The sequence below is a fragment of the Psittacula echo genome (assembly GCF_963264785.1).
Source record: "Psittacula echo genome assembly, chromosome: 1".
Lineage (NCBI taxonomy): Eukaryota > Metazoa > Chordata > Aves > Psittaciformes > Psittacidae > Psittacula > Psittacula echo.
In genome coordinates this window covers 55,196,638-55,268,726 of record NC_137735.1, presented here as the reverse complement: position 1 = coordinate 55,268,726, position 72,089 = coordinate 55,196,638, and the positions used below count along the sequence as shown (strand labels likewise).

The following is a 72,089-nucleotide window of genomic DNA, read 5'->3' as shown; positions in this document are numbered from 1 at the left end:
CACTGCAGCCACTACACACAACTCATGTGGCAGAAACTGGTATGAAGTACGTCATCGTCATATGCCAACAGACTGGCAATACTGGAGACATGTAGAGGCAGCAGCGGTGAATGAATTGATTTGCCAGCTTCAGCAACATTAAGGAAAAAAAAAAAATCCCAGCTTGTGAGTTCTTCTATTCATATCTAGGTCAACTCTGCAAAATAAAAATACCTTGTGAGTAGTGAAGATGGATGTAAGAAAAACAATAACTCAGGAGGCATTCTGGAGAAAATGCATCATATTATTTTGCACTAAAACCATTGCTCACTCAACCTAAGCTACTCTCATAACTAATCTAATGGAGGATGGTCTCCAATACCAGAACTTCAAATTTGGAGTTTCCAAAGTATTCTGAGAACAAATGATATGAATATAAGGAAAAGGTACCTTTATTTTGTTTGTATTTTCAAATGCCTCCACCCTTCTCTTTATGGAGATTCAAATATTGATTGACTTTTCTGAAGAGAAATCTCTACATATATCTTCTAAGCAGAACACTTTTCACATCATGTTTGATTTATAATGTCACTCTAAAAATGCCAAGAATAATGAGAGCAGAACTCAAAGCAAGGATGTAGAATATTTCTACTGCATTTTTATATTAAAATAAATAAAAGCACAGATTCTCCATGTGATACTTCTATTTGCAGCAGACATTTTATATTGTTGGTGTTGCTTTAATTTAAAAAGTAAAATTTGCTGTATAATAAAATCATATTCAGGAAAGAGGTTAAAACAATATTACAAAACAAATCACATAAGAGGGCATAGCTTTACAAAGTGTGTTTCAGTTATGGAAATTCAGCCTGATACTCCAGCTCTTCATCCCCAAAGAAAGTAAAGAAAGCAGCAGTTTAATTTGCCCTCTCACCTATTACATCATTTTAATGTAACTTCTGCAGAGCTGCTCCTCTCTGCTGGGTGAAAAAGTACTGAGGCAGACTCTACTTGGAAAGCTTTTATTATGTTTGCAAGATTCTGGCAGTATTTGTCACCTGTGTATTCCACTGTACTGAGTGCCAATTTCCAGAAATTCTAAGGAAAGAGGACTCCCATGGATTTCTAAACTTGTTTATTGAATAACAAGCCCCAAGGACTTTCACATGGCATTTCCTGCAGTGACTGAAGTATCCTTCCCAAAAACATAAGCAATCTTTCAAATCTATACTCTAGAGAATTTTGAGGAATATTTGACTAAGTTTTAGCCTAAAAAAACTATGAATATTAAGTCAGTTTTTTATTTGGTCATAAAAAAACCAAAACACAGAATCTCTTTTCTTAGCCTTCAGCACTCTCATATGCAAAGATTTTTGGAACACACCTGAACAAAGAGGCCTTGTCACCACTGCAGCATTGGTCAGTTTTCAGTAAATTTGACTCTGAGGAAGAAAATCATTAGATTGTTTCTACAATTCTAATTAGAAAAGAGACTTAAGCTATCTATTATGTGAAATGAAATATTTGACAGTACATTTGTCTTTTACTAGCTTATGCACTTATTTGACACTATTCCTGACACATAATGATGTAAATTCTCAGATAAATTTCTTCAGTAGTTTCAACTGAGACCATTTCAGTTATTAGTTTATGAGACCTCACCTCTTTCTGATATGATCATTACCATGTATGACCAGACTTAATGTTTATATAGCACACAGATGTAATATGTGACAAGTCCTTATAGAGAATACATTATGCCTTCAGTCATGTCCAAATAAAATTCATTAATTCCACCTGCTAAAGATGCTTTCTGTTCATTCAGGCAATGAAGTTTTTAAATAATCATTCTCTGAATTATTTTTGTTGTGTGACTGGCATGTCATCAACACCAAGTGATGAACAGAAAATTATGGTCTATGTTGACCCATTTTTTCGTGACAAATTCACAGAGACTTGTCCTGAGTTCTATGAATTATGTAAATATTAGTTTACAGAAAAGAGCAAATAAAATTCAAGTTTTCAAGTCAACGATAATTCATTAATTTGAGGATTATTCTTTGTTTGTTTGGAGGGAATGTTTATGGTGATATTGTTTAAGCCAATTATTATATTGATATAAGCCAATATATTATGCATATCAATTTTAAGGCTTGAACCTTGTGGGCAATTTTGTGTATTTGCCCATTTGCTTCTGCAGTAGCCAGATTGACTGGCTGAAGTTATTTTAGGCCTGTTTCATACTTGAGAGAACAGAAAGTACTACATATTTAGATAAATAAGTAAATAAATAAATAAATAGCCTCTTTCATTCCCAGATTGATTTTGCATCCTCAAAGACAGAATAAACTTCTAAATCTCCAAAACTAATATGAAATAGATCTGCATTCAAATCTCAGAAACAAAGGAGAAAAAGCAGCAACGGTTTTATCTCCTTTCATAAGGTCAGTTATTATAGTTGGCTTGAATTTTTAATTTGTATATTCTAACAGAATGTGTCAAGATAAAGGCAAGACTGGTTCTAGTCCTTGATCAATTGCTATTGACAGATGCAAAGCCAATAGGAAAAAGGCTGAAAATAAAAAGTGAACTCACAACAATTTCACAAAAAAGCCGACCTCTTTGCTGACATTCATGACAAGAGTCTTCTGGGAAGTTGTTACTAGTGTATATTTCAACAGGCAAACTACATTCTCTTCTATGCTGTTGAAGTAACCTAGAAACAAAAGTTAAAAGGGGACGTAGGGATTAAAGCCAGTGCCACGTATATACCAGTGCAGAAAAAGGAATACTGGCAAGTACTCAGGAGACATAACTGCCTAAACAGTGGCCCTCTAGGATCCACTCAAACCCCTGTTAATGGCAACAGGATCACAGTTAGATCGATGTACTACTTTCTAGTGCTGCAGATTTTTTTTTCACCTTCCTGTATTTGCCAGGCATGTGACACAGTAGAGTGTGCTAGTCTACATTAAACTTGGTGTTACCATCAGAGATAGGAAACTAACCACTATCTCCTTGGTCATCCAGGACTCTCTGGATAACAGTTGTCTTGCATTCCACTCCTCCATTCTTTTTACCCAAATATACACATGAGAAAGAACTTCACTCAAGTGTCCCTGCAGAAGCAGCAAGAAATAGTTCAGATGCACTTTCATTTGGTGTAGAACCTATATTAATAGAATTCATTTTCTGATATCACAGGTGTGATGTGGAGGGAACATTTATCAGATAGGAATTTGTTTTAAGACCAAAAGGTCATATTTGGAAAGAACTGAGTGACTTTGAACTTATACATCTTCCTCTGCCTTCTCTTTGCAAAGGCTGTTTTTCTTCAGTCACATCAGTAGTCTTTGAAAAGTCAATATAGGGCCCTTGGGGTTGGTTTGTGGGTTTGGGTTTTTTTTTTTTTTTTTTTTAATTTAGCAATTTTAGCCTTATTTTTAGATTATTAACTTTGTCAGGAGTTTTTAGGCTTTCTGTTATCTTTCACCATTGTGGTTGAACTTTAATTTTGAAGGAGTTTTTCTATTAGGTTGCTTTTGAATAAAATCCTACTCCATGCCTTTGACATGCAAGTAAGCTCTGTACTAATTTAAATAGCACATACAGCACTTATCTTCTGTTCAGATCTACACACAGGCACTAATACAAACCTCTAACTATAGCGACAGTACATATAGTTTATATACTAAACTTTCTTTGTATTTACAGAGGCAGTTAGATGATTTTTCACAGATTAAGTTTGTTACATATCGTCACAATAGCTCCTAATGAATTTCAGGCAGGGCAGAGGGCAGGATATGACATAATAAATAGATATTAAGACACAAAGCTTTATTTTAAACAGGCATTCAAATTTGAAGGCAAATGACAAGCCTCTTGGCTTCTAAGGATTTTGCTAACAGGGTTGCAAACAATGGAACAATCATCAGTTTTTGTGTTCCAGCACCCACTCTTTGTAGAGCAGGTAACAAACAAAAGGTCTATCTATCCTTTCACAACTATTTCAGGCAAGGGTCAATGAAGAGATGACCCCGGAGATCATCACATGAGATGACAAATGAAGAATTATTTACAATTGTGCATCTGTTATGAACTCTCAAGAATAGTGGATTATTCATTAATCTCTCACTTAAACACCAGCTCAAGCTCTTTCGTCATCATAAATGGTGGAAGTAAGAAATGGTATTCCCCTGGTGCTTCATTTGGAATGCTGGAAGAAAACAGTCCTTAGCTACATTATAGGTCTGCAATTTGATCAATCCTCTACTTTCCTGTAAGTTAGCAGCAATTAAACAGTCATATTGATACTAAAGTCTGACATATCTGAGGCTATAAATCGGTATCTGGTATCATGCAGCTATTATTGAATAGTTTACAGATTCCACCAGAGCATGTTACACCAGTGACTCACATTTTGAAGATCAATGCATAATCACAAGGATTATACAGTTGTTTAAATAAAGCCTATGTTTATTACAAATACTTATGTACTATAAGATGTAATACTTTTTTTAGCAATAACTATTTTGTCCTTTTTTTTCCCCTCTCCCCAGACAATTTTGCATTCAAGCACTCTTTTAATTGAGTTGGAATAGACAGTGGTCTTAATGCACAACAGAACTATGCTATTTTCAACACATGGACAAGCTTCCAGCCCTCTCTTCACACCTCAAAAAGAAAAGCACCTTGATAGGCATGTGTGAAATTTCTCCTAGACACAATGTCACTCAAACTGCCTCAAAGAAAAAAATTTATGCCCATAATGTTAATAACCATGAGAAGGAAAGGAAAATTAAGCTTTCTTGAGACAGTTCAAACAATGAAAAAAGTTATTTGAATGTTCCCAAAAAATCTTAATAGCAACAAAAAAAAGTGTTACAGAGAGACTGAGAAGTGGATCACGGTCTTCTAAACCCAAAACCAACAAAAACGTTAATGTTAGGTAAAAAGCATGCATATTTCCCTTGCTTTGTCAAAATAGTTCAAGAATATTAACCAGAAGTGCACTTGCAAGTTTTAATGCTAGGAAAATAAATGTGCTAAATCTTTTTCTTCATTAATAAAGAAATGGGCAAATAGATACAGAAAGACAAACCAGCAGAAAGAACTTGTTAGAATCAATGTGCTTGTATTTGGTGGCATGCTGGCGCATTTATTTAAGGATTTGGGGGTTTTCCACTTTAAAGTAAATACTAATAGTAGTTTGAAATTAGATCAAGACCAAGTGGATATTCAGAACTCAGGCAAAATTCTTACCACAGAATGCTCAGGTGTGAGAAATTTCAGCATTACTCTCATTTTAATTTCATATTCTTCTAAATCACTTATCTTTTATAGATGCCCTATCTCAAATTGTCAGCACTGTATTACAGCAATAATAAAGTGACTTATTGCTGACCTGTTATCTCTGAAGTTCCAGAATGACACAGAAGGACTGAAAAATGGAAGTTATTATATCCAACTCTCTTATGTGAGAACAGATCAGACTTCTACAAATTGTCAATTCTTTTTTTTTTTTTTAAATAAACCAATCGTCATCTAATTTATCTGTTCATAAATCAGTTCACGACTGTTTCACATTTTTATGCGTATATGAGGAAAAGGTCAATTAAGTAATAATAGGAAAAATTATTTAAAATGTGTATCACACATGGCACAAAACTGGTTGGTTGAAGAAGATAAGCAGCAACTGGGTAAAAATATAGTTTTTTCATTTTTAAAGCAGGAATTAATCTATAGATGCAAAAGGCAGAAAAGCATATTTCAAATCTGAATCAAAATGACAAATCTGTATTATCTCTGTGTTGATAACAACTTTGACTACTGAATTTTAGGTATTTAAATAGCATCTTAATACAACGTAATTTCAATCATACCTTGTGCTGTTGAGATTGAGCAGTTGTCTGTGCAACAGCATAACAAACACGATACAACTTCATTTTGCAAGGATTTTGCTAGGTGCCTAGTTACAGTTTGCTTCTCTTTTTGACATGTAATTCTTTATAGGTTACATGAAATGCATTTGAGAAAAAGTTAGGTGCCATCAGTTCACATGGTTTAAAAAACTAAAGTTATATTAGGAACAAGTCCAGACTAAAATAATACTTTTTGTTTAAATTTTCATGATGTATTCATCTTATCAGTTTCCCAAATGCTCATTATATATATCTATATAACTCAAAGAAATTCCTCTTACTCTCAGAAAGGGCTTCATTTGTGAAAACCATTACTTTGCAAACTTGGCATACAACAGCAATGTTTCTGTATGACTGTATTTGCCAGGCTTTTAGCTGCCTTATTGCCTGGCTGGACCTTTTGGATGGTAGAACTTTATGGTTTGCCTGAAGAGTTAATTACTGTGGTACTGCTAATTGAATTACCAAATCCCCAGGCATTCCACAAAAGCGGTCTGTTTTCACCACTGTATTCAATTAACCTTCTAATAATATTTTCTATATGGATTATTATTATTTCTATTTTGCAATTCCCTATGTTATCTTACTTTACCATCCCATTCCAATAATTTTTCATCCTATTATCAGTACTGGTACTACTGCTGTCATTTATAAACACTAGAGAAATAAAACTAATTCTCGGTCTCCCATTGAGACTGCTGCTTATTTTCCAGTGTTAAATTACCAATTTGGCACTTCAAAGACATCTTTAGGAGATGACAGTCATGACTGTGACTTACTATAGAAACAAGTTGTCTAGAACTTTATCACAACTGAATTCTGCACTCTACGCAAGTATAATCAGTTGACATGAATAATTAGCTCATCATGCACAGAAACACAGTCAGAGCTCAAGAGAAGGTAAAGCCGAAACAGCTCTCCCCACAAACCATGAAATATAACATCACACATCACACTGTTTTTTGAACAAGCATTGGTATCCTGTAACAGTAGCGCTTCAAGGCTACCTATTATACTACTACTTTCTAGTAGCTTCTCCATTCCCCAAAAATTAAGTATTCCAGCCCTTGAGCACCAGGTCAAATTGCAACATTGTGCTGTTTGTGTCTTCAAACAAAAGTTCACACAGAACATACGGTGCACTGGAGTATTTTGTCCACTTGCCCTCCAGAGCAATATTCATGCTAATTTTAAATGTAAAGCCTGAATTTTCTGTTAGAACAAAAGTCACAAAAGGTAATACCCTCTCCACTAAATAATTTGCAATTAGTCCAAACACAATCAGTGTCTCTACTAAAAGATTATAATCAAATATACCAGACATTGTGCCATTATATTTCAATAGAATGTTACTTCCATCCAGATATTTACTTATACTTTACTTCTTTAGAGAAGAGATTCAGAGCAGTCCTGCAGAGAAGGACTTGGGGGTGTTGGTCGACAAGAAAATGAACATGAGCCGGCAGTGTGCGCTCGCAGCCCAGAAAGCCAACCGCATCCTGGGCTGCATCAAAAGGAGCGTGACCAGCAGGTCGAAGGAGCTGATCCTGCCCCTCCGTTCTGCTCTCGTGAGACCTCACTTGGAGTATTGTGTGCAGTTCTGATGTCCTCAACATAAAAAGGACATGGAACTGTTGGAACAAGTTCAGAGGAGGGCCATGAGGATGATCAGGGACCGGGAGTACCTTGCATATGAAGACAGGCTGAGAAAGTTGGGGCTGTTCAGCCTGAAGAAGAGAAGGTTGCGTGGAGACCTCATAGCAGCATTCCAGTATCTGAAGTGGGGCTATAAGGATGCTGGGGAGGGACTATTCATTAGGGACTGTAGTGATAGGACAAGGGGTAACAGGTTAAAACTTAAACAGGGGAAGTTTAGATTGGATGTAAGGAAGAAATTCTTTCCTGTAAGGGTGGTGAGGCACTGGAATGGGTTGCCCAAGGAAGTTGTGAATGCTCCATCCCTGGCGGTGTTCAAGGTAGGGTTGGAGAGAGCTTTGGGTGACATGGTTTAGTGTGAGGTGTCCCTGCCCATAGCAGGGGAGTCGGAACTAGATGATCTTAAGGTCCTTTCCAACCCTAACTATTCTATGATTCTATTATTCTATGCACAACATGCAGAAATAAACATAGGCCAAGCTGCTAGACCTATCATTGATAGAATGATTGCTTCAATCATCAGCTTAGCCCACAGGCCACATGGCTTCTGGCTAAAAGTTTTTTTTCACTACATCTCTGTGTCTATAATTTGCTTCAGTCAATATTTATTGCTACACTTCCACAGGGAAAAATAGCTTACACTACGTCAATGAAATTTGTAGAGAGTCAGTTTATTAACGTAGACCGGGACTGGAGTTAGTAAATTGTCTTGCAACGTTTCCCACAAAATACTACTCTGCAGTGCAGAAGAGAAGTTTTCTTTACCTTTAATTACTAGTTCATGGGGTTAAACTGCTACCTGCTTTTTCTGTTGGCCTGTCCATGAAGCATAATATATAAACAGGAAAAAAACATATCTTCTTCATGCAAATGAAGTCACACAACATGCCTGTCAGCATTTCCAACACTCCTATATAGATAGTGTGCAGCAGCAGTCCACCATGCTTCAGAATTTCTCGTTACCATTTGGGAAGTCTTTGACCATCTTTGGCACTCCAGAAACAGATGCATTTGAGCTTTCTCCCCATATACAGTTTTGCATATATTGACACCAAGTATCCATTCCCTCAAATGCAAGCAGATATCACTGCAATAGAGCTATCATCTGTCATGTATTTTTTCACTCTGGCAATCAACAGACAACACCTTGTATAAATTCAGATTTAGCATTTCCAGTATATTGGCCAGCTAAGAAAAAACTAATTGCCTGAACTGGGATTTAAAAGTTTCTCCTGCACTTTTCAGTTTGACTCTGACTGTTCATCTTCACTTGCTGCTTCATATCATGGCTGGTTTTCAACTAAATGTTTTAATCCTAGTAATTTGTGAAGCACACAAAAAGAGCTGACAACACTAAGTGCTGAAGAAGCAGCAAGCTTACCACTCTAAAGCCAGGCATCATGCTTTATCTGTAAGATGATACACATGATCTTTAACAGCAGAATTTGAGAAGGGACATTCAACCTATTGCACAAAGGCAGGGGATAGATACAGTTTCATTCACAGGAAGCAGGGCTTGTGGAAACCAGCATATCCCTTTATCTTCTCAACAAATAGTCAAGGGTTGAAAGAGAGACAGAGGACAAAGATTAATTCTTCTTCTGCTTACTCCTGCAGCCTATAGCTTCTGTATACTCTTCATGAAGAACTTAAAACTTCAAAAGGTTAAAAGAGGCTAAAGACATACGGAATGTATACAAATCAGATTATTTCATTCAGATCTAACCAAAGCAAAAGAAAAACCAAAAGCCTTAGAAGATTCTGATCATTACCTAATAATAAGCACTTAGCTCCAGTTTTCAATAATTTAATGGACTCTGTATCAAGACAGACTGTGATATGCCCAGAAGCTAACAGGACCTTGAGGAAGAAAATTGCATACATAGGCTAAGAGGGACCCAAGTCTGAGATTTAAACTTCTACTGCTTCAGACTTCCTTTCTGTCTTAAAGACACTTCAAATTTTATCCAGGATTTACTGCAATATCTAAAAGCTAAAATTCAAACATGAAAGTGAAATGCTTCAGACCTAAAGAAAGCCAAGACAAACAGAAATCATTCCATACACAGCCTTGATCTTTGTCACACTGAAATTCACTTGTCCCGTGCACACAGAAATCCATGCAAGGTAAGCAGAAGAGCTTACCCTCCAAAAGACAGCAAAATCAGCCTGAATTATATCAAAGAATCCCATCTCCTTTCCCTCAGTCTTGTCACACACTCAGGGCCCTGAATGGCTGAATGACCCTTATCCAACAGAGGAAGAGTCTCCTCCTCTTGTCTTTCAGAATCTAGCTCAAACGTTCTTCAAGGCCTAGTTTGTTAGTGCTAATATAATCATCCATGGAGAATGCAGAGTAATTTAAAAGCTACCCTCATACATGTGCATTCTCAAAAATAAGTATTATACAGCAATTTCTCCTTCTCTTGCAGCTTATTCCAATATCAAATTCTCTTGGGCACCTGTAGGGATTTGCAAACTTCTTAATGAGTGTGCATATTTGTGAGCATCTATTTTTTTCTACCTCTTACAAAGATTTTAACTAAGATTAAACTTTGTATCAAATATCTAGACAGAGAGGGGTCCCTGGCTATTTAGGTAATCAAAATTAATAGAAGAAGCATATTTAAAATACAATGAGAATCTGTCTCATTTCCTCAGTTGCTTGCCATATACACATTCTCCCACATCACCCGCACTTGGAGAGACTAAACATATCAGGGAGTGGAAACTGTTCATATCTTTGTCAATGTATAAATGCAGAATGCATAATTTTAATATTTTTAATAGAATAATACGCATTATATAAAGAAAATTCTGAGCTTTATATGCATTCTAATGCAAACACAAGAAATTGCAATTAGAGCCTTACTGTGAAAAACTGTAGATGGACAAATAACGGTATGGTTCCTATAAAGAATTCATAATGCTATGTGCCAATTCTGCAGTTATTCATGCACAGCCATAACTCAAAGAACACTGAATGAATAATGATTCCAACATCTGTTTCTGCAATCAAACCCAAAGTATTTGATGACAGACAACAAGTTGCTATACCATCCAGAGAGGGAAAAATAATCTCCCAATCTTTTCTGAACCGAAGCACATTAATAAAATCCCCTTAAAAACACTTTCATAATTACTTCCCAAGAGACCACAAAGTATTCATGCACCCAGAGCTTGATTTAGAAGGATTCTACTAGCTAGCACTCTTCCAAATGCAATCACAGAATTCTCTAGCATAGAAACTAATCATACATAATATTGGTAATTGTGACCCTTATGCTACCGATTGTCAAAAGAGTTGTACTTAATTTATATTTTACTGGAACCTCATGCTCATATGAGCAATGACAATGAACAAAGACAACTTGTTACAACAATGAGTATGAAAAGAGAACCAAAGCACCCCCAGTTACTCATCCAAAGGCAAGCTCTGCTTTCCAGGACATGATACTTCATGGGGAATTTGTTTGCTGACACTGTTAACACCAGTCAAGCTCTTCCAGTACTACAGCCTTTATGCTCCACATTTGATGTTCTGATGTTAAAGTCTATCAGACCTTATAATGAAGAAAGGGCTTTCCAGAGAGAATCTTTTTGAATTGTCCTTTTTTTTTTTTTTTTTTTTTTTTTGTAGGTCCTTTTTGAGCTGCCACCTTCTTTGAACAGAAGTCTATGATAATGCAGTAATTAGCATAACAGTATAATTAGTAATAATAGTATAAGTTCTTGCCAAGAAGCACCAAAGTATTCACTGTGTGATCTCTCTTGATTAAACAAACCAACTAAACAGAAAGATTCTCCTTTTCTGTAGTGATTTCCATTAGGAAATTCCAGCCTCAGCAATGACAGAAGATCTGTGTCATAATGTAAAGAGTCTCTGCAGCTATGGACTTCAGTGACTTTAACAAGAAAGATCATTAATCAGACTATTTATTGCTCTATTTATAGCCAGCCAAAAAATAATGTAATCACTACTTTGCGGAGCAGGCTTTTTCAGTAAGACCATTTTAACGTTAACATGTTCACATCATATCAACTATGGTCAGTCAATTTCCATAACTTTTTAAATGCATAAATTCTTTAGCACCTTTCATGGTGAATTGTGTTAGTGGATTAGTTCTGTGCCTGATGATGTCTGAGACAACTCACAAAATTTTATAGCATGCAATTACCCAGTAGGCTCCATACACAGAAACTACATGCTTACTTCTGTCCTACAGGTTGGTTTATATCGTCAGTCACAAGGGTCTGAATCTAAGCTAATTCATCCTTTCTTCCTCCAGCCTTTCATCATCAACCCCATACTCGTCACCTGCTTTACCCTTTCAAAACACAGTTTACACAAAGCCCTAAGTCAACCTACCATGTTTAGGTATTTCCTTGCTTTCCCTGTTCTCTCCCAAGTCAGGATCCTCAATTGTGCAAAGCCATTTGCTATAGTTTTATCCAAATTAATTCAAAATACCTTTTTTTGTCCCAATAAACACACAACAGAACTACCCAAAAAATAAGACTTCCAGACTTTCATTTTCAAGTGTGACACATTTGAAATACAAGCTGACACAATTTCTGTTGCAAGACAAAGCTAGTTTGTGTATATAAGGACCCATCAAAGATTTTTTCTTTATCTTTTTTATACTATTGTTGCTTTTTGTATACATTAGTCTGCTACTCTTCCAGTATTTACAAATTACCTCTTTTCAATTAAAGTAAATGAAAGAAAGATAAGGAATCAGGGATGGAGCATTATCAAACATCTGAAGACAGTATTTTAAGGGCACATTTTTTGGACAAAATAGGAGAACAGTGAAATGCAAATAGCTTACTTCAGAGTTGTTAAGTGTGTTGACTACACAAACACACCAGGTATCCCCTTTGTCTTCTAGCTCCCTGTTTAGCAACTCCAATCTACAGACAGATACAGAACCACATCAATGTGCAGTGTGATCACTGTAGCGACTGCTTTGGTCAGTAAAGAGTATCCTAGAGCCATGACTTCATGACTCTTATGCTTCTGAAGTCGAAGAAGCTTTGCCCTTTCTCATGGCCTGTCCCACACCACGATCTAAGTTGAGTGAATCCAGTCTATGTATTACTTGGAAGATAATTAAGCACAATTCTATGCTTATCCAAACCTTGCTGTGACTGACAGGCTTGTATACATCAGACACACGGCTGAGATCTTTGAGTGCCTGTGGTTAAAAGCCAACAGATGTACTAGCAGCACGCCAGTGTAATTCTGTTGAGGACAGCATAGCTATGTACAGAGAATGGAATTTTAGGGCACTCAGCCTAGCTTTATGGAGGAAAACAGATCCTGACTAAGGATCTGTTGATAAAAGACTAGAAAGTCAGGGGAGCCCATTCTCATACACTTTCTAACCTCAAACTGGAAAAATCTTTGTGCATTTAAATAGAAACAACATCTTCATCTCAAGGTATAAAAACATGGCAAAATACACTGAGGATAAAGGAAAGAGAAAGCAGAACATGAACTATGTTAAAATAATTATACCCGAAAGCATCAAAAGTATGATCTTTTGATAACACAGCAAAATTTACCACATAAAAATAGTTTGGATATTTTTTCCAAAGGATACATTTGAAAGCTTTATAAATTAAACATGTTTAAAGATAAAAAGTGTCAGAAAGCCAAAGCAGAAGGGTTATAAAAGACTAGCAGAGTAAAGCTATATATGTATGCCATGGAGTAAAGTTTTACTAAGTACAGCTAACGGAACCTTATTAATTTATCTCACAATTTTAAGAGTTTTGCAGTAGGGAAGCAGAAACTACTACCAGGTCTGGTTGTTTCACAGAACTCTTTGTTCAGTTCAGAACAGTTTTCTATTGCTAGTAATTACTCCATCCAAAAATTGCAGTAAGAGGTACATTTTCCAGAAATGTTAAATTCTCAAGATAGTCCCTCTCTTCCAGGCAGACAAGAAAGCAAGAGCTGTGGTAATTAGTTATATTCTATGACATTTTATTGCACTTAAAATTAACTCCTTGCCACTTAAAATACCTTAACTGCCAGAAAATCAAACCAAGGTCAGCTCCGATTTTTGCCTGCTATCCAACCTCTCTTAGTGTGAGCATACATTAACAGTTAAGAGTTCTATCCTCTCACTAAGTTAGTGAGAAAGAGATTATACAAAGCCACAAAAACTGTAACTGAAAAACACTCCAGTACTAACATTGATAATTAATCATGGACAAAGACCTACATGCAGCTTTGGTTTATGTATAAGCATTTTATATTATTTTATGTATAAACATTTTATGTATTAACATTGTTTTATCCATGAATGAATACAAATAAATACACCAAATATATATCCATATAGCTGCCTCCTGGTACACCACATCACTAATATACCACTATGCACACTATTCAGCGCATACTCTAGAACAACCAACGCAAAGTTCCAACCAAGTATCTGCCGTAATCTGATTGCTGTATTGACCAAGCTGAACTGAAGCTTGAAAATGTGAGGGAAAACTCTGACTGCTAGTTTTCAAACATTTCAGTTTATTGCACATTTGTTAAAGTCCTATTTATTAAAGATATGTTAGGTAGTCACTCAAACATGGCAATGAAATATACAAAAAAACCCTGAGCAGCAGAGTAGATGAACTCTGCTTTGACATGCCAAGAGTCAAGCAGCTGGCTCTGGCTTAGGAGGCATCTTGCAAAGGAATAATAACTGGTTTTTTTTAGTTCAAAGCCTGATAAGTTTGATAAATAGATGATGCAATTTCCATTTCTAAAACAAAGTGAAGCTAAATTGGAAAAATCAGAAGCCAATTTTGCACATTAACTTTATGTTCATGCTTCAAAGCATAATACAATCTGAAGTCGACAGTGCTTATTTGACATACTTTTAATGTGTCCAGGGGAGTACAGAAAGATAAATCAGTATATTGGTTTTATAATGTATTAGATACCTGTCTGCTCCTAACAACTTGGTTTCATGTGGCATTTTAGCTGCTGGAAAGCAGTGAACTGCTCTCCTATCCCGCAGTGCCCCAGGTTACCTGACAAAAGCAACATCCAGTTAAGATTACTAACTTTCCATGAGTCTGGATCAAAGCTTACAAAAGTTTCACAATACTTAGTACAGACTCCACAGAGATGTCTCCAGGAAGCCAGGAAACAGCAATAGAACTGTTTTCCTAAGTCCCTGATAGTCAAGCACAGCAGCACTTGGAGGAACAGAGGATGCAGTAAGTTACGCTTGGTGAGTAAGGAGAAACACCTGAGCCAGTTCAAAACAGACATCCCCTCTGCTTTCAGTGGCAAGCAATGACATTTTTAAGAACCAGAGCTGTCATACCGATCAGATTTTGGTAAAAGGCGTTCATAGCTGCTTTCTAAAAGACTTAGCCCAAGGTTCTCAAGACCCTTTCTCACAGGCTCTTTCATATTACACTTCTCAGTTCATACACTGCTATTTTAAAACACAGCTACAAGCTCCAGTTGAACCTCTCCTTGAGATGCATATACATTAACAGGAGGGATGAGAAAGCAGCTAGTATGTAATCACCAGCACTAACTTGTAACACTGTCATGTTTCTAGGCAACGTAGTGCCACTAGTACAGCTTAGTGACACTTTTTACCCTGTGTGGAGTCCAAAGCCATACAGGTATGTGAAAGCAGCAAGCAACGGAATACATTTGTTTTACTCAGTTATGTGTATAAATAGGAGTAAAACAAAATACTGACAAATTAACAAGGCTCTAGTCTACAGACAAAAAGGACCTGTTGGGTTTGTATGTGCTCTTTTGATAAATTGTGTATCTAAATTTGCAGATTTGATCAAACATCCTACCAGCTTTATGGAAGGTAATTTGTCAAGTACAGAATCTGAAAGCTGGTGGGAAATAAAAGCCCATTAGCATCATCTGGCATTTTACTGCTCTACTGAGAAAACTCATTTTGTATCTTCCTTAACCAATGGGTCTCTTCAGGAGACTCATCCTGGAAAACAAAACATTCCTTTTCAGAGTTTTGTGGAGGTGGGGGACAGAGGGCAGAGACTGGATGATAGGCATGTTATTTATCAAGGCATTTTTACGTTCCCACCTAAGGTCCAGCAAAAACCAGATCCTAGTTTGCTAGTGATTAGGAAGTGGATACTTTTTATTTCCCTTCCTCCTCCCCAGGATGCTATGTCAATAATTTACATGCTATAGATGTAACTGTCAAGTCATTTGAGTAAATCTTATCTACTCTTTCTAGGAGGTTGATTGAACTGTCCACTGCTGAGGCTTTTATAGCATCAACATTTGTGACATCCAACCAGACAGTAAGCAAATACTGCCACTGGTGTACATTATTTACAAGCTGGGTGAAGGACAGAGCTTCCAACGTTCATTTAGTTTTAGACTTGTTTTTAAGTTACAAAACTCATTCAGCCACATTTTTAAATCAAGAACTAGATTTAATCTTCTACAGAAATTCACCATACTTAGGGATTCAAATCTTCCATGTAAATAAAGATCAAGATTTGCTACCCTAAATACACTTGCACATAAAGTAAATGGGCAGAGCCCAATGTCAGAGAAACACAAAACAGTGAATACAACGAAGTCATGGGTGGGCAGTATGGTCAAACATTCTAATTGGCTAAAAATCCAGACTTAATTAAAACAGTATATGAAAACTAAAACAAAGGCTGCTATACAACTCACAGCAAGCTGAGCATTCACTCATGTAACTAATCCCTGTTCTATTTTTTGTTGAGTATATTAACTGAAAATTGAATACTTCAGACAAGCTGATTTGTGCTGCTTGAATTTTGGGAGTCATATTAATTATTTACTATGTATTTGTTAAATTATTTTTCACTCTATCCCCCAAAGCCATTAGCAGAAAAATATTTCAAGAAAGTATTTAAAAGGCCCTTCTTATAGATGAAATTAAAAAGTTTCATCTGCACAAGTATTTGATAAATAGAAAGTAATGAACTATTATTTAACTTCATCACAAGTGTCAGAGGCTTAAAACAACGTTTAATTAAGCTGATGTGTGCCCCAAGTCTTCTCCCAGGAAACTGGTGAATCACACCAGATTCCCTTTATTGTCAAATATATTCACAAAATTATCTGAACGCATCTGTTAAAAATAGATGAATGGCACAAAGTCTCCTGCTGTTAATTCAGATTGATTACTTGTTAAACATATTTGAGGCAGAAGGGAGTTAATGGATGTTTATATTAGGATACATAAAATAATGGAGAAAAAGCAGCTGTGGCATTTAAAGACAAGGTGAGGTACTGTTTGAACAGCAAAGTTTAAACATTTCAGATAAAATACATGAAATAACTGTAAGAAAACTAATGTTCCCCTTTAATTGTTTTATAGTTGTGTACCTACTGATTGAACAGATTTTGGTGCTTGAATAATATAAGCCAGGCATGGTGGACCCTTTATTATTTCTGACAGGTAAATTATATTCTCCCATCACTGAACAATGACTGCTTCTAAACCCTTATTACTTCACTTTACTGCCTGTATACAGAAGCGAATGAATGACTAGACAAAATTCACACTTCAGAAAGTACATTGCATCTATCTAGACAAAATGTTTTCTACAGATTTTGCCTCCTGTATACATTGTCCTTTCCCTGAATCTCAGAGCCAGAAGGAATCTAGCCAGCTTAAAGAGTGTGAACCTGAAATGATAAAGCCAGACTAGGTCTTTTTCAATGTTTTAAACTCACCATGATTTACCTGTTAAATGACTCTACATCTTCCTGTGCTAGATCTCAGAAGCCTACAAGGAAAATCTCTCTTGTAACTGTTGTTTATCCAGAAAGCTCTGATTCAGGAAATCCATTTTAGGAACAGAGCTATTGCTACTGCACTCCATTATTGCTACTACATATACTACATATTGCTACTCCAACCTCTTTCACGAGTGGTACCTCCACAAGTGAAATTATTGTTACCTTTAATTGTTGAATTATAGGCATGGTGTTTTTCTGTATTTGGGCATATTATTAGTCAAATCTGTCTGCCTTTCCTGAAAGATAATCAACTTGTTGATTAGTAAAAACATCCATCAGCTTCACACTTTAATTCTATCTGCTCATCTCCAAACTCTTGTTCCTTCACTTTGGAATTAAAACAGGTAGAGGAAGTTGGAAGGGGAAAAGATAGCAAGACAGCATCAAGAAATATCAAGAAACAAACACCACAAGAGAGATTTTCAGCTATCAGAAGCATGTAGTTTCACAGACTGCAGAAGAACTGTTCCGATTAAAACCAGTCAAGAATAGCCTTATAATTACAATTTTATCCATTTAGAAAGTCAGTATAATGACTACATCTGTCCCTCTCACCATCTTTGTCCAATATAAAAAATAAATATTCTTTACAGTTACAAATGGAGTTCACTTAAACACAGTATCTTCAAACAGTGACACATTCAGAAGTGGGTTGGGTTTTTTTTCGCTAAAAAATTTCTCTTTGTCTCGTAATTCAGACAGTAACTTCTGCATAATTAAACTAGAATGAAAACTGGCAAGCTATCAGAATGACTTTTCTGTTAGCACAGGATCAAAACACTAAAAATCTCAAACAAGGGCAAAGCTAATTTGTGACCTTATTGCATTTGTTACGGGAGGAGAAGAGAGAGATAAGACTCAATAACTTAGTTCTCCCTAGCAGGAAATTCATTAATAATCTTTCATTCCTCTCCCCACCCACAGCAGGTGAATGAGTTAATTTATTCAGAGCTCATAGATTCCAAGTTATGAACTCTCAAACTCATTGAAAAGCAAGTTCCATTTTCAGGAAGAAGGGCTGGAATAAAAGATAAATGATAAGTAAATGAATTTATAGCACATACTTAGAGGAAATGAACAGTGTATCAGCTGCATATGCAGGATACACCTATGTCTACAGTGACAGGTTCCAAAAAAAAAACAAAAACCTACCATCACAACTGAAAAAGAGAACAGATAAGACTTAGAGAAGAAATGAAACTTCTGGAAGAGACCCAGAATTTCAGAAAATACATTGTTTCTGAGAATTAACTCAAACATCTACATTTTTAGATACCTGGCAACTTTTATCATTACTGTTTCTTGATTCCTATTATATTTGGATTTCTGTGTTTTCATAATACAGACTGAAACCTTGTAAGAAGTTTAATCTTAAGAGATTTAAAAGTCAAAAAATTAATACTTTTATTTAAAAACCTTTTTTTTCCTCCCCATTTTTGTTGCACTTCAGTGTTCAGCAAATGAAGAGAAAGGCAACATAAACTGAACCTGATTTTTTTTTTTGCAGGCAATCTCACAATAAGCTAGTAGTTTTATTACCATCTTTAATTATTCAAAGGTAACTTTTTTATTACAATATTATTGAATAAATATTCAGAGCAAAAGGTTGATTAAGAATACATGGCAAGAATTACTGAATTAATCATCAGAGATCAATACAAGGCCTATATGTCATTTAAATGAAGTTCAAACTCTGGATTATGTACTAAAGGAAGTGTGGAGTCAGAGCTATTCCAAGATCTTAGGCTGAGGAAGTGTCTCTTTCATAATAGGTACTAAATTCACAGACCTAGTAATGAAACCAACTGGTTTATATTTTAATATCCATAGCCAGAAGAATGTTAACAAGATGTGTCTTTATGCTCAGGGAAGCAAATCAAAAGTCAAATGGTACATAAATAAACCTGTTTGTTAGCTCAGAATTCCAAAGCCATGATACTCTTTTGAATACCAGTAATGAACAAACTAAACCTATTCACCCAAGTTTTTGATGGAATCATTTCAAAGCAGTAAAGCCACACATCACAACACTGAATAGTGTTTATTAAATCTCAACCAAAAATACAAATTACCATGAGTTCTCAAAGAGAGTGGAAATGCCACACGAGTAAGCATATTAATGTGGATTTTTTTTCTGTTATGATTTATTTTTAATCTATAACTACACTACCTTGTAGAGTGTAAAAGGCTTGGGCAATTATTTTTTTGTTCATTAAAACTTGAAGCATTATTGCTTCACAATTATTTATATCTGTGCAAAAAGTGTTCGGGTTTTCTTTAATATAGAAAGTTAGTATGTCCTTCCCCGGAATATCATTAATGAAAACCCATAATGCAGATTCCTAACAGACAGGAGTTTGAGCCATAACTGTCTGACCAAGGTACAGCGAATTTCGTTGGTTAACTCCACAACGGAATTTGGCCCTCTGAATAAAATCAAAGTCATGGTCACTCCAGGAAGCAAACCACTATCTGATTAACAGATGGTGTTTGGACCTGGATTATTTAAAGAGAAATTTCAAGCTCTACTGAAAATTATTTTAATACCCTGACTTTTTGTTTCCCATGATTTCTTCTTGCAGTTATTACTGCATTCTGGAAAACTACTCTTGGCTATGAAGTATTAGCTCTAATTGTTTTCATCTTTTCATTGACTGGACTGGAATCTCTTAAGAAATCACTCATGTCTGTTCTCCAAGATCATGGTTTTGCTTTATAAAAGATGAGGAAAGAAACCAAACAAACAACTAGGAAAAGGATAGCAGAATTTTGTAGTCTCCTCAGACAGAGCCAGTTCCTTTATTCAAGATGCAGGGGAATATAATTTGAGTCTTAGCCTTAAGAAAGTTGAATTCAGGTCTCTTCCCTCCCGAGTTCCACCTAGCCTGGTATAAAGGGTTGTTCTGGGTTCAGCAGCAGCAGTCACTTTTTCTCCTTCTTAGTAGCTGGTGCAGTGCTGTGGTTTTGACTTTCGGCCTGGGAATAATACTGATAAAACTGATGTTTTCAGTTGCTGGTCAGAATGTTTAGACTGACCAAGGACTTTGTGAGTCTCATGCTCTGCCAGGGAGGAGGGGAAGCCGGGAGGAAGCAGACACAGGACACCTGACCCAAACTAGCCAAAGAGGTATTCCCTACCACAGCACGTCATGCCCAGGGATGTAACTGGGAGTTACCCGGAAGGGCAGGCTTTCTGCTCTGTCGGGTTCGTTTTTGGCGGGTGGTATCGTATTCTCTTCCCTTGTTATTTCTCTTATCATTATTATTATTGGTAGCAGTAGTGATTTGTGTTATACCTTAGTTATCACAGTATCACAGTATCACAGTATGTTAGAGATTGGAAGGGACCTCAAAAGATCATCTAGTCCAATCCCCCTGCCAGAGCAGGAACACCTAGATAAGGTTACACAGGAATGTGTCCAGGCGGGTTTTGAATGTCTCCAGAGAAGGAGACTCCACAACCTCCCTGGGCAGCCTGTTCCAGTGTTCTGTCACCCTCACTGAGAAGAAGTTTCTTCTCAAGTTTAAGTGGAACCTCTTGTGTTCCAGTTTATACCCATTACCCCTTGTCTTATCATTGTTAGCCATTGAGAAGAGCCTGGCTCCATCCTCATGACACTCCCCCTTTATATATTTATATACACTAATAAGGTCCCCCCGCAGTCTCCTCTTCTCCAAACTATAGAGACCCAGCTCCCTCAGCCTTTCCTCATAAGGGAGATGCTCCACTCCCTTAATCATCTTTGTCGCCCTGCGCTGGACTCTCTCCAGCAGTTCCCTGTCCTTCTTGAACTGAGGGGCCCAGAACTGGACACAATATTCCAGATGCGGTCTCACCAGGGCAGAGTAGAGGGGAAGGAGGACCTCTCTCGACCTACTGACCACCCCCCTTCTAATACACCCCAGGATGCCATTGGCCTTCTTGGCCACAAGGGCACAGTGTTGGCTCATGGTCATCCTGCCATCCACTAGGACCCCCAGGTCCCTCTCCCCTACACTGCTCTCTAACAGGTCGTTCCCCAACCTATACTGGAACCTGGGGTTGTTCCTGCCCAGATGCAGGACTCTGCACTTTCCCTTGTTATATTTCATCAAGTTTCTCCCTGCCCAACTCTCCAGCCTGTCCAGGTCCCGCTGGATGGCAGCACAGCCTTCTGGCGTGTCAGCCACTCCTCCCAGCTTAGTGTCATCAGCAAACTTGCTGACAGTACACTCAATTCCCTCATCTAAATCATTGATGAATATATTAAATAATACTGGTCCCAGTACTGACCCTTGAGGCACTCCACTAGATACAGGCCTCCAACTGGACTCCGCCCCATAGACTACAACTCTCTGGCTTCTGTCCTTCAGCCAGTTCGCAGTCCATCTCACTACATGATCATCCAGGCCACACTTCCTCAATTTAGCTATGAGGATGCTGTGGGAGACTGTGTCAAATGCTTTGCTGAAGTCAAGGTAGACCACATCCACCGCTCTGCCATCATCCATCCACAATGTTATTTCCTCATAAAAGGCTAGGAGGTTGGTCAAGCATGACTTCCCCTTGGTAAAGCCATGTTGACTGCCCCTCATAACCCTCTTATCCTTGACATGCCTTAAGATGGCATCAAGGATAAGGTGTTCCATCACTTTCCCAGGGATGGAGGTGAGGCTGACCGGTCTATAGTTACCCGGGTCCTCCTTCTTGCCCTTTTTGAAGACTGGAGTGACATTTGCTTTCCTCCAGTCCTCAGGCACCTCTCCCGTTTCCCAAGACTTGGTAAAGATGATGGAGAGTGGTCTAGCAATGACTTCCGCCAGTTCCCTCAGCACCCGCGGGTGCATCCCATCTGGACCCATGGATTTATGGATGTCCAGATTGCTCAACTGGTCTAACATGACTGCAGCATAAACATGGATTTTTGAGCAGAATTTCCTATTTTTTGAGTCTAACATGGCAAGCTGCTCCTATGACTAATCCTAGTGAAATACTGAAACTTCTTCTGTATATCCCTAAATTACACAAAATCTCCCAGCTATTTCCAGAGTCCCTAATTTATTTTCTAAGTATTTGATAAATAGCAAAGGAGATGCTCATTTAGTCCTTCTAATCATTCAGAAGGCCTGCTTCTCTATTTCCTCATGTTTTGTATAGTTTTGTAAATCACTACTCAACCATTATACCCTGTTTTACACTGCTGCTGGAGACTAGAAGATTTACCACAATAGGCTAAAAAATAATCAAATCCATTCTCTCCACAGTAAGAAACGTTATAACATACACAGCGAAGGAAAAGAAAAATAGTAAATGACTGAAATTCATAATGCTTTTAAAGTGACTGCACTTGTTCAGCTTCATATAGGAATAATACCATTACGTTTAATCATTGTAAATTGAATGAAGCATCTAGTAAATATAAAAGGTTGTTGTATCACTCAGAAATGCAATATAGGCTACAGATCTCTAAAGTGAAAATTGAACTTCCCTTTTATTAATGACAGTCTTTGCTCCATTTTAACTGTCATTTAAATAATAACAGAAATAAAATCCACAAGAATTTCTACATTGAACAAAACCTCTCCTCCCTTTAACCCCTTATCCTCCAAGAAAGGAGCACTTTAGAAGCACTGCAAAAGAAACAAGCCTGTAAGATTTACCAAGACTGTAACAAGCCAGAGAAAAGGAGGGTATTTGAAGCTCATTCCAGCACACTACCACCACTAGTGGTATCACTACTGCAGCAACTATTGCTAGTTTTTCCACAGTTGGAACATCACAGCCATCAAGATCCATACAGCTCTGAGCAACAAATTCGGGGATCTTCAACATGAACCACTGAAATAGGTTCAATGAAAATAGTACAGAAACACACAATTATGTGTAGTGAGGAGAAAAGAGAAGGCACTATCTCACCCACACATTCAGATTTCCCTGTGTAACAGTTGACAAAAACATGGAACAGAAGACTACATAGATCCAAAACAGGCTCACATGAACTCTGTTTCACAGCTGTAACGTGCTAGCCAGGATCATCAGTGCTTTTTTATTTCACTCTATCAAGTGTCACACCACACAGCCTCTGAAATCTGCAGCTGTGATGTAACAGGCTTGTAGGAAATTGATAGTTCTGACCGACACCACAAAGAACCTATGCTGATACTAGTTAAACACAGTCTGTTTTAAAAGAGGCACAGCTGCACCAGAAACCACCAGTCATGGTGTTCACTGCATTTTCTAGTTAGTCACAGTGTCCAAAATCAGAGAAATACCATCACCTTCAGTGACAGAAATCATCATCATAAAGACATTACATTCCAGTATCTGAAAAAAATATCAACTGCAATTTCCTGCAATTCTCCTGATAAAAATCTTCACCATGTCACTCTAATAACACAGTTTGAACAAAAGCTTTGTTTAAAATATAGCTTTAGCACTCAGATTATCAGGGGATGTAGAATTTTTTACCGCCTTGCAATTTTGCTGGTCCAGATCAGCATTGCTGCCCCTGCAAAGTTATATAGTTATATGTCTACTGAACATTATCCTGTAACTCAGAGGACATAAAATACAGAATTCACTTCAGGATGCAAACTCACGCTTGGCCTTAACCACAGCAGCTCTCCGCTGTAAGTGAGGACTAAAATCAGTTTGTCTTACAGCATATAACCTGGTCTATGTCAAAAAAATTATAATGAAATGACAAAGAACCTAACCTTACTTTCACTGAAGTAAGTAGCAAAACTTTCACTGACTTCAATAAGTGTAAAAGCCAGCACTAGTTCTCCAGAAATTATTATTATTATTCTCTTCAGAGAACTATATGCATTTCCTATCAGCCCCCTGCAGAAGGATGATGGTCTCTCAGCTTTCCAATAATACTGGCTCACAAAGAAGCATCTCAGACTGCCGGCACTAATCTAACATCTATGACCACCTGAGGAATACAGTTTGACTTGAGCATATAAACAGAAGATAAAAAGAATCAAGCCTTATGGAAGAATAAAGAGGCATACCAGCAGTAATGACTCACTGATAACCTTGCAACTACCAAAAGTCACTGCCATATTTTACAGAGATTTTGTATGAGCATCTATTCATAATAGATGATTATAGTATAATAAAGATAGCTGCACTAGGGGAGGTTTAGGTTGGATATTAGGAAAAATTTCTTCACCAAGAGGGTGATCAGGTATTGGAACAGGCTGCCCAGGGAAGTGGTGGAATCACCATCCCTGGAAGTGTTCAAAAACTGTGTAGATGAGGCCCTCAGTGATCAGGTTTAGTAGTGTCTTTGCAGCCCTGGGGTAATGGTTAGACTTGATGATCTTCAAGGTCTTTTCCAACCTAGTTGATTCTATGATTCTGTAATTCCTCTCTGCGCAATAAACACCTAAGATTCACAGAATATTTGCTTTTATGCATACAAGCAGTTAAACAGTTAGTAGGAAATTGCAATTAGAAGTGACATGAAAAGAAGAACTTCAATCAAATGGAAAACTATACGCTGAAAGAGATGCAGAAATACATTTGGATCCTTTCTGGGTTAAAAAAAAAAAAAAAAAAAAAAAAAAGAGGGGAAAAAGAAAAAACAATGTGGCTTTTTCAAAACTGCAAGAGAAATGAATGTCACTGGTATCTGAACAGAAAAAAATATATTAAAAGTAGTTACTTAGTTAACAGTCTTTCCATGAGAATTAACAAAGGTAACAAGACAGAACCTGCGCTTTTCAAGTACCTTTCCTCTTAAAGTCTTTTAGAAGCAGTCAGGGCAAACATTAAGTATTTAATTCACAGACATAGCATGAAGAAAAAGCTAGCAACCATCTTCATATGCTCAGGCATAATATGCAGTGTGAGACCTATGCCACACCAAATCAAGTAAGTATCTACTAATCATGCCTTCCTCTTAAGTGCCAGCCACTTCCCAGAACAAGCTTCACACAGAAAGCAATAGCCGCTGATTCCTACCGTACAGGCTGGAATTCAGTTAAGGTTGCCTTGCTAGCTTGACCTCAGTAGTTACAGGTGCTATTTACTGGTCTGGTGATGAAGGCATTCTTTAGGAAGACACACATGGGACATGAATCTGGGCTTCCCAATTCAATAGTTGTTTGCATAGAAATCAACAGAGCACAGAAGTATTACCACTTGAAATGGGAAGCTCTATTCAGATTGCCTGTCATTCCCTTCCCAGTGTAGGCATGTTCAAAATTCTCCAATGAAACTGTACAGAAATGCAACAGATAACCTGTTGTATATACAACAATTTATACCATCTTTGGATCTCCACCTGGAAATCAGCAAGAGGCAAGCGTTCTAAATATATATATATATATATCCTCCTTTGGAAAGAGAAAACATTAATACTTTAGTTACTGTTCAGCTAATTAATGCATACTACTGACAGTGCTCATGAGAGTAAGATTCTGCAGCAATATTGCACGTATCCATTTCCTATTTTTCTTTATCAAAAAGAGATCATCACAGCACCTTGTTGAAACATCCTTTTCCAGAGGTTGCTTTGTCCTGAGCCATTGTGTTTTACATGTGTCCTAACTTACATAATCGCAATATAGGTGCCCCTAGTTTTCTTTTCTTTGTTGAACAAGATTGAAAAGATAAAGCAGTTGCCCTTTCTTGAGCAGCTACTTCACAGAACATCACTGGTAGAAAGACAACTTAATTCCATACCTTTTTTATAGAAGTGAATTACTAAGCAAAACAACCTTTTCCTCCAAATTTGAAATATGGGTATCAAATGAAAAGGAATTTAACAAGCAATTTGCAAATACTGTACCGCCCTCTGCAGTCAATGTGTAAGTTCTGCAAATACACCTGCAAGGAAGACTTGCGCACATTCCTTGCAAAAATCAGTAGGACAATAATTAAACCTCTACCAGTTGAAAGCCAGCAGAAGTAACATTCATATGATATTGATTTACTTGTTAGAAACATAATAACAGAATACATAACCTTTTTAATTCTTCACATAAAATGTTCTGTCTAGTAAAGGATGTGGAAACATATCCTCTGCTGCTGTTTCAGAATGGATCAGATTCCTCAGTGATACTTCTGGCACTTACTCTTGGAACTTCACAGAAATTTGCAATGCCCCATATCAGAATTTTTCTGGTTACCTCTAGTAAATACAAAATAAACTGCTTTTGTTAAATCACATTAACTGATCTATCAATGACAAGTATATTTTACAGGTGAGCAGCATCTTTTCTCCCTTCTTAGAAACCTTATCCCAAAGGCACTATCACTGTCACCTATGAGCTCAGCCTCAGCAAGTGGCAAGTCTGTCTTGGATCCAGCTGGCATTGGCTCTATCGGACCCAGGGGAAGCTTCTAGCACCTTCTCACAGAAACTAACCCTGTTGGTTCCCTGCTATCCAAACCTTGCAACGCAAAACTTCTTCACACAAACACTCTAAGACAGTATTATTTTCCCTGTTAAATTGACAGAGAACACTTGACAGTCACCCTTGGGCCACCTGTAGGTATTTGCTAAAATGCAGCTCCTTAAAATGCCTTTTTGTTTGTTTTAAAGCTCATCTGCTCTATATATTTGTTTCATAACCTCCTCATTGAATATGAGGTATGTGTTTAACTTTACTCAAACACTAAAAGTTCTTCACTGATTTAATTAAGAGCAATTAAGGAGAGCAAATTTTACACAATTGATAAGTCCTCTGGATATTAACACAACTTCAAATATCTGTTCAAGTAGCACATAACACCTGATAAGACTACAAAAGCATACAACACTGTGTTACTATATTTCTATGAAACAAAAGTGTAAGAAAATTAATAGAAATTAGCAGGTTCTTCCTCTATAATATGACAGTTGTCCTTCATGTTTTAGTCTTTGAATATGGTTGCAAACAGAAGTTACTCAAATTAAGGCCTAACACTGATAACATCATATGACAAAACTTTTCCTTCAGAACACCTTCATTCCAACTTCATTTACATCTGCTTTTTTTAACTTGGGTCTGTGAATACAATTTATTTAAGTAATTATCAGGGTTTACAGTATTTTTGCTCCTCATAAAAGAAAAACTTTGTACCTTATGGCAACAGTGTAATACACCACCACTAAAATGTATAAGATTAAACCGCACTCTCTACTGCACACCATGAAAGCAACAAAGGCAAATAAACATCACTTATTCCTTTATAAACCCAAAATTAAGCTTTTGAAGATGCATTCTTCTGCTGTCACTGGGCAACTGAAAGATTCTTGTGCCACAAACATTCAAGATGGAGAACTAACAGCACCTCATGGACAGGAGGTCACGATGACAGGGAACAAGCAGAGCTTGAAAACCCCTCTAGAAACAGCTTTAACAGCTCGGGCTGTGGGCTGGGAAAACCGAGCCCGGCAGGAGAGCCCCCAGGCCCTGAGGGCAGGTCCCCACAGCGACAGGCCCTGCGGGGAGCCTCTGGCCTCCCGCCCGGCCCTGGGGAAAGCTGACGGAGGGTCTGTGACCCCCTCAGAAATGCACTCGTTCGCCCGCCAACTGCTGTGCCTCAGCGTGCGGCGACAAAAAGAGAGCACCACCGGGCCTACCAGCTAACAGCGGATGACAGGAGGCGCTCCCAACGCACGGAGAAAAGGGGCTGCAACTCCCAGCCCCGACGGAAAACTGAGTACCGAACCATCCCATCTGCCCCGCTTCGCCGGGCGTCCTAAGCAACCGCGGCCGGTTTACCTTAGCGACGCCCCGCCCCGCCGGCAGCACCCGTTGCTGCGCGACAAGTGGAGTTGACGGCCGCCGAGCGGCTGCTGCGTGCCCCCGGCTCGGCCCGTACCCTGCTGGGCCAGGCCATGGCCGAGTCTCCGGAGGAGCCCTCGCCGCAGGCTGTCCCGCAGCCACATGAACCAGGTTACGGTCTTTATCAGCCAGGATACAGTCCGTATGATGATCAGATACCCGATCCCACAGAGCAAATGCTGGCAATTCAGAATGCAAAAGCCTTTTTACTGAAGAGCAGCACAACATCTGGCCTGAACTTGTAAGTCTGAAAGAGAGACTCAACCGAAAGGGGTAGGAAGTATGAGTGGATAGAAAAGTAGTGTTGGTAAAAGGGCAAAGGGTTTTATGTTAAGAAGGCGAGGGATAGCAGGGGATATATATAGAATGGACTATAAATGCAATAATTCCTACTATGTGACACTTCTGTGTATTCAGCATCTTTCAGAATCAAAATTCCTAAGAGAATTTGTAGAGTTCAAAGGTTTTGATTAAGGCAAATTTAAATTCAGCTTCAGCTCCAGAGGCAGGTGCAGTATATACCAAAAATGGAAGATGGGACTACTATTATATTATAGTCAGGCCAGTTTCAAGTCTAATTTCCCATAATGCTCCATGTTCCCCTTTCATCTGACTATTCCAACAACTTCCCCAAAGCTCCAGGTGATTAGCTTCTACTTTCAATCTTAAAAATAAAATATTCTAAGACTTTTGTAGGCTGATAATATTTACATTTATATGACAGATATGATCATCTTGCTAATATGCTAACAAAGATCCTGGATGAACAGCCCACAAATGCAGTAGACATAATTGAGAATATCAGCAGGGATGTGAAGTTGACTCAGTTTCAGAAAAAAATGGACACTCTTCGAGATGAACATGAAATTCTTCCAACATTTGAAGCTGCAGAAAAGCGTAAAGCTTTGTTCCTCAAGGCAAACGAAGGAGAAGAAGAAATAGAAGAAGAGGAGATAGTGAGTTATTATCAGAGAAAAATACATACCATATATGCCAGGGAATGGATGGGAGGACGGCGGGAAGGGAAGGAAGTTGTGGTCTCCTTTGTAGTATTGCCTTTCACAGTTGTATACATAACTGCAGCCACAGTACCATGTACCCTCTTCATAGCTGAGTTGGTCCCATGTCTAAGTGTGAAGAAGAAAACCCATCTGGTTACTTAGTTGGGTCTTCTTCCTGTAGTAAGTCTAATTCCCTGAACCTTTAAAACCATAGATGTTCTAGAGAGGATGAACAGAAAGTAAAGTTTACAATATCTCCCACATGCCAGTTCAGCATGGAATATTGCATCTAATTTCTTTACCTAAAGTGACCATAATTCTGGTACTCCGGTTTGAGAATATTGTGCACAGCTGCTACTGTAAAATAGAGAATGGAGAATTTTGTGATCATTCCAGCTCCAGCTGTGATTCCAGTCTGTCCTTCTCCAACTAAAAAAGAAATAATATGGTTATAATGAAGAACTACTAGAACTGAAAAGCCACTTCTTACAACAGGGGATTTTTCAGTATGCAGTTGCTTATATGCAGAAGCATTTGTATACAATAAAAAATTCGTTCTTAAAAAAACCAAGGGAAACTAATCAACAAAATGTTGATTTTTCACATGAAGTTACCAGTATATATTCAAATGAACTGCCATTGCAGAATACAAATATTAACAACAGCAGAGACAGTCTTTCATCTTTTCTGTAGCCTATTACTTATTTCACAGTAAGCTTATACAATGGTAAAAATGGAACATGTAGGGCATTTCAGAAAGGAATTCTGAATTTTTCATACTCTGGTCTATCTTGCTTTGGTGTAAGAAACCTGGAAAGGCTGAAGAAATTGCATACGGAGCTAACTTTACTTCTTCCAAATTTGAAGACTTCTACTTGTTCTAGTGAACAACTTCTACTATCTTTGTGCGATACGATCACCTACCCACATGAAATGACAGAAGGGTGAGAAAGTGAATGGAAATAATGAAATCATTATTGGCCTAGTTTTGCTTCTACTGAAGACAGCTGGAATCTTATAATGGGCCTTTGTAAGAGCAAGCAGGTGCCAGTATTTTAAAAAATGAAAACCGTATGTCAAGGTTTTCAAAAGAACAACATGCACTCCAGAGAAATATTGCTGGTCTGGTGTCTAAATATATAAAATATGTATTATATTTTCCCCAAATGAATCTGTGACAAACACAAGGAAAAACAGTAACACTGTTTGCAGGCATCAAGACCTCTTACATAGCTGACATGCTGCAGCACTGAAGTCCTTTGCAGATCCTGTGTAAGAATTCTTACTTTCCTTATTTTGCAGCAATTAGAAATTTGAAATTTGAAATCTTGTATTCTAAAAGCTGAAGCTCCTCTGTGTTCTCTTTTTTACCTTTAAAATGGCATTTCAGGCTGTTTTTTTTAAATTATAGTGGAAGATGTAGTGAATGAATGTCTGTGAACTACCTTAAGAGAATAAGTGGCACTACAGGAAAGTGAAGTGTAACATTCAATGGATAACCTGTTGATTTTTCAAATAGATAACTATACTATTCTTCAGCTCTAACTCCAGATCTTCTTTCCCAGGGAGAGACAAGTCTACCTAACGTGATGGAAACAGCCTTTTATTTTGAACAGGCTGGAATAGGCTTGAGCAAAGATGAATCCTATCACATATTCCTTGCCCTTAAAAAACTAATTAGTGTTCAGCCAGTGCCCCAGACCTGCCGCTTCTGGGGCAAAATTTTGGGTCTGGAGATGAACTATATTATAGCTGAAGTACAGTATGGTGAGGGGGCAGACGAGGAGGAAACAGAAGAGGAAGAAGCTATTGAGGAAGAAGAGAAAGGTATGACTGAGCTCGAAGATGAAGAGGAGGAAAAAGAAAAAGATGAACCACCAAAGTCCACATATATGCCTCCACCTACCATCCCAAAAGAAGAAAATGGAACTGGGGCTAATAAATATGTCTATTTTGTCTGTAATGAGCCAGGCAATCCATGGGTGAAGTTGCCTCCAGTGACACCAGCCCAGATTGTCTGTGCCAGGAAAATCAAGAAGTTCTTCACTGGTAGGCTGGATGCTCCCATTGTGAGCTTTCCTCCTTTCCCTGGAAATGAGGCCAATTACCTGCGTGCACAGATAGCTCGGATCTCAGCAGGAACCCAGATCTCTCCAATTGGATTTTACCAGTTTTCAGAGGAGGAAGGAGATGAAGAGGAGGAAGGAGGAAGAGATACATATGAAGAAAACCCTGATTATCAGCCTATTCCTGTGGCTGAAATGGTGGATTCTCTCTCCAGCTGGGTACACCATGTACAGAGTATTCTAATGCAGGTATGTTCAGGAATAGCTCATTCACACTGAGGTGCTCATAGGGTTTCAGAATGTAAACACATTCCTCACCTGCACATTTGAACTATTCACCAGAAATGGTACTGGACTAAATATTTTTTAAAAGAAAGTACCTTTGATGTAGTATATAACATGTTGCACATATTTACATTTAGCATACATTTTTATGTATATATACTTAGGAACCTTCTAGGTGTGTTCCTGAGATCAAAATCTACCTTTAGATAACAGTATGGAATTAAGCTTTGATAGATAACAATAATTTCCGGTGATCTATATTAGGTTTTCTCTTTTGAAGTCCTTACTTGACAAAAATGTTTTAAATTGTCTTTTCTTGAGTAGGATGCTAAAATGCAGGTAGTTTATGATTGTATGCTAAATGGAACTTATTTGATGTTTTCTTTTGGTTTATTTTTCATTGCTTGCTTTCTGCTGTGAAACATGCAAATGAAAAAGCTTAAAAGTTTGTTGATATCAGGCTAGTGCTGGAAAGAGGTATTACTAATTTGATTACCATTGCTAGGTAAATTGCTGGCCAGTCTACCAATTCAAGAATGCTAGTGTGAAATAACAGCAAATAGTAGGAAAGAAGGTTTAAAATTATTACCAGAAAAACAATAGTTGTAAAAGAAAAAAAAAATACATGCATTAGAATCTTAATATAACATTTTATGTTCCTCTGACTGGTAGCTCGATAACAAGGCAAATTTTAAAAAGAAGTGTCAAAGTCCTTAAGTTAAGCCTCTTAGTTTGCAATAACTGGTAATGTAGCAGGATATAAACCAAACGGGCAAGAAACTGAAGACTACAAAATAGCAAAAACCTGATGACAAGTATAAGGTCATTCTGCAATAGTGAACATGAATGAGGGAGGAATGAGGGATATAGGGAACACTGCCAAGAGTATACAATATTCTGCTAACAATATACCAGTGTTGGAATATATATATTTCTTTTCTTCTCCCCCTCCCTTAACTATGAGTGCCTGTGTCTGAGCCTATTGTTTTAACTGGCTTGCATTCTTTCAGTGATTGATATATGTATTTATTATTTTTCCATATCAATTATAGGGTCGCTGTGTTTGGATTAATCCTTTACAAAAATCAGAGGAAGAAGAAGTAGAAGAAGAAGAGGAGGAGAAAGCAGATGAGCTGGATGACATAGAGCAAGAAATAGGACCACCTCTTCTCACTCCAATCTCTGAAGATGAAGGTATTCTTCATGGAATATGAAGTTTTTGATGGAGAGCCACTAGAAATGTTGTCATTTAGGTAGTAAATATTTGAATTTACAGGACTGACACTTCATGGAGAAATACAGTTTGCCCCTGGAGGCTAAGCACATTCTTTTACAAAATTGATTAAAAGCAAAATGGCTATCAGTATTGACATTAAAGCCAAAATAATTGGGTTTACTAGTTAACAATCTGGTTGTGAATAAAGAGAACAAGTACTCCAGACTTGTCAAGCTACTGTGAGTTCAAGACATTGAATACATTCAGCTCTTTTTCCATCATATTTTTAGGTGAAAAAGTGTGTATGCATGTGTAAATAAATATATATGTACACATGTGTGTAGATACACAAATAAGAATTTAGATCCTGTAGCACATTACTGCAGCAAATCATGGAAATACGGAAAGCTGAGTATTAGATTACACCAACAGTAAATTATTTTCTTACTCTCCATTTGTTGATCAAGGTGTAATATAATTTATCCCTAAGTTATGAAAAAGTCATTGACAAAAGACTGCTACTGAATTTCAGAAGCATGATCTTTTCTATACGTTGGTCTATTATCATTCCTGTGCTACCTACCCATACATTCAAAGAGCCTGTTTCTATACAGCACCTACGTTTATTGTTTCAGGCTTCTAGCTCTTCTAACATGCAACTTAATATAACCATTGCTTGAATTCTGTAAAAGTCTGGTAGCTCAGTCTTAAATATTTTGTAGAGGCATCAATTTATTCATAGACTGTGTGTGTTTGGCTGCCTCCAGGAATTCAAAACATCCCCGCTTGGACAGGTCAGACTTCTACAAACCTGATCCCAGAATATGCTGTTGCAGTCCTCCAGTCTAACCGATGGCCTGGAGCATATGCCTTTGTGTCTGGCAAGTGAGTAGCTACTTGATATGGTCACAACACAGACTGTATATACTAAACATAGACACCTGTCTAATGAAGCCAAAGCTACTTTATTATTAATTCATTGACTAAATCCTAAGTATTCCAGAGACTGGTGGGGAAGGCAACTTAAATATGCACAGCAACAGTGAATATGTGTTTAAGATTCAACTGAATAATTGTTGGAAGGCTAGGATGAAGTTAATGGATGTAAGTGTCCAGCTAGCATTTGGGCACAGCCCTCGATTCAAAACCTTATACTTGAGTGTCTGGTACTTTTTACAAAAACAGCTACATTCTGTGGTTGTAATGTTTGCCTGTGGTGCAGTCATGACCTCCACATACTTTTAAATGGGTGCTGGAGCTGTTGTCAGGAACACTGCTATGTTACCAATGTGGAGTTGTGCAGTACAGCAAAGTGATATACAGCCTTCATCATTTTAGCATTTACAGATTTTTAAGCGAAAGACGTATTAATCAACAGTCTCAGCAGTTAAAAAGAGGTGCTGTCTTTTAAACACTCCTGTTACAGAATAGGCACCAGGGTGACTTTTTGCAGAGCATGGAAGTCTGACAATACCTCCACTGATGTTTTGTCAGGGGTAGAATGTGGGACCTTTAACTTTTCTTTCTCAGGAAATTCGATAACATCTACTTTGGCTGGGGTCACAAATACAGTCCAGAGAACCACAATCCCACCCTACCACCACCAGTGCAAGCAGAATACAGCAGTGGGCCAGAAATCACGGAGACAAGTGACCCCACTCTGGAAGAGGAACTGGCTTTCAAGGCGGCACAGGAAGCAGCCTTAGCTGCAGCTGAGGAAGAGGAGGAGGAGGAAGAAGCTGAGGACGATGAAGAGGAGGACGAGGATGATTAAGATACGGGAGGGAAACATTTATTTTTTAACAGTTTAAACACGAATAGTAATTTCATAAATTAGTCATTAATTAGTTGATGCTAAAAGACATGCAGTTGCAGCGTATTCTGTATTCTGGAGGCTCACCCTTGCAGCCACCTCCCCCTTGATCTGACTTTAACCAAAAAAAGAAATAAACTTAATTTCCCAACAGTGTCACTTATACGTGTGAACCCGGATTATTTAAATTCAGTAAACAGCGTATTAATCAACCGGCGGACACAACGCACCAACGCACCAAAGCACGACCCACTCCCGCCCTGGCCGCCGCCACCACCTCAGGCCGCCCTGCGGGGGGAAGTGTTTCCCCACGCCCTCCCTCGGAAGCTGTTGGCTGTGGTACGCTCCGCCGCCGCGTCTGTCCGGTGTGGGCCAATAGGAAGCGCTGCGATAGAGGTTTAAACTCTGTGCGGCGGTTAAGTGGCTTCGTTACTTCACCGAGTGCCGGCAGTCGGGAGGCGAGTGGTTGCTTCATTGTCGTTCCACAAGAGGTCCCGGGGATGGCGGACGAGGGAGCTGTGACGGTCTGTGTGCGTGTGCGGCCGCTTATCGCTAGGTGAGGCCTCGTTCGGACGGTAGGGCTGTACCTGATCCCTGGCCTGAGGGGAGGCTGTAGTGCTGCACGCGGCCTCCATGTCCCTCGGATTCCCCCCGCGTTGCGTCCCTCGCCTTCAGCAGGGCTCCCGGGAGTGCCGCTGCAGCCTTGCGAAAAGGGGAGGTGGGGGCGAAGTGTGGTGTCCGTCCCGGCGAAGGAATGGGAACGCCAGAACAAGCAGGGCTGTCGGAGCTTTGGGTGGGCGGTGCTCGCAGAAAGGCGGTGCACCCGCCGTGTAGGATCAGAGCCCTCAGGTAACGGGGTATTTCTTTGTTTTAGGGAAAATGCCTTAGAAGATAAAGTGTCACTCCACTGGAAAAGCGAAAATAATACTATTTCAGAAGTGAATGGGACAAAAGTATTCAGTTATGGTAAGAATATGAAAGCAGTTACTTTGGTGTTTACATGGACTTTTGTTACTGTGCTACTTGAATGTATTGACCAAGTTTAATGATGCTGGCTTTTTGCAATGTCCATCAACTTTTTTTATTTCACAATTTTAAAGAAGTGCCATCTGGGCAAGTAGGATTTCTGGTTTTGTCAGTGCCAGGAACATGCTTTTAAAGGCAGCTTCCTGATGGATATGACCTCCATCTTGGTTCGTGCTGTAGAGTGGCTTTGGAACACATGAGCTATATTCTTTTCATATGAATTCCAGTTACAAATGGACTAGACTAGGGCTAGTCCAGAGCATTTAGGGAGAAAGGCCTTTGGGACCCCAGCCTGTAAAAGTGTGGATGCTAGATTGTCATTACTACCTCACTTTGAGTTTCTTCCTACTGATCTACTCTACCCTTCATCAGGGACTATAGTGATAGAACAAGGGGTAATGGGTTTAAACTTCAACAGGGGAAGTTCAGGTTAGATGCAAGAAAGAAGTTCTTTACTATGAGGGTTGTGAGGCACTGGAATGGGTTGCCCAAAGAAGCGGTAAATGCTCCATCCCTGGCAGTATTCAAGGCCAGGTTGGACAGAACCTTGGGTGACAGGATCTAGTGTGAGGCATCGCTGCCTGTGTCGGGGGGTTGGAACTAGATGAACTTAAGGTCCTTTCCACCCCAAACCATTCTATGAATGTAGCCACTGCAAGGATTTTTCCCAAAATACATATTTAATAAAATCATGCTCCAGGCTAGGAGTTTAACAATTAGCCTGTCTTGTCAGGCTTACAATTCTCAAAGATAAACTAGCTGTAACATGTTTTTAGGATTAAATGGGATGGCTATTTAACTGTGTCCATAATTTTTAAGTTTTTTTTTTACTTGTCCATCATATATTTTTTGGTTCCAAGTTTAATATTTTTTTAAGGAAAAAAAAAAAAGCCTGCATTAGAAGTGTTACAGTTTATGTTTGAGTCCTCCTGTAAACAGTCTGATGCCTATTTATTGAATCTGAAGTCAGCAATACTAAGTAAGATGGCAGCTTGGTTTTGACTTGCAATATGGTGTATTCATATTTTTGGTTTTTTGTTTTGTGGGGTTTTTTTTTTAAGATCGTGTGTTTCACTCAAGTGACAGCACTGAGAAGTTATATGAAGGCGTAGCTGTTCCAATTATACAGTCAGCTGTGCAAGGGTATAATGGTAAGTTTTAAAACTGTGTTCAATTCCTTTTTTTTAATATATTTCATGGTTAATTAGTTAAATTTAATCATCTGTTCTAGGCACAATTTTTGCTTATGGACAGACAGCTTCAGGGAAGACATATACAATGATGGGAAATGAAGATTCTATAGGCATTATCCCTAAGGCAATTCGACATGTTTTCAAAGTTATCTGTGAGGTGAGCAATTCCATTACATTGAAGTGGCTGAAAGGGCTAGTAATATTTGTAATGGTTATGTAAAAGTTAATTTTAGTAGCAAGGAGCTTGTGAAGGCAATGGATTTACATTGGCCTATATGTTGCGGTTGCTTTGCTAGCCTGGCAAAGATGAATAGTTAAAAAAAAAAAAAAAATGGGACTCTCTTAGTTGAAATCAAATCAGAACATAACTTATCTGGGTTGTTAAACTTGTAAATATGCTAAACTATACTATAAGTCTAAATAGATGCTCACCTGTTAATATGGTAGACAAGGTAATGTGAATCTTTATTTAGTCTATTTTAAAACTTACAAAAAATTAACAATATTAAAGACTTCCAGTGGGAAGAATATGGCACTAAATTTACTTATATCGGGTTTTCAAAAGAATGATAGGCTAGTTGCTCAATGCTAATAGGAAGCAAGTAGAAGGTATGAGATAAAAGTGATTTCCAAAACATCACCTGCAGAGCACTTGTTATCAGTTGAGTGAAATTGTCATTGCTCCTTTAAGGAGGTGCAGAGTACTTTGTGAGAGTGGGGAGTTGTCTATAAAACCAACTAAAGGCAAGAAAATTTTCCATGATGGTGTAGTCCTTGAGCCTGTTGTGCAGCCTTTCCTGGCCCCAGTATGCTCTAGCAGAGAAGCAGGGGAAGAAGCAGCAGCAAAGGAAATATGAGCAAGCAGAAAGAGAAGATGTCATGGTTTAAGCCCAGCTGATAACTCAGAACCATGCAGCTGCCTGCTTACTCCCCACCTTCCTCCACTCTCCTGGACAGATGGGGAGGGGAACTAAAGGAATGTAAATCCCATGGGTTGAGATAAGAACAGTCCGGTAACTAAAGTATAATACAAGACCACTACTGTCACTAATAATAATAATTATGAGGAAAATAACAAGGGGAGAGAATATAAACCTAAAAAGGGAAGGAAAATATCCAACAATAAACACAAGTGATGCACAATGCAATTGCTCACCACCCACTGATCGATAATCAGCCTGACCCAAGCAGCAATCTGCCCTTCCTGGTGACTCCCCCCAGTTTATATACAGGACATGATGTCCTGTGGTATGGAATACCCCTTTGGCTTGTTTGCGTCAGGTGTCCTGTCTCTGCTTCCTCCTGTCCTCTTGTGCCCCTCCTCACTGGCATAGCATAAGAGTCTGAAAAGTCCTTGATCGGGATAACCATTACTTAACACACCAGTGTTTTAGCTGTTGCTATCAGCATTGTTTTTGGACTAAAGATGGAACACAGCACTGCACCAGCTACTAAGAAGAAAAGTAACTGTTACAGCTGCACCCAGGACAAAAGTCTAGGTATACATAAAGGAAAGAGCCTAAGCAGAACGAAATTAGATATGGAAAGGACATCTAAGCAGGACAACTGTCACCCTTCTGGTAGAGCAGTTACATTTTATAATCTACAAAATGTGATATACCATTTATCCAGCTGGAAAGAGGTGGAATGGAATAAAACTGATCTTGTATTGCTAGATGCTAATGTGCATGTGGAATGATATCCAAACGTACACCTTCAAGGTGCATTAAAGCTGATTGTTACTTAGCCCTTTCTTTTTTTTTTTTTTTTTTTTAATTCTTTATTTTTTCTTTTAACATCAGATTCCAGATAGAGAATTCTTGCTAAGGGTTTCTTACATGGAAATCTACAATGAAACCATTACAGATTTGCTTTGTGATAAAAGGAAAAAGAAGCCTCTGGGAATTCGTGAGGATGTCAGTGTAAGTGCATATAATGTAGTAAAAGTACTATATCTGCTTGGAGTAAAAGTATTTAAAAAAAAAAAAAAAAAAAAAACAAAACCTTCAGAGGTGTGTAGTTGAAAACTTGTCTGTGTCAGATTGTGTAATTGTTATCTTCAGAATTAGCAGGACGCTTGATTTAGTAGAACAACAGTGAATTTGGGCTTGCTGTTCTTGGTTTCTGTATAACTGTTTGCAAAAGTAGACTTAATCCGTAAAGTTTTCTAGGATAGTATATTATAAAATCACAGAATGGTTTGGGGTGGAAAGGACCTTAAGGTCATTTAGTTCAAACCCCCGTGACACAGGCAGCGATGCCTCACACTAGACCCTGTCACCTAAGGCTCTGTCCAACCTGGCCTTGAACACTGCCAATGATGGAGCATTTACCACTTCTTTGGGCAACCTGTGCCAGTGTCTCACCACCCTCACAGTAAAGAACTTCTTCCTGTAGCAAATTATAAAAACCGGTGGTTTGGGGAGGCAGGGAGTGTTTTGGCTTTGGGGATTTTTAGGTCTTCCAATGTCCTGAATGATTAATGCTTTTGGAACTTGGAAGAAAGGAGATTTTTCAGTTGTATGATTATGGCCTTATAACATTTGTTGAGGAAACTTACTCCTGGGTTCCCTCAGAAAATGACCAGAAGGGTATTTCTCTTAGGAGTTTTATGTTTAGGAAACTTTCTAGATCTTTGTTTGATTCTTGTCCCTAAAGAGACTAAAGTTTTGATAAAGGTGTAAACTTGCCCTATCCCTAGTGACCAGAGCAAAAAGACATTCAACTAATAATGCTTCCTTAAAAGGAAGCAAAATGAAATAAACATAGTAATTGCTGGTAATCTTAATATATTGAAGAGAGGTTTAGAGTTCAGTGGAATTTATTACTGTGTTTTTTCTTAAGAGGAATACATATGTAGAAGATCTCATTGAAGAGGTGGTGGTTGCCCCAGAACAAGTAATGGAATGGATCAGAAAAGGAGAAAGTAAGTTGCTTAGCCAATGGCAGCTGATACCTTATAAAAGCATTGATGAACTGAGTATATCTAGAATCATAGGGTATCTCTTTGAGATTATATTCAGAGATCATTGTTGTCAGATAGTTTTGGAATTGTGCTTTTTGTCTGTTATCTCCAGTTTATCAGAAGGCAAGCAGAAATATTCTGTTACTTTTTGACAGAAAATCGCCATTATGGAGAAACAAAAATGAATGAACACAGCAGCCGTTCTCACACTATCTTCAGAATGGTAAAAACTGTTTCATTATTAGGAGGGGTGTTAATATTTTTCAAGTGGCTTAAATTTTATTGCATGATCATCTTCTAGATCATCGAAAGCAGAGAACGAAGTGACCTTGCAAATGCAAACTGTGATGGAGCAGTGATGGTATCCCACTTGGTAAGCAGTAATCCAAGAAGTTATTTAATGGGCATTAAGTTATTAAGTAGGCAATTTACCATTGCTGCTTTTCTGAGAAAATAATGTTGCTTTATAATGACATTACAAGTGCGCTTTGTTGTTAACTTTAAGTGGACATTTTTTAAGTAGAAATCATGTTTTTGATTTGTATAAAGGGAGGCTCCTGGGGTGTTATCTAGAGGCTATGTTCCCACCAAAGGGAATTGTGATATGGGAATAGTTCCTAGACAATTTGTGCTGGAAAGAGGGATGTTATGCCTTTCCCAGAAGCATAAGGAGCTGTTGTCAGAGTGCTTTTGTGTTTTTGTTAAATACAGCTCCTGACCATTGACAAGCCCAGTGAAAGAACCTGTAAAGTGGGTAACCTTAAAGTTTCTTTTCTCCTCAGACTTAGTGGCAAAAAGAACATATGGCCTAGAGCTGCAGTGGCCAGAAGATTAATTTTGGGTTTGAGGGTTTTTTTGGTTTGGTTTTGGTTTTTTGTTGTTGTTTTTTTTTTTTTTCCAAAAGTAGCCCCACTTAGCACTAATCTCTTTGGTGGATTTGAATCATAGGATTATGCTGTATTACTGATATATGAAATAGCCTAAACTGGGAGGAGTACGCTGCTTATCTCTGGAGTGTTTTGGTTTCTGAAGCCTTCTCTATACAGTTTCCTTGATTCTTAAGGAAGCCAAATCATCTGGAGGAATGAAATCAAAATGAAAGCATTTGAGCTTGCTAGAATCTGCATGAGCACTCTTATTTAGCATTGGGAATAGCATTAAGTCAATCACGTGTTGTAGAAAGAACTTTCTGTTCTGGCTTCATGGCTCTGGGATCTGAATGTAAACACTGCTCATGCAGTATCTCAGCAATTTACTGCCCATTTCTGTTTGTTTTTTCTCACTGCAGTGCATGGGATCTGTTCTTCTTACACCATGCTCTGCTCTGTGTCTCTGTTCCAACTGACTTTATAGTAACCTCTACTAACAGCAGAGAGAGAGGTTGGAGGTTTTTTGGCATTTTTGATCTGTTGCTGTTTGGTTGAGTTAGTATAGGATTTTACCTTTCTGAAACAGAAACCAATTAAAGTGAGGAGTACATGCTCAGGCAAATCATTGTGGGATGTTATAAAGATCTAGTTGACTTCGAACCAGATTTTGGAGGCATTTCCTCTGGTATTGAATTTTTTCCTTTCCTTATCTCCACAATGACAGGCAAGGAGAGATGTGCAGCTGATTCAGGACAGGGTGCTAGATAATCATTTCTAGTCTTTCTTTCCCATGAAAGGTTGAACCAGAGGATCTGTGATTCTATGAAGCTTTCTATGGCTTGAGTATGTAATTAACTCTTCTGTATCGAGCAACTGTATTTATCTTTTTGTCACTGAGAGTAGGGGGAATTGCACTGCAAGATTGGAAAACTGTCAGGTATAATAGAATTCATACAAACTCATTCCATGTCCTTACATACCTTGAAAGTACTGGTTGGTATGTGTTTAGTAGCTATGGATTGCTTCCAGTAATGACAGGCCTCTTGCTTTTTTCTAAGTGTAACTTCAGTTTTTTAAATTCTTAACCAAGATTTACAGTTAAGAGCATCTAAAACTAAATTGCCTCAGAATTAACCTGTGAAATACTTATTGAATTTGCAGAATTTGGTAGATCTGGCAGGCAGTGAAAGAGCTAGTCAAACAGGATCTGAAGGTGAGTGTTAAATGAGGCTCTTCCAAAGACCTCTTCTGTTTACCCTTGTGAGCTTAACTGTTAACAATGACAGCATAAAGCTGCACAAAAATGCATCAGAAGAAAGTGATCTGAGAGAACACAAGTTAATATTCTCTTACAAGAAATAATTAACCCAAAAGTTGTATCTAAGGCTGGTTTGTTTTATTTACACATGTTAATACAGGCATTTGCAAAACTTAAACAGGAAACAAAATTTAAGTTCTTTATGGTACTTACTACACAAAAAGTATTAACGTTTGGTAAAGATTGCTGTCTTATTTGGATGCATTTCAGCTATTATAAAGGATTTGATACTAGCTGCTTTTGGGCCATAGTGCATTGTGGCACTTGAGATTTAGCACTTGGGATAACCCTTTTAAGCATAACAGCGCAAAAGCTTGACAGGTTGAAAACGTATCTTTTAAATTAATAAAGTATTAAAAAAACCTGTTGTGTGATACCTAGGTGTCCGACTGAAAGAAGGCTGCAATATAAACCGGAGCTTGTTCATTCTGGGCCAGGTTATCAAAAAACTTTGTGATGACCCTTCTGGGTAAGCACTTCTGTTTGTATACCTGTTTTAATGTAAGTCACTAATGAAATGAGAAATTAAAATCCGATATGTGTAATCCTTATGTATGCAGGTAATTATTTCAAATAACCCATTACCTCTAGAAAAGATAATTACTGTGTTTCTTTCTATCCAAAAATATTCTTTTTTTTTTTTTTTTCCTCTCTTTCATCAGCTTCATAAATTACAGAGACAGCAAGTTGACTCGAATTCTGCAGAACTCCCTTGGAGGAAATGCAAAGACGGTCATTATTTGTACAATTACTCCTGTTTCTTTTGATGAAACTCTCAGTACTCTTCAGGTAAAACTTATCACCTCTAGCGTTATTCAGACACAAGGGTTCGTTGTAGACAAGTTGAACAGGTGGAAGATGTAATCTGCTGGATTGTAGACACTCGAATCTTCTAAAGGTCCCCGGTGGACTTGGAACTTGAAATGTTTGTTTTGTATACAGCATCTTTTCCTAGTTGTCATCTTGTGCTAGGTTGTCTAACAGAGCTTTCTGGCGGTTGGTATTTCTTCCTGGCAGGAGATAATCTGTTTTCTCATTCGCTTTTTCCAAACATAGTTAGAACTGCAGGTCTTTGCTAACACAAGATTTTAGGCAGATCCTACAGGAAAGGACATATACAATTACCTACAGTAGTTGACTTATTCATGAATCCTTTAGGTAGGATTGTCTGTCTTTTTTATGGTCTTTTGAGCTTTTTATTAGATAAAAAGCTTTGTATATTTTTGCTTAAATGTTAGGCTTCACTTTTTAGGTATTAATGTCAAGCAAAGGCAACTTTTTTTTTTTCAAAGCTTAGAATAAATGAAAAAAGGAAATGTAAATATTTAATATTATATCCATTAATATAAGGAAGTGTCCTTTTTATATGTGTCTCTTTATTAGAGAAACTGCCCCCTTAATTCTATTGGGAAATGTGAGACAGAGTAAGTCTTTTAACTGTTGCCCATAATATCCCTCCAGTTTGCCAATACGGCCAAAAGAATGAAGAATACTCCCAAAGTCAATGAAGTGCTTAATGATGATGCCCTCCTGAAGAGATATCGCAAAGAAATTCTGGATTTGAAAAAGCAGCTGGAGGAAGTATGTAATAAACATACTAAAATTAGTCTGTCCTTGGTACTGATAGCTATTTTGAAACATTCTATTTTAAAACTAAACCAGTGTTACACTTGGAGTGATGGGTAAACTGTTTTGAGTTGTATCTGTCATTTCAATTTAGAGAATAGAAATTGAAAAAGCGATGTGAAGTTTAGAACAACTGATGATGAAAGTCAACGTATGTGTATGAAAGCTAACACTGAATGAGAACTAATTAAATTGCTTGCTTTCTGTAGGTTAATATGTTTAAGAAATAGAAGTGTCGTGCCTTATAGCACGCTTTAATATTGCCACAGATCAAAAGGAATAATTAATTGCAATATAAGAAGTTACTGTATGTCGAAGATTCCAACTTAATTTGTATTTTTTCCTGTTTCTGATGTTTAGCTTCAATTTGAGTTGCAGGATGTTGCAACTGTGTAACATCATGGGCAAAGCAGATGTCATGCACAGACACAACTGTTATTTATAAAATCAGCAATAGTAACTTCCCACCAAACAGTGCTCTCATGTGGTCATCTTTTGCAAAAATCTGTGTAGTTGAGGAGCGATCTTGCAAATATTGTTAGAGCATAGATCATAAAAGATGAAGGAAAATCACAATTCTGAATGTACTGGTTTGGTGAATTAAATTGTCAAAATATTATTACAAATTGTCAAATAATTACAGATTTAAAAATAGCCGTAGAAAAAGTTTAAGGAAAAATAACTTGCCTTTTATGCCACAAATGAGTTCTTCTTAAAAATAAGCTTGCACCTATAAGTTTACTGTCTTTTGTACTCAAGCATTCTCCTCATTACCTACTATCTCATAAGAGTTTGGGAAATCCCATGTGACTTTTGAATTACCCTATTGTAAGCTCAAAGTAAAAATAACCTGGCTACTGTAATGTAGTTCCTTTACAACAGAATAGACTTTCCGTCCTTCAAATTTGAAGATAACAGTAAACTACTCTAATGCATATGTTATTTTACAATTGAATGATAGTTCTCTAGCTTTAGGCTTCTGGCCCCATGAGAAGGTTATTTTAAGCTATGTTGCACTTGAAAGAATTGGGTTGTTGGCTTTTTTTTTTGGTTGTTGTTTTTCTTTTTTTTTTTTGTCCTTAGAAAATCTGAGGCTGTAGTGTTTTGGGAAGTTTGACCTCTTTAAATACTAAGTCTACAGGTAAATTGTAGACTAAATTGTCAGTTTCATTGTTAAAGACAGCTCTTCCAGACTTAAACACAGCTACACACATTCTAAGTGTTAGTAATTGTGTATCTTCTGTAGGAGTACTTCTGGCTCTTAAGATGCCAGTTTGATTAATGGTCTTTTTATGGAAGGTGTCTTCGAAGACTCAGATTCATGCAATGGAAAAAGACCAATTGGCCCAGCTGTTGGAAGAAAAAAATTCTCTTCAAAAAGTACAGGAAGATAGGATAAGAAACTTAACTGAGATGCTGGTGACTTCTGCCTCCTTTTCCTCAAAAGAGAATACTAAAGTAAGCACCTGTTCTAGATTTTATTTAACTCTGAAATACTTTGAAAAAGGTAACATTAAATACATAGTTGTATTGACAATGAAGAATAAGTTTGATATTCAATTTTTACATAATTTTCCTTATTTTTAAAGGGGTAACTTTTAGAAATAACTCCTGAGTGAATATCAGTTCAATGTTGCCTTGCAGTGAACAAACTATATATGGACTTTTGCTTTCAGTCTGTTCTGCTGTAGTCTAATTTTGAAGAAACTGCAAAACACAATCTAGTTAGCTGCTGGTACTGTTATAGAACTAGGCTGATGCAACATCTGTTCTCTAAATGCCTTGTATCACTTTTCTGTAAATACTTTTTTAAAGGCCAAGAGGAAGAGAAGAGTTACTTGGGCTCCTGGTAAAATAAACCAGGCAAATGTGAGCTATTTTGAAGACTTTGAAAAAACAAGGCTGAGTGAAACAAAAAAAATTAAAATGTCTCTGACATCACTACCAGACATGGAGGATTGTAAGTATCTTCAGGAAAAAATAAGGAAACTTTGCAAAGTAGCTTTGAAGTGAGAATTTTTTAATAAATGAGTTTAAAAGCGGATTTATATTGTTAGCAACCTAAAGCTGCATTTAGTTGCCATTATACTGCTGAAATTGTTTTATGAACCCAGTTTTAAGAGTTATGTTTAGCCCATAAGGAAACCTGTCTGCCAGCAAAGAATGCTGCCCAAAAGGGAGCTGGTTCTAGCACAACAATACTGATAGTTCTTGCCTGGGATTAATTTGGAGCATGAGTCTTGCTATTCCAGATGAAATAATTCCCAAAGGGAGTAAGTCTGATAGCACCCCCTCCCCCTTCTGGATATTGAGCTTTTTTGAATTTCTTAAAACTGAGAGTAACAGCTGTGAGGTAAAAGACAGCATGTACAAATATTTCTGCCATGCAGTAGCCAAAGCTGTTCTTTGACACAGACTGTCCATCCAAACCACATTCTGTCCCCAGGAGAGGGTTTTTCTGTATGTAGGGGTGATGCTTTTTAAACCTTGCAGGATACTGTTGAATGGTTCTTTCCTTGACAACTAAATATTTTCCCTAGTCTGTAATTAAGTAGATATGTGTCGTGGTTTAAGCCCAAGCTGTAAATCAGAACCACGCAGTCTACTGGCCCCTCCCCCCACCTTTCTTCCCTCCGCTTCTGGAGGGACGGGGAGGAGAATCAAAAGAATGCAGCTCCCACGGGTTGAGATAAAGACAGTCCAGCAACTAAGGTACGACACAAATCACTACTGCTGCCACCAATAATAACAACGACAAGAGAAATAACAAGGGAAGAGAATACGATACTGCCCACCAGAAAAGACGGCCCGACCCAAAAGAGGACGTGCCCTTCCGGGTAGCTCCCAGTTACATCCCCTGGCATGACGTGCTGTGGTATGGAACACTTCCTTGGCCAGTCTGGGTCAGGTGTCCTGGCCCCGCTTCCTCCCGGCCCCTCCTCCTCCCTGGCAGAGCATGAGACTCACAAAGTCCTTGGTCATTCTAAACATCAGTGTTATCAGTTTTTTGTTCCCAGGCCAAAAGTCAAAAACACAGTGCTGCAACAGCTACTAAGAAGGAGAAAAAAAAAACTGACTGCCACTGCTGAACCCAGGACAATATGCTGCTTTTGGTTTAGTACTCATTAAGTTGTTTTAAAGAGGTCAGCATAAGTATGGACTGGACTTCAGTTGTGTTCACTTTCATAAGCGAAAATTACAAGATTCATGAGTCCTGTGCAGTGTGCTACAACTTTGCCATTGAATAATTGTTTCCAATCTGATAAAAATCATGGATAAGAAATTCTTGATGTCCAGTGTAAAATCTACTGCTGTTTTATTTAGAATCATAGAATAGTTAGGGTTGGAAAGGACCTCAAGATCATCTAGTTTCAACCCCGCTGCCATGGGCAGGGACACCTCATACTAAACCATGCCACCCAAGGCTTTGTCCAACCTGGCCTTGAACACCACCAGGGATGGAGCATTCACAACTTCCCTGGGCAACCCATTCCAGTGCCTCACCACCCTAACAGTAAAGAATTTCTTCCTTATATCCAATCTAAACTTCCCCTGTTTAAGTTTTAACCCGTTACCCCTTGTCCTGTCACTACAGTCCCTAATGAAGAGTCCCTCCCCAGCATCCCTATTTTTTTTATATACATCCCTATATATTTTTGAATATATCTTCTTTTTCAGCTTTGTTAGAGAATTCTGTACATGACAACCAATGTCTAATGGCTCTTGATCAAGTTTCAGAAGTAGAATGGACTGCTGGACCTAACATGAATTGGGTAATATAGTCTGTTTCAAATGTCTAATACATTGCATACATATGACACTCTTCCTAATAAGATCAGTCTTGCTTTTCTATACAACATCAATATTCTTCTATATGTCTGAAGAATTATAACTGGTTAGAAAGTAAGTCTCTTGGTCATCTCTGAAGCTGTGGGATGGTTCTATGATTGCATAGTTTTGTGGCAAATGATCCAGTAAGCCTTGGTATTTAAACAGGACTACCCATGAAAAGCCAAGCAACAAAGAATACTAAACTTGCTGGATCTCATATATCAGTTAACTGAGAGCACTTCTTTTTCTAGTCTCAGAGACACTTTGAAGAATCTGTAGAGCTCTGTGAAGCATTAGCACTAGAAAAGGTAAGTCTGTTCTGTGTTGTCTAGAAGTAAGTGTGACATAACAACAACTTCTAAAGTTTCTTGTGCTTCTTCAGGATGTTGCTTTAAATGAGATCAATGTCCTGCAAGCTAACTTTAACAACCTAGTCTTGGAAAATGAGCAGTTAAGATCAGAAATAAATGAATTGAAGGAGAAACTCAAGGAAAAAGTAGAACTGGATGAATTTGAAGCACTGGAAAACCAAACACTGAAAGTTCATGAGGTAAGGTGCATTGAAATAGAGGTAAGAATTCCTCTGTGCTCAAATGTTTTCTAGAGTTTATTCAGTGTACATAATATTGGATCTTGATATACAGGTGGTGTTTATACCTACATTCAGCAATAGAATAAGTGAAGATAAGGCTCAAACTGTATTTACTCAGAGTGTAAAATTCAGACTTAAATTTTTTGAAAGTTGCTTACTGAAGCCTGGTTAAACACATTTGTGTGTGTGTACATATCCATCGTTTTCATATATGTATGATCTGAATTTCACTCTTTTTCTGTAGGAGACAGTTGTTTTGCTGCATGTAAATACAGTTTTGGAGCTGGTCCGAAGTTACTATACTGTCTTGCTAAACCATACTTCATATTTTGTGTGGAAAACATCTTGGTTTACAATTAAAGATAGCTCTGGCTTTTGGTAATCATTTGAACTATGTGGGTATTGACTTCTAACATTGTTTAACTTTGAATGAAAACAATAAAAATAATAGAATAGTAATGCCTGTGGAAAATTGAAACATTGAATTTTCTGCCAAGAATTTGGAGAAGGTAAAGCTACCTACTGGATGACTTGCAGGAAATGCTGAAATACTTTCAGTTCTCTTCACGTTCTAGTATTCTTAGTGGAGATGTTCCTTGTCTGTCCAAGTGTTTTATGCTCTGATTCTGTAACCTAAAATGTCATACTTGTTAAGTTTTAGCTCCACAAGGGCTAGACTGTGAAATTAATCACAGCAAAAAAATGCAACAACAAAACCACAGCAAAAAAAACCCTACCGAACCAGCCAAAGCTGTCAAACCAGCTTGAGGTATTGAGGCATGGATATATTAATCCATTTTTTCCTGATGCCTTCTCTGCAGATTACATGTACATACAAGTCTGTCCAATATCCTCTGAATATGAAACTAAGTTTGAAGGTGAAGTTACATCCTTGTTCATTGTTGACTCAGGTTACAGTCTAGTTAAGATCACCTCTAACTTCCATGGTGTTCCCTACAAATATTCACGGATCTTAAAGAAAATGGATCCATAATAGATTTTTGATCTAGCTTGTATAAGAGATTCTCTTTAGAAGACCCTTTGTATGGTAGACTAATTGTGTTATCTTCCTTATCTGCAAAGATTTGTTAAACATTTGTTAACACCCATGTAGCAGATTAATTGCTCAGCAGTACTGAAAGGTCACATATTTCACTAAAAACATTAGTTAAAATCCATCAATTTAAGTCACCACAGATACATATAGGTAAATTATGATTCTGAATAATGACATTTACTTCTGACAGTAGTATTGTACCATACCTTCTAAAACAATCCTCTGATTTAAAGATTACAGATTGAGTTTTCTTCTCACTATATTCTGAACTACATAAAAACACTCACAGGAGTGTGCTTGTTTTAAAGGTTTGTTTTTTTTTCACTGATCTTAAAATTACAGATTGCATTTTCACCTTGCCCATGCTTGTGACTTGTTGATGAGTGCTTATGGTAGAGCTTCTCCAAAAAAAGACCAAAAGAAAGGAGTTCCTCAATTTTACACATGCTTTTCTATCCAGTCTTCTACTTTGCCTCCTTTCAGGGGATGCCACTGAATGTTTTTGTGCCTTGCTTTACCTAAGTTTTGGCACCTGCTCATTTTGTTAGTGAACAGTTTAAATCCCAAATACCTGCATTGTGGCATAAAAAGCTGCTTAACGTTACTAGAATTTGAAGTGTCATATCTGTGTAATTTCTGCATTAATTTGCTCTTGCTTCTCAAGCTGTTACAGATTAAAACACACTTGAATCCTTTTTAATTACGAGGAAGCTGAAACAGAGCTTTGCATCTTGTCTATCTGAAAGAATACGTACCAACTTGCTTTGTAACTTTAAATAGATGTGCGTGTGTATATATGGTTTGCCTACTAATAGAAAACACAAGACAGGCCTTGCTTATTTTCATGGTGTTGGCAACTAAAACTAATGGTGTGGGTGCTTACTAACATTCTCTGCAATTTTGCTTCCATTTGCTCCACAGATGCAACTAATGCATGAAATTACCAAGTTAAAGAGTCTAGTTTCAAATGCTGAAGTGTACAATGAGGAACTTGAGGTGAGCCTGTCCATGAATTTACATGCAATAAGACTTGTATGAAATGTACTTAGTTTGTTTATTTTTTAAACACTGTGTCTGCTGAGGACAACCTAGGAATCAGTGGGCTCTGGTTAGTCTTACTAGCTATATGGGGGATATGTCTAAAACCCATGAGTGCTTACTATGAATAAAGCATTCTTTTTTAATTTCTTACCTGAAAAAACAAACTGGGCACTAGAATCTTTCTTCTGCTTTTCTTTTTCTCCAACTTTTAGGCAGAAATGAAGTCCAAATTGGAACTGCTGAAAGAAAGAGAGAACAAAATAAATGCATTACAGAAGCGTGTGGAAGAATTACAAAAAGCAGGAGCAGAAAAGGACACATCTTTTTCAGTGGTAAATTTGAGTTTTCTGGGTTGGGAAGGTGGTTTTGGTTTTCTTGAAGGTGGGTTAATTTGGGGTGTAACCTTAGATATAATTGAAATCTGCTTCCCTACACTTTAGGAAAACTTTTTACACAGCTAAAAATGCTAATTACTACATTATTGTACAGCTGTATTCTGGTGAAATAAAGCTATGGGAAATTCTGCTCTTTATCCCATCTCTCAATGAGCCTGCTACTGTTCCTTCTAGAGTAAACTTCCCAGGTTTTCTAAGCCTGTATTTACATTTTAAATGCATTATAATGAGCACCTTTGCTTTATTATGTCTATATATTTTTTTGATATTTGAGTGTTTATTTTCTCTTTTAGGGAGATCCTGATAAGCTAATTGAGGAAATCCAGCAGCTGAATAAATCTCTCTTAGATAGTGAAAGCGTAGCCTTGGATGCCAAAAAAGAATCTGCTTTTCTCAGAACTGAAAACTTAGAGCTGAAGGAAAAGATGGCAAGTACTACTTAAACAGCATTTATAGCTGTACAAAATGCTGTTAACGGCCTGTCTGCTCCCAGACTGGTAAAGAAGGCAATCAATAAAGACCAAATGTTATATAGAGTATTTAGAGAAAGCAAAGGACTCATGCTTCAAGTAATGTTTTTAATATGGAATTCATGGAAAATGGGTCTTCAGAAGAAAGGTAAAAAGAAAATACAGACTTCTTCCACAGGAGTAGGTGGTTAGCTTTTGGTGTACTGAGAGAGTACAAATGAACAGACTTCAGGGACTTACTGGGACATAAGACTCCAAATCTAATTTTACCAGAGAATAAAAAAATAAAAAGAAATATGAAGTCTGAGAAGTATGACTTGAAGGCTTGCTTTGAGGGAGTAAAGACAAAATTGTAGACATGATTATGACCCTGACCTCTAAAGTAAGGTATGTTTTGTTATAAGACTCTGACAGGAATGCAGTTGTTAAATTGTGGCTTATTTTGCCGTAATTATCAAGGCCAGAGTTGTTCAAGGTGACAACAGGAAATGTGACAGATGCAGTATTTAAATGTTAAACAGGTAAACTTTCATTTTGTGTATGAATTGCATTGTTTTGGTTTTTTTGAAGAATGAACTTTCAAAGAATTACAAGCAAATGCAGAAGGATGTTGAACTCTATCAAAGCCAAATAGAAGCAGGAAAAGCAAGCTACAAAAAAATGCAAGCTGACTTGCAGAAAGAATTGCAGTCTGTATTTCAAGAAAACACCAGGCTTACTTTGTTAATGGAGGGTAAAGTTCCAAAAGGTACTGTTCCAGATGGTGCTTTTATTCTTCTTCTCTCTTCACTTTTTCCTGCAATGGTAGGGGAATAGGGAAGACTTTAGCTTGTCCTTTCAAATACTTGAAGTTTGTCGGTATGAAATTACTGAGTATCTGGTATTGCCGGCACATAGTAACTGCTTCAGCACTTTTCTTGAACTGTTTGGAAAACATCAATTTAATGCTTTTTAATTTGCATAAAGACAGTCAAGTTAATAAGGGTTGTCAGGGAGAATCTGAAATTGACTGGATGACAACCTAACAAATGATGACTGAATTCAACCCAAAAGTTTCATCTTTTAATTGCTGGCCACTGTAAAACACACTTTTCTAGAATGATATCAATATGATGTCCAGAATGCATTATGAACTTTGTTTACTTTTAAACATGCTTTTCTTCTCTTGCATTCTTATTAATCTGAACTTGTTAATTCTCTAGATCTACGTTCTCTTGAAGAGGTGGAAAAAAAGGCAGCTGACTTAAAAGGAGAACTAGAAGAAGCATTGAAAGAGAATGTACTTTTACAAAAACAAGTAAATGAGCTATCAGAATTTCAGTATCTACCAAATACTGTTGAGATACAGCAGAAAGAGGTAAACAATCTTTTTCCCTGTTTTTATAGTGTACTTGGCTGGTAACATACCAGTGGATACCTACTGGGTATAAAGATTTAAAGCAAAAAGTTGTCATGAATCAAATAACTGAGATTTTGTAACTAAGCTGAGTTAATTGTTCCTCAGGCATTTAATATTTTCAGCTAGGAATAAATTCAAAACCACGTTTAGTCATAAAGTCTACTATAATTAATTAGGAATTTCTGGTCCAGCATTTGCTTGCCTACTTACCATGGTTACCACTAATAACTGTGTATATGTATAATGGTGTTTGATTCTGGTTTACGGTTCTAAAACTGAATTTTTGTCTAACTGGGCGAAGGGAAAATTTCAAAAGCTCTTAGGAGAAATGCTGCTTGAGAAGCAAGAGATTTTATTTGGAAATCTTGGGGAACTTTTAAGGGAACTTTGCCGTTTACTGGTGGGCCAGGGCTTGGTAGACCAAGTTACCTATAAATGTCTTAGAAAATGTTTGCAAACGTGTTAAGTTTCTTTATCCTTAAATACCTGCTACTAAGTATGTGCAAGGAAAATTATCGAGGGCAAGTAATCTCACAAACTCATGAATGCTTTGTAAAATGTTCCAAACCTTTCCAGTGGTCTCCTTCCACTGTTAAACAAAGCTTAATTACATGTTAACAACTTTCTTCATGATATAGAGTTTATAAAGTATTAATACATCTGAATATTCAGCCAGGAGTATTAGTCCGGACCTAGCTCAAACACAGGAAAAGTACTTAAAGAACACCTAAACAGCGGAGGAGAGGTTTCAAGGCTTTGGCAGGGGCTTATGTGTCTTGCTTCTCTTTGAAGGATTGTTTGCGAGGCAACTCCCTCCCAGTAGAGCAAAACCCAATATACTGTGCTGTGTGTTTGCCTGTGCTGTATTTCCTATATCTGCACATGTACATATTTTTATTTTGCAGCTATGACAAAAATTGATTTAGAAAATGCTATTTAATATTACTTTTCTGTTGGCAGATTCTTGAGAAATGTGAGGAGCTACGCTTATTAAAATTGGAAAGAGAAAAGCTGCTTTCTGAAGTAGCTGATAATGAAATTAGACTTAAACATATGACTGAAGAAATTGGAAAATCAAAAGATGATCTAGCAGCTGCACAACTTAGATATGTAAAGTCTGATCAGGAATATGTAGCACTTAAACAGCTCCATGAAGAACTAGAGCAAAAATATGCAGCTGCATCAGAAAACAATAAACACATGAAGCTCCAAATAGGTACTCTATCTAAAGAAGCACAAGAGTCTAAAGTAACTTTGGATGAAGTGAAATTAGAGGTCAGTGTCACCTTGCTCCTTTTTACAGATTAAGACATGAGGAATCTGTTAATAGTATTTAAAAAAAAAAAAACCCACCAAACTTTGGAGAAGTAGTCATGAAGCTATAAATAACATTAGAATTTAAATTACTCTAGCATGAGTGGGTATTACTCTATGCCTGGTGTATAAGGTTGCAGGATTATGCAGCTCAGTGGTCTCTTTCTTCCTAGGCAAAGAAAAGTATATGTTGTTCTGTGTTCTCCTTCTGTATTTCACCTTTTAATTCTTCTTTTCCTGTTCTTAAATTATATCTTTATTATGCAATTTTTTCTTCAGATATGCTGTTATGGCTATCTAAAGTCATAGAAACAAAGGTTCCTCATCAGGAATAGGAGTCCATTTAGAACAGACCAAAATAAACTTAAGAACATCCTTTCATAAAATGGCGATTAGAAAGAGGGGGAACAAAACAAAACCAAAACTTTAAGGGGAAAAAGGGAACTGTATATAGAAACAGGATGCATATTTTGACAGGGCTTTGGCACTGATACGGCTGTCATATTCCAGCGATGGATTTGATAATTCCTAAGCTATGCTACTTTGTGCATGGCGTTATGTTTTAGTAAGACTTCTGTTGTTTAGCATTTGTTTATGTGGTTTCTCTTTAGGTAATGTAGGCAAGAATATAAGCAGTGACTTACAAGTTAAATTACCAACTTCCTATTTGACTGTTGAAAGCTAGCATCTCTCACCGTTTCTATGCTAATATAAGATTCTGTGAGAACGTGTACACATTATGCAGTTTTGCACTACAATGAAAGTATATTCACTCTTCCTTTGCAAACTAAAGCTCTCTAGCAAAATGAAGGAACTGGAAGAAAAGACAGCAGAGCACAAACAACTTCTTGAGGTAAAAGATTTCATTCAGACTCAGCAGAAGTTGAATGAAATGGAGCAATTAAAAGAGCAAGAAAAGATTATGGAGTTGAAACTGGAAGCCAAGGATTCAGAGATCCAGGCAGTTCTTCAGCAGCTTACTGCATGTCAGGAAGAAATAAAAGTTCTAACCCAGGAAAGAGATGACTTGAAGCAAAAAGAGGAGTCTCTCCACGCTGAGGCACACCAACTCAAAGAGGATATCAAGGACACTGTTTCAATGGTAGGAATTCTGCCTTTATAGAAATCAACCGTATGTGTTAAGGAGAAAAGTGTAAGAACAAGTATAAACTATACTGAAATATGTCAGGAAGTTAGGTTTTGTGTGGTTTGCTGTTTGTGGTTTTTAACCAGTGTACTTACTAATGTTGAAAAATACTTGATTTTTTTCTTTTCTGGATTTACCTTTTTTTTTTTTTTTTTTTTTATTCTTAAAGAACATTCTGGCACATGAAGAACTGAGAAATACACAGAGTGTCCTCAAGGAGTCCCAGGACACTGTCAAGAATCTGGAAAAAACTATTTCTGAAAAACAGTCTCAAATTCTGAGTGTTGAAGAGGCACTAGGGAAAACCATTAATGAACTTGAAATACAGGTAAAACATTAATTCAAAAGAACAAGTATAAACTATACTGAAATATGTTGGAAAGTTAGTTTTTTTTGTGTGGTTTGCTGTTTATGGTTTTTAACCAGTGTGCTTACTAATGTTGAAAAATATTTGATGCTTTTCTGGATTTTTTTGTTCTTAAAGAACATTCTGGCACATGAAGAACTGAGAAATACACAGAGTGTTCTTAAGGAGTCCCAGGACACTGTCAAGAATCTGGAAAAAACTATTTCTGAAAAACAGTCTCAAATTCTGAGTGTTGAAGAGGCACTAGGGAAAACCATTAATGAACTTGAAATACAGGTAAGACATTAATTCAAAATAAAAATGCTTTTAATATGTTTTCCAGTACTAAAACCAAACCCAGTTAGTCTGCTTATAGTCTCTTATGCTTGTCCTTCAGAAAATTTTTAGGACTTTCGTGGAAAGTGGACAAGAAATTAATACTGTCTGATCCAAATCTTTACTAATTGCTAATCAATTTCTATAGGGCTTCAAGCCGTAATGTATATTCTAATAAATCTTTATTTGACAAGTGTGCCCCATGGTTGTTACTTTCAGTGGTGGCATTAGATGACAAATGGAAAAAGAGATGAAGGTTATGTAGGGTAGGAATGAGGCTAATTGTTTATAGCGCTCAGTCCCAATGAGAAGTGTAACACATGGCTGTAAATGGAATCTCTGTTCCCAACACACAACAGAACGCTGATCCACCTGTTTTTGTGCCTGTTTGTTCAAAAACTGACAAAGAAGGGTGCTGAGAATATTATATGTTAAACAGTTGCTGCAGTAGCACAGTTTCTCTGAAGGGAGAATCTGTAGTATGTGAGAATATGTTTTTCTTGAAGTATATGAGCTGCCAGGCACAGTAAATCAATGGTTATAAATTCAGCTTTTGCATGCTTTGGAACAGATGCATAAAAATAATCCAATAGGTGTTTCTTCTTTGTTTGCTTCCCATCAGACTTTTTTCCAGATAAAATCTGCCCAATATGGCAGAAGAGACTGGTCAAAGGTTAGCACTTAGAACAAATAGACAAAGGCAAAAGACCTAGTTCTGAAGTTTTTCTACATTGGTTACAGTGGTTTGTTAAAAATAGTGTAGTAAAGTTATCAAACATTTGCATTTAATTCTGGTTTTGAATTGATGGAAATACTGCCTTTGCACCTTTTTTTTATAGATATCGCAAATGACAGAAGAAATAAAAATCATCACATCAGAGAGAGACCAGCTTGCTGAGGAAAAATTGGTAAATAGCCGTAGAGAAAGTGATGAGCTTCAGACGCAAAAGGAACAAATACTTGCCCTTACACAAGAGAACAATACATTGCGGGATAAACTGAACAGTTTACACCTGAAACAAGAAGAAGGAACTTCGGTAACTATACTAAAGCTGTAATGGAAAGCATGCTTACCTAGATATCAGCTTGATTGAAAATAACTTGCAAAACAAAACTGAAGAAAGGGTCCTGCTACTTGACTGCAGACCATTAAACAGTAGTATTGTTTATTTGGAATGTATCCCACCCATATTATTGTGTATGGACAGCTAGTAGTAGAAAAACAGTTTATTGTAAATTCAGTTTCAACTTGATACAGGATGGTGATATTCTGAGTTATCTGCACAGATGTAGTTCTGTAAGTAGTTAAAGCGAAAATTAAGTAGCTAAACTAAAAATTGCTCACCTGGAAAGGATGGTTCTGCTTTTCCAAAGCATAGCTAGAACTGACTGTTTTCCAAGTAGTGAAAGGGATACTGCAGCCAAAATTTTCTGTAATTGCATATGCTGATTGTATATGTTATGTATATGTATAAAGTGTGTTTGTACATAGTACACTTTGGAAAAAGTGAAGTAGATGTGTATTTTTATATTTATGGGGGAATAGACAAATGTCAAGAAAATAATTGCTTTGGCACCATTATCTACTATTAAGACTAGAAAAAAAAATGATTAGGGCTCTGTAGCTTGCGGGGGGGTATGTTGTTGGGGTTTTTGGTTTGCGTTTGGAGGGTTTTCTTGTGTTTTTTCCTTCTGCCCACTCCTTGCCCCCAAGCTTAAACTATAGCCATAAAATTCTATTTCTGGTTAACTTGTTTCAGAAGTTCTTACTTCAAACATGTGCTTTCACATGTCTCATTTCAAGAACCTTGAATTGTATGTTGAGTTCGGTCAAATCTTACTATTCTGGAAGAAAAATATCAAACATTGCTTCTGTTCATTTTACGTGATCAACCTGTAAAGGGTGAGAGATGTTTCTCTTTAGAGCTGCTTCCCCAAATGTGTTGACTTCTATCTCTCTATATAATGGATACCACAGATTGAAGAAAAACTGATGGAGCAAGAATTGTTTCTTCTAAGAGAAGAGCTGAGCCAGGCACAAAAGAAATTGCATGAAATGGAGGAAGCGAAGGCCAATGAATGTCCAAGAGAGTCTGAACAAATGGGGAGAACAGATTTAAATTCAAAACTGCATGAGTGTCAGGAACTGAGCATTCTGTCAGAAAGAGATAATCTTAAAATGCAACTGGAGAATCTCCAAAATGAGAGCGACCAGCTAAGAGAAACTATACAGCAGACAACTAGTATGGTAAGATAAAGAGTCCTGTTCCTTGAGGATAATAGCCTTAGTAAACTTCAGTCTTAAATTTTGGAAGTGTTGTTCTGGCTTTAATGTACTTTTAACTGTGTTGTGTCCAAAGAATTCAGAGATGGAGGAAGAATTGAGATGTGCTCAAAACTCTCTTGCGGAGTTGAAAGAAAGTCTTTCAGAGAAAGAAAATCAACTCTTGAAAGCACAAGAGGTGTTGAAGAAAACAACTGATGAACTCCAGCAGAAGGTCAGATGCAGTTTTGTCAAGTAAACTACAATTCTCCAAGGACGGGTAACCCGTGTCCTCTACAGGCCACAGTTTTTAAGGGTTTGATAAAGGCAATAATGAAACTCAATTAAAAGTTTTTTCCCTTCTTTCCCCCACCCCCTCCCTGCACTGTGCTGCTTCTCAGAAGAATTCGATAGAAACCCAGGCAGTGAAAAGATCATCAATTGCAATTTGACTTGCAAGCTATAACCTTTTACTTACAACTAAACGTGCCTTAGTGCTGAATGATGGAATACTATATCGGTGCTGGTCTTTTGACCTCAATGCATTTTCTGAGTCTTAAACTCTTTAATTCTAATAATCTGGTATCTATGTAACTCTGAAGGTACTTGAGCAACTAAAAGGCAGTTTAGCTCATTCTTTTATTTGCTGCAGTATTATAAATTTCTAATCTACTTATTATTTTCATGTCTGAAATTATTAGGCTTAATTTTCACAAGCATTAATGCTTATCTGCTGTGGGTACAGCATTGGAGTAATTTTTATGGAATTATAATGTAAACATGTTTATTTTTATCTACCAGTTAAAAGTGAGACAGAAGCACTGAAATTTTATTGACTTAAGCATGATTTACATTTTCCTGTTTACTGTAGCAGTAAACTAATGGAAGTGTCTTCTGTAATGCAGTTATAATAGCTGATATGTACAGATAATGCTTGTGAAATATGATCCAGTAACACTTCTTAAATCAGAACCTGGTTACTAGAACAACAAAATTTAATAAATTCATTTGGAGGAAAAAAACCAAAACCCAAACCAGTAGCATTTTATCTACCAAATTACTTCTATACATGTTAGAGATTATTAAATGTATTAATACTGTTTCTTCTTTGTTCTTTAAGCTCACTGAAGTAACTGGACACCTGACTAGTGTTTCCTCTGAATATGGCAAGCTACAGGCAGAAAAAGAACAAATTGAAAGAACAATGAATGAACATTTCTCTCAGCAGCTTGATAAAATCAATCAGGAGAAAGATGAGCTGCAGAAAATAGTAGAGACTTGTAAAGCTGAAAGAGATCAGTTAGAAGCTGACTGCCGGGAAAGCAAGGAGAGAGTATGTATAAAATCTCTTAATAGAATAACATTTTAAAGGCAGGTTGTACCACTCTAAATTATTTTGGTTGTGAAACCTTCTGTTATTTGATATCTGTTTCTCTTTCTTCACTTTTTCATAGCAGCAGTAAACTAAACTTAATTTACTAATCCACTCTGGACTTGAGAATCTCTGATGGTTTTTTTGGGGGTTTGTTTTTTTTTTTTGTTTGTTTTTGTTTTTTTTTAATCCCCCCTTATCCTCTCCCTGACCTTTTGGTTATTGTGCCGCTGTGGGTTTAGACACAGTTGTCTGCCACCTGCTGGACAAACACCCCGTAAATTCCTGCTTCATCTACAGTCTCTGGATTTAGCACTAAATAGTACAGGTAATTCAGGTTTACTGATATCTAAGGGCTTAATTCTCCTACCACTTCAATTCATTCTGGATTGAAGAGACAGAAACTTATTAGTGATCCTATTTCTCCTTCCTGATGTCTTACTTTCTGGCAAATTAGGAACTGACTTCAGTATTCCAAGTATTTACATGAAAGGTATGCTTATGTTGACATGCTATTCAGAAAAATTCATTCAGATATGTAGTTAACAAAAATTAAGATGATAATTTCTAAAGTTAAAAGGAAGTCTGGTAAATATCTTTTTCCTAAGAGTAACTCTGCAAATAATTTTAAGAAATATAAAAGCTTTTGGATTATTTTAGAAAACCTCGTGATCTTTTAAGTATGTATAGACTTAACTAATGTAAAAAAATAATATCAGCAAGCTTGGATTATCAAATCTTTAATTTTTATCAAATTTTTAATTTTACATCTTGCTACTAAACAATTGGACAAATTGTTCATGTAACTGTTTGGCAGGCTTTGCTTAGTGAAAGGAAATGCTTTCAAGGACAGAACTTGTACTCAGACTAAAGCAGGGTGGTTTTTGTGCCAAGTGTTTTGACTTGTATGAAATAATGAATGCCCTGATGTGTGAGAGGTAGATTCACGTGCTGTCTCATAACTTTAATGTTGTTTTTGTTGCTCTGGTTTTATTCCAGATTCTTGAAACGGAAAAAGAATTGAAGTGTCAGCAAGAACTCCTCAGCAATGAGAAGATCAAAGCTGAAGAAAGGGAAGAACATTTGTCAAGGATTCAGAGGCGGTCAGAGATTGTGGAGGACTGCCTAACAAGCAAGGTGAGGAGTTCTGTTTTTAGTAGCTGTTCTGTCTTCTGATGTTTTACCACAGATATGCTAAACTTTTGCTTAAGGCTAATCCTATTTAATTTTTTTTCGTTGTCAGCATATGATTTTCATGGTTGCTAAACAAGCATGAACATGGGCAAGGGACTTCCTACAAGTTTTAGGTATAGAGATAACAACATCCTCAACTTCTTGGCCTCATAACCAAATCGGTTGGTCACTTCTTTAGATGGACATCAATTTAGACAATGTGTGCAGGCTTTATACATTTATTCTGACTTCAGAAGGCACTGAGTAGACAGTACTAATCTAACTGGGTTTGGAATCCTTGGTGCTTTGCATACTTTCAAACTATTCAGAAAGTCTTGTACTTTTTTCCCAGTTCAGTCTCTACAATTTTCACTTCTTTGCTTTTCACCTTTCAAGCTCTTCCTTTGACTGTAGATCAGAGTAATCAAGGATTGCTCCACATCAGCAAATATGTTCTATTATTCATTAGAGCAAATAGGCAGTTCCATTGCCCTTCTCTTATGCTGATCTTCTATTACTTTTTTCTTGTGATGGGGATAAAGGCTGACTGCCTTTTTTTTCATCTTGCTTTACTGAAAACCAAAGTTGACTAGAGTTCTTGGTATCATGCTATTCCTTTCCTTTTTAATTTCTTTTTCTGAGCAATTAGAACACAAAAATTGTTTTTAAGCTTTGCTTGCTGTTAGTATGAATTATTATTGGACAATTATTACTGGATATTACTAGGTTATTGGAAATTGTGCTCTTTGACACAATTGATGAGTACTTCAGAGGACAGCATACAGACCAGGACCAAATTGTAATTCTTGGTTGTTTTTTTTTCCTTCACCATTTATTATAGCTTCAACAGTTAACTGAGATGCTAAGTAACGTATCATGTGAAAAAGACCAGTTACTGGCTGAAAGGACTAGTCACTCTTACCAACTTAAAGAGGAAATCTCAGTAATTAATCAAGAAAAACAAGAGCTACAAAAACTTCTTCAGGATGTCAGGTCTGAGCGGGACCAGCTCAAGGAAGAATTGCAAAAAAATTCTGATAAGGTAGGTGTTGGAAGTTGCATACCTAGCTTATTTGTAACTTCTCTTCTTGAATGGTACTTAAATATCTATATTTTTATTATTATTATTTTAGTGTGCTGAAACAAATGCAAAACTGGAATGTGCTCTAGACCAACTGAAACAGAGAAACTTGAATGATATGTCTGTTCAGGTGGGCCTGGATAATGCAGAGCAGATGGTTGATGACAGACTGAAGGAAATGAACTTCAAAATTATGGTAAACTTGCTTCTCTGCTTATTTTAAGGATGCACGTGGAACCAGAAACTTAATACCATTTGTTCTGGAGCATAAACCTTGCTTCTGTGCATAATGTTTAAAACTGTTTGCTTATCCTGCTGAGATGCCACAAACCATGGGATCAGATGATTTGCTGTTGCTGTTCAGTGACTGCACCTCATTCTTAGAATGTTAAATTGAACTTATTAGTGGAGACATCTCACTTGATTTTGTTACTGTCCAGCCACCCAATGAAAATAACTAGTCATGTAGCAGTGCTTCATAATTTTCTTTTTGCAAAATCCATCACAAATCTTCCCTTCAAAAATAACATTCCCATCAAAAATAAATTGGTTTCACATAAATCAATTTCATTAAATTGCTTCTTTCCAAAACATAGGAAGCTCCTCTAATTCATCAGAGTTTTTGTTTAGTTAACTCTCCTGAATATGCGTTCTCACAGATGTGAAAGTACTCTTAACCTACTGAAAGCCAAAATAAACTGGGATTTATGAATATTTATGAAACACATTAAAGTGGAGTACCTTTGTATTACAGTTCTGTAAATGCGTGCTGCAGATTTAGCATCATTCTGTATATGCTAGAAAAGCCCTGAGTGTGTCTTCAGTGTAACATCAAAAGTGATAAAGGACCAAGTTGTAAAAATTGGTTGTGTAGCTTTCTCCACGTTTTCTATCCTACATCATCAGTAGAGAGCTAATACTGAGGGAAGTAAATATTAGTTCATTTCTTCATGGTGCTCTCCCCTTCTGACTTCTGTAATAGGTTAAGATCTTGTCTGCTTCTTATGCAGTTTTCTAATCTTATCCCCTGTGTCCAACAAGAACAAGTACAAATGTTATTTCCACTGTTTTGGGGTTTTTTTTTTTATGGTGGGGTGAGGAGTTAAACTGGTGAATCCTGTTTCTTTCGACTAAGAACCAAAGATGCAAGCAGTACACCCAGGAAGTTTTATACTTTAAAACATATAATCTAGCTTCATATGTGATAGTTGAATTGCAGTTTACTGGAGTGCTTTGAAGCCTATTGCATTTCTCAGCTTGCTCACTCCTAGATCACATTGACCTTTTTATGTCAGAATGTCAGGACCAATTTCCTGATCCCTTTCTTTCAATGAAAAACCAAGTAGATCAACTTGAGAAGCCCATTCTGAGGGTAGCCTGGTTGTAACACTTGTGAACAGGCAACAATTTCATTTCAGGCCTGTTCTACAGGTCTTGATGTGGCCATATAAATAACTTGAGCTTGTGAAATGATTTTCTGGAAAACTAAGAAATTCTCTGTGTCTGGGTTTTTTGTTGTATTCCTGTGGCAAGTAAAAACTGAAGTCTTAGTCCTAATATTCCACTTGTAAAACCAATACAGCCCTGGAGTCTGATGGTTTATTTTAAGCTTCTGTTTAAAGCTAATCAGTCTTTACTAGGAATGAATCTGTTTCACTTGTATTTAGGAGCTTCTTGAGAAATTCCCAACTATGGGGCAGAGGTATGAACGTCTGTCTACAGTGTCACTTAATCTAAAGAATGAACTGAATAGTCAGAAGGCAGTGATAGCTGCGATAGAGACTCAGCTTTCATCGGAACAGAGTAAACAAGTCAAAATACTTCAAACTATAAATGAAAAAATAAACAGAAATCTCCAGAGTTTATTGAACAAACTGAAGGTACCAATTTAAAATGTCTCATATTGCTTTGGTTTGTGTTTTTTTTAATAAGCTCTCAAATTAAGAACTAGTATCTGTATACTTTAGCTTTGATTATTTAATTTTTTTTGTGTGTGGATCCATATCTTGGAGAAAATAAATTGATGGTAAATGCTTTACAATCCTGGAAAACTGGAACTATTTAGGTAATAAACCTTAGGTTTTGATTGTAAGTTCAGCTGTTTTGCAGAGTAATTCATTAATATTAATCCATTTTAACTGGGAAAAGAAATTTTCTTTTTGTATGCAATAGAGCAAATTATGGACCCCTAAGTATGTGTTGCATGTCTTTTTCCCCTCACAATGAAAAATGCCTTGGAGATGCATTTTTACTCTGCAAGACTACCCAAGTAGTTTAAGTTCTGTAGTGTTGCAGACCTTCCACAATTTGTAGTCCAGTGGAGAAACAGATTCCATTTATCAAAGTTAAAGGCAATCGGGAGAGAATTCCTGTTATCATATGCAGAAGTATAGTAAACAAAGGGGTTTTTTTTCCCTGTTTCTTTATTTGCTATCAAATGCTAAGGGTTTTGGTGGGGAAGGGAGCAACTGGGGACATGATGACACACAGGTCTGGAGAGAGGGCAAGGTTCATGTCCAGTATATAAAAATACTGGACATGATCTCAAGAGTCAGTCATCTTTATAAATAGCCAGTAGCAAACAACTCTTCCAAAGAACCTTATTTCATAACTTTAGGTTTTGATTTCTTTTTTTTTTTTTGTCCTCCAATAGACGCTTTTTAAATTTTATAGTTAAAGATATTTAAGTAGTGATCTCAACTAGAATGAAACTTTAAATCAGCACAGTGATATTATTCTTGTAGATCATCTGCACCTTTCCCAGCTCTTAAGAGGAAATAAATACAATGAATAGCTCACTTGGCTTTTCAAAGTCTAGATTCATGGAAGGCTGTCTAGAGCATTTCAGACTTTCTGGCCTCTTTAGGAGTCCACAAAAAATGGCATCCTTTAGAAATGCTGGCCCAGCTAAAACTCTTAAATGATATTGCTGTTCAGCTCATGTGAACTTGATTTGCTTGTTCACACTTTAGTTTTGCTGGGCACCTATGGACTAGGAAAATAAATAGATTGAATTACATAATTTTACCTGGATGTGAGGTACTATTTTAAAGCATACTCACTGGTACATCCTGTGCTTCGCCAACAGTTCCTGTTTAGTCGTGTTTGCTCAAAGAAAAGAGACTATTATGCTGCTGTTAACAAATACGAAATGGAACTGCTTGAGGAAAAGAGAAAACAAGATCAGCTACGAGCTCAGATTCAGTACCTAAGAAAGATCTACTTCAACCAGAATGAAGTGTCTTCTCAAGAGTTAAACATCAGTGAAGTGCTGCAGAGTTTGCACTTGGAGGCAGAGGTAGTATCTGAAATAATTTTCAGACAAACACTTGCATATTTCAAGGCATGGGGTAGTGTGTTGGTGCTAATCTAATAGCATTGCTTTTATCTGTTGAGGCTTAGGGGGGGGATTAAAATTTGTAGTTTCCATGCTACTAATTCTATAATTTGAAGTTTCTATAAAGTTTTCTCAAGTATATCAAAATTAAATGAGGTTATAAAGTAGTGGGAATGTTAAACACTCATTTGCCCTGTAAAATACATACTACCCAATACCAAGGTTACTTTTAAAAAAAATAAAACTCTTACTAACATGCATATATTTTTCCCCTTCCCACCTGCTCCAGGAATGTAGATGGCTGACTCATTTTCCCAGTAGGGTCTAACTTAAGTATAGCAGAATTCCTTTTATGTGATAATTAGATGCTAAAACAGACTTTCTGCAACTAGTGATGCCCAAAAGGGCAAAATGTATATTTAGACATGTAGTTACAAAGCAATATTTAAACTTGAATTCTCTTTTTTTCCTCTTTGTAAAGAGCATTTTCAAAGATGTATCAGAAATGGAAAGTGAACTTCTCTGCATAGAGGCAGAGTTACAGAAGGAAGAAAGTGCTAGAAAAGAAACTACACGGTTTTGGGAAGCTTGTTTAGGAGCTCGCTGTGATGCTGAGGAACTTAAAGAAGAGTTAAGGAAAGATACTGAAAGGCTTTCACAAGTCATTAACTTCTGGAATCCTAAAGTAAAGGTGATGTTAAATCTAATTTATTGTGTCTAAGCACTCTGTAAATGCCTCTAATCTGATTAAAAGCAAACAAAAAATTCCATTTAAAGATTATTCATTATCATCAGCACTCTACTGTATTCATGCTTAGCTGTAAGAGGTAGAAATACTCCAAAGATTTTCAAGTACTTCTTTCCTAATGTATCTGAACTTGGAAATTTGCTTTGTGAAAGATTTTCTAGGTGATAAATACATGGAGGAGGTACGTTTGTGTTAGATTGAGTTATGAAAGCTGTAGGTTCATAATTGTTATATAACTTTGCTTATGGAACTTCACAGCTTGGCCTTCCTTTCTCTTCTCTTACCTTCTTACCTCTTGTCCCCTTTGGAAAAAAAAAAAAAAAAGTGTTTTACAGGGTTAAGTGCATAATGAACAGGACTTCATGAGAATTTTATCTTTTTGATCAAATGCATTGAACATTTCTCAAAGAAACAGGTCATGGGAGGGAATCCATTACTTTCTGAGTAGGTGTAGGGAAGTTTTCCTAACAAGTATATCCTGGAAGGTCCTGGTCTGTTTATACTATTCCTTTTAATAGTATTGATCTGAAGTATGAAGAGCTCACCACCTTTCTTCCCCCAGTGTTGTGACTTGGTTCTTTCCTGTTAAGTTTAGCATATTTGAAAGCTGCTTCTTGTAGAGATTAGCCAGTCTTGACTTCTTCAGGGATTTCCTAATGTTGCCAGGCTTTTTGGAAGAATTCCCTGACATATGTATTTTGTGGATCAAGGCTTCCACCAAACAAATCTAGTATAGTCTTGTCATTTCCTGACAATGTGAAGTTTTGTTTTGTCTGGCATGTTAAATGTACAGGTTTCTAGAATAGTCCAATGTGTATATTTTCTCTCAAATTGTTTCACTTATTTTAGTCAATGGATACATTCTAACAAAAACTCTGTGAATAATTGCATGTGCTTCTGTTAGTCTTTCCAGTATTGTTTTGTGTCTGTAATGCATGTGTTTGAGTTAATGCAGAAATACATTTATAATCTAAATGTATTTCATATTATATAAAATATAATTTTGTAGTGCATTGTCTTCTCTTTTGCCCCTTCCTGCTTTCAACTTTTTTGGAAATGAAACCAGTCCTTTGAGTGTTAGTGACTCATTTCTGATAGCAAGCATCTGCAAATGGGGTGCTGAAACAAAAGTGTGAAACCTAATACAAGCAAAGACACTTCTTGTTTTTATGCCTAATTCTAGTTGATTCAAAAATAATTTAAAATTTATCAGTATGACACTATTTTATTTTCAGGTACTCCTTCAACTTTCATCAGAGCTGGATGCCAGAACTGCCAGTTATTGTCAAAATGCTGATGTTGAATCAAAACAGAGGAAAGAGAAAAGTGAAGAATTGTTTCAGGTACTAAACACTCTTAAAGAACAACTGGCCCCTGGTGGCTCTGCCAGTCACGTGTTAGAAGAAGAAAACTACAGGCTTCATAACAAGTTACAGGCTGCAGAACAAGATGTGGAGGTACTGATACTTTTTTCTAAGGAAAGCTTATTTGATGCTTGTTTTCTAAGTGAGAGTATCAGGCTGAAAAAAAAATTAGGATTGATGGCAACTGTAAATCTGTGCCACAACATACCAGCCCAGAGTGCACTTTAGTTTTGTAGCTTTTTTTATTCCCAAAGTGCAAGTTTGAGCTCTTGCCTGTCATGTGTCTTTATTACCTGTTTTCTGTACACAAATATCACTTTAGAAATCAGCATGAAATGTTCCTGAATGGTTTTGATGTATTGATTTTAATAGTGTGATACTCTTGATGCTTCCTTTAAGTATATGGTACTCACTATGTCAAATAGAAGATGGAGAATAATTCTGTCTTTAATCTTAGGGACTGAGGACTCATTTTCTCTCTGTCCTACTTTTTGTCACAGTTACCCTTGTTTGAAGCACTTATTTTTTTCTCTTGGGACTTGAGTTTTCCAGAATACTAAAAGGTGACACAAAACCATGAGGTAGACACCAAGAGTTGCTATAGAGCCTGTAGTGTTGGATGTTCTTGTGTGGTTTGAGTTTTCCTTTTATTAAGAGTATGACCATGTGCTGTTACTGTTGTATCCTTTCATATAACTACTCATACCTGATTGATATATTCCAATAGGCTATGGAAGTAAAAATTCAGGAGTTGGAAAATGTAGTAAAAGAAGTAGGAAAAAATGTTAAAGAGAAAGATGACACTATAAACAAGTTACAAGCACAGATAAGAACTAAAATGGAGACAAGTGAGCTCACCCAACTGCAAGACAAACTGAATGAGATGGAGAAGTGCCTCAAAACTGCCTTGACAGAGAATCAGAGTCTTCAGGTATGAGCAAAATACTTCACTCTTCTCATTCTCATCTGATCTTGGAGAGAGCGCCTGCTTGAGGACAGCTGTAGATGAAATGTAGCTCTCTCAAGTCAGTTTGGTTTATATGGTATTCTTAGAGTAAAACACTGTACTTGCCAGTTTCACATTCTACCATGTCAGCTTTCAGAAGCAAAACTTACAACCCATAGTCCTGGGCTCAGCAATATTAGAAGCACTTAGTGACGCATTTCTGAAACATTCTGAAAGCTTTATTTTGAAACTGAAGCATGAACTGTTTTTTCTATGTAATATGATTGCATACTAGTTCAAAATTCCCTGACTTATATGTGCAAACAAGCCAAACTTGCTAAAGTATGATTGCAGGTAATACACCAGAGTTAGGATACCAGCTAATACTATAGTGCTAGTTGGTAATGTGGGCGTTCTTACTCTAAAATAATTTCCAGCTCCCATCTTGTCCTGCAGAATCTAGCAGTAAAGATACAAGGTAAGCAACCCTTAAACTCATTGCTAAGAAACAAGCCTTTCTTAACGCTTAATCTTTTCTTTTCAGGCGAAATTAGATAAAGGTGCTGAGTTGTATAAAGAAGAAATCGATAATCTCAAAACTCAATTGGTAAAATGTGATATGGAAAGAATGAAACAAACCAAATCTTTTGATACAAAGTAAGTTCAGCTTTTACCTTGTTATAGTTCTCCACTCTTTAGCTCTTAGCTCTTACTTTTCCATTTATTTTTTTCGACAGAATAAGAATTCAGCTTTATGTGTCCTAGGTTTTTGCTGTAGCTAGATTCCAGAGAAAGTAAAAACCACATGCATCTCGGTTTGATTATGAAACTCCTACCCTGTATGCATACCAAAATATCAACCAGCCCATGTTCAGCCATAAATGAAATAACTTTTCTGATAAAAGAAGGCCAGGGGAAAGCAGTAATTGAAATCACTCTAAGTTACTGGAGTGAATGGATACAGAGAGAATTCTAGTCCAGTTTATTGTTTCCTGCACTCTACCTAAAATCTGACAACCAGGTTTATATAGTTTTACCTGTAATAACTTTATTTTGTATTTGATAGCACATAGTAGCTCTCCTGCAACTGTGATTATTAAACTAAGAATTTTTTTTTTCTCCCTTCCTGCCTCATATAGACTTGCTAATTATAAAGCTCTTGCAGAACACCAAGAACAGCAGGTAACAAAGCTGAAAGAAGAACTTAGAAGAGCACATCAACAGCATGATATTACTGGTAAATTCAAAACAAATATAAGGAGCTCTATGTTAAACATTCAGTTTTAAGGTTATATGGTTGAAGTCCAGATTGAGATGTAGGCAGTTTGCCTTAAAGGGTATAATAAGGATTGGGTGCATTGGAAGATGAGGTGGAAAGTAAAATGTTAGCTGCACATACAGAATCACAGAATCATTAGGGCTGGAAGAGATCATCTAGTCCAGCCTCCCTGCCAAGGCAGGGACACCTTCAACAGGTTACACAGGAATGCATCCAGGTGGGTTTTGAATGTCTCCAGAGAGGGAGACTCCACAACTTCCCTGGGCAGCCTGTTCCAGTGCTTTGCCACCCTCAACATAGGGAAGTTCTATCTCATGTTGAGGTGAAGCTTCTTGTGTTTTACTTTATGGCTATTACTCACCATCCTGTGACTGGGCACCACTGGGCACAATTTTCCTGGCATGGGCCTTATAGATACTTATTATATGCATTAATGAGATCCCATCTCTGTTTAGTCTTTTCTCTATACTAAACAGGTCCCAGCACACTTGTCATTTTTTCCTTGACTTTACATGTGAATAGCTAATTCTAATCATAATTATTACATATTTGAAACTATAACTATTTTAACTGTAAATGACCCAGTGAATATTCTTTTAATTTTCTCAGTATCTCCCTGGCAGTGTGAAGGTGGGGGGGGAGGAGAGGAGGTGGTGGTTTACAAAAACAAAATAAAAAAACTATTGTAATGGCACTTGTAATTGAGTGAGGTTTTACGTGTAAGACCATACGAAGGAGTAGGCAAAAAAAAATAACTATTGACTGTCCAAATAATGCACGTATCTGTATAAAACTGTTTCTTAGTGGTGCCAGAAAAAGAAGCTCCTCAGCAATCCCAAACGCCTATTACTTGTGGTGGTGGCAGTGGTATTGTGCAGAGCACACAAATACTTATTCTAAAATCTGAAAGAGTGAGACTACAGAAAGAGAACTCACACTTGATAAAACAACTTGACATTCTACAAAGGTAAGTATAAAGCTGATCAACAACATGTCAAATTATTTCTTGCTATTTAACTGTGTAGGTCATCAGCATCTCTTTCTGGGAGGCCTACAGAAATGAGTAATTACTATTAATTTAAGATTTTCTAGATACTTTCACATCAAACTTGTATTTAAAGCTAGTGACTTCCTGCTTATGTATCTTTATGGCTTTGACCTTGGTTTTGTGTTTTATTTTTTTAATCTCTTAAATGCTAGAAGATATACTTAAATTGTATGTTGGAAAATTTTTTAGCTTAGGAAATAAATTGCCTCTGAAAGCAAGATGACGCAGATATGGTGTTGCATTGCTGTGTGTGTTTGGTATGTCATCTGAAAATATAGGAACTGTCTGTTGGGAGAGCTTTTTTCCTTATATAAAGGAGCTACTTTAATTTTTTCTTAATTAAATGCTGGGGTGTGTTTTGTTTCTGTTTTTCAGTAATGAGCTTCAACTGAAAGAGGAAGTTAGAAAATGGAAAGAAAGAGCACTAAAGAAAGAGAAACTCTCGAGAGAAAATGCTCGAGAGATGATACCAAGTTCCCCAAAGAAGACAGTGTCATATTCCCTTAAAGAGCAAATGCCTTCACCTGCCAAGGAACCCATTTCTCAGGAGGCTGTGACTCCGGATGCAGTGAAGACTCTGCCACCGACTTCTGCAACAAATTTCTTTGATAATTCCAGCTTGGGTATACTTACAGGTGTGTGACACAGTGATAGTGTCCTGTAAAGGTTTGGAGAGCTAAAATATAAGGGGTGGTCTGTGAGATGAGGGTGATAAATACTCCGTACTTCCTATATTCTGACCTGAAGTTTGCATGGTAACACAATTTTCCTGAGTGGTTAGTCAGCTGACAATTGTTGGGCTGACCAGCTGGAGCCATGAAGCTTATGTATGTTCTACAGAACCTAAATACTTAAATGAACTCTTCACCCCATGAACATTATACAATCTTTTTTCTTTTGTTGCAAATCTTTTGTTTCTTTTGTTTTTTTTCTTTTGTTGGAAGTTTTTATGACTGACTTTTTAAAGAGAATTAGCAGAATATCATTACATCATACACATATAATTACACATAGCATTGTGAATGCTCCATCCCTGGTGGTGTTCAAGGCCAGGATGGACAGAGCCTTGGGTGACATGGTTTAGTGTGAGGTGTCCCTGCCCATGGCAGGGGGGTTGGAACTAGATGATCTTAAGGGCCTTTCCAACCCCAACTATTCTATGATTCTATTCTATGATTACCAGATAGCTGATGCTCTACACTGTTTTGCTTTTTAACTTTACATTGGTTAAACACAGACTTTTGGCAAAACTGTTTGAAGTTACCTGCTGGTTAATGTTTTTTCTGAACTTCAAGATCATAGACTTCAGTCTCTGTTGCATCTGTCTGTCTGCCTGGCTTCAGCTGCAGTAGTAGCTGTCTTGATAACTTCTGTTCCTCAGGCCTGCTCAAGATTTCTTACATCTGAGGAAGTCTCCTAGTGATCTACACTAGCATATTAATGCTACTGCCCTCATCATTGCACTTGCTTCTAAAAACCTCTAGCAGACATCTTGGAAAGTTAACGATTTTTCAAGGTACTAATGGCAGGCTTCCAGAAAGAATATAACCAATTGCAGTTCCTTGTGGTACTGTTACCAAGCTCCTCAGAGGCAAGCTTTGATAGAGGACATTTGAACCACTGGTCAGGATTGAATTGCTGTATTTCCTACTGCTTGTCTGATTGGGAAAGTTTAAGTGTTACTTTAACATTCTTGTCTTCTGTATAGGTACACAGCCTGTGGGAAAAGAGCCTCCAGAAGAGCATCTTAAACACTGGTTTGGAACTTCAGAGAAAGACAAAGCCCCTGATTGTATCACCCAATAAAGGTGTTTTGTTGTAAGCTGGCTTTACTGTGGCTACAGCCAGAATCTGCATATATGAAAGAGAACTACTTCAGATCAAAAGCAATCAGCCTCTCAAATTGTGAGAAAAGCACTGGCACACAGATCCCTTGCTGTCTTGGAGTTGCTACTTCCCACAATTGGAAAAGCAGTCATGTTGTCCACAACTGCTGATCTTATGATGTTCTGCTTTGGTGTCTTATTTCCTGTATGGCAAATAAAGAAAAGCT

General features: G+C 37.3%; 2 protein-coding genes across 2 annotated transcripts; both read left to right on the top strand.

Annotated features, from left to right (window-relative positions):
* Positions 1–28,172: 28,172 nt before the first annotated feature.
* RSPH4A (radial spoke head component 4A) lies at positions 28,173–34,461 on the top strand (the record flags this gene model as incomplete). Its single annotated transcript, XM_080637918.1, has 6 exons — positions 28,173–28,360; positions 28,844–29,075; positions 30,686–31,435; positions 32,524–32,665; positions 33,455–33,572; positions 34,218–34,461. The coding sequence occupies 6 exons, from the start codon at positions 28,173–28,175 to the stop codon at positions 34,459–34,461; spliced, it is 1,674 nt and encodes a 557-aa protein (XP_080494044.1).
* Positions 34,462–35,000: 539 nt separating this feature from the next.
* Positions 35,001–71,842, top strand: CENPE (centromere protein E; the record flags this gene model as incomplete). Its single annotated transcript, XM_080624364.1, has 42 exons — positions 35,001–35,056; positions 35,375–35,466; positions 36,588–36,677; positions 36,758–36,876; positions 38,522–38,641; positions 39,564–39,645; positions 39,840–39,907; positions 39,986–40,057; positions 41,715–41,766; positions 42,253–42,340; positions 42,534–42,660; positions 43,333–43,452; positions 44,797–44,955; positions 45,313–45,457; positions 47,176–47,270; positions 47,580–47,636; positions 47,711–47,878; positions 49,899–49,973; positions 50,231–50,350; positions 50,707–50,841; positions 51,454–51,631; positions 52,086–52,240; positions 53,243–53,557; positions 54,390–54,698; positions 55,228–55,386; positions 56,265–56,462; positions 57,404–57,673; positions 57,786–57,923; positions 58,809–59,021; positions 60,060–60,197; positions 61,075–61,275; positions 61,367–61,510; positions 62,982–63,194; positions 64,403–64,612; positions 65,133–65,342; positions 66,635–66,856; positions 67,491–67,694; positions 68,254–68,366; positions 68,849–68,946; positions 69,793–69,955; positions 70,412–70,671; positions 71,745–71,842. The coding sequence occupies 42 exons, from the start codon at positions 35,001–35,003 to the stop codon at positions 71,840–71,842; spliced, it is 6,249 nt and encodes a 2,082-aa protein (XP_080480490.1).
* Between the last annotated feature and the right edge of the window lie 247 nt (positions 71,843–72,089).